General features: G+C 37.9%; 1 protein-coding gene across 1 annotated transcript; it reads left to right on the top strand.

Annotated features, from left to right (window-relative positions):
* The first annotated feature begins 43,261 nt into the window (after positions 1–43,261).
* Positions 43,262–45,900, top strand: LOC137242407 (uncharacterized). The gene is made up of 4 exons (XM_067769705.1): positions 43,262–43,467; positions 43,566–43,751; positions 43,809–43,965; positions 44,028–45,900. Exons 1-4 carry the CDS (start codon positions 43,396–43,398, stop codon positions 44,150–44,152), a joined length of 540 nt encoding a protein of 179 aa, XP_067625806.1. The 5' UTR covers positions 43,262–43,395; the 3' UTR covers positions 44,153–45,900.
* The last annotated feature ends 26,189 nt before the right edge of the window (positions 45,901–72,089 follow it).

Here is a 72,089-nt window from a genome sequence, read left to right as displayed (position 1 = left end):
AGAAGTAGTCGAAATGAGCATTCCACCTGATACCGAGTGCTTTTACCATGCTGGTGTCTTCAAACTCAAGAAAATCCTCGTTTAATAGGTGTTGCTTCGGTATACCCTGTAGGATTTTCTTGCAGTTGGACGTCCATTTTCGCAATGGGAAACCTGCCGATTGCAATGCCGGTGACTGCAATTTCGATGCTGTGTCCACCGGCGAGTACGTCATCAACGTACATGCAATTTCGCAGGATATCTGCTGCCATTGGATGCGATGTCTCCACGTCATCAGCTAGTTGGTGCAGCGTTCGAATCGCAAGATACGGAGCACAATTAACCCCAAAGGTTACCGTTTTCAATTCATAAATGTTAATTGGGTTTTTGGGGCATTTGCGAAATATGATTCGCTGGTATTTTGTCTGATTTTCATTAACCCATATTTGGCGGTACATTTTCTCTATGTCGCTGTTAAATACGTATTTGAACAGCCGCCAACGTAGTATAAGGATTGTCAGGTCGGATTGAAGAATCGGACCTGGATATAAGGCATCATTAAGACTTTTGCCATTAGTGGTAGGACAAGATGCATTAAATACGACTCTGACCTTTGTCGTTGTACTTCCCTCCTTTATAACAGAATGGTGAGGTAGGAAGTAACAGTCCTTTGAGTCTGGCGAAATATTGCCTATTTGTTTCATGTGCCCTAAGGTTTCATATTCGGATACAACTCTATTGTATTCCGTTTGGAGGACTGGGTTTTTCGCAAGTCGTGTCTCGTTGCGATAGAATTGAGAGCACGCACTTCTTAATGAGGGGCCTGAGTTAAACTCTTTCCTAAAGGGTAAGGAGACTATGTATTTGCCATCGTTGTTCCGAACTGTTGTGGATTTGTATAGCTACTCGCAGTAAGTGTCATCGTTATTGATGCTCCTCTTCTTTGGCATTTCTTCTATCTCCCAGAAAGCCGCCAGTTGTTTGTCTAAAGTGACCTCGTTAAAATATGAAACTAGGGTCTTATTTGTATCAACCGCATCTGTCCGGCCTGTCAAAATCCAGCCGAACACCGTTTCCTGTGCTATTAATGTGTTTAGCAGATCTTTCCTAATGCCGCCTAACATAATTTGGGGGTATATGTCTCCGCCCAGAATTAGATCGACTGGCTCATTGACAAAGAATCGTTTGTCAGCCAGTACTAAGTCAGGGAATGCTTGCCTAGTCATTGCGTTTATTTGGCAAGTTGGAAGATTCCCTGTCAATTGTGGTAAAACCAGCATGATCGTATTGATCTCGATTAATGGGTCGGTTGGTGACCGCAGTTGTATGTTGCACGCTTCTTTTACTTGTGCAGACATTGTATTATTGATGCCCGAAACTTGGGCATGCAGGTGTTGGGATGGCAGATTAATTCTGCGCTTTAGTTTCTCGGTAATGAATGAACATTCAGATCCCGAGTCTATTAGGGCTCTCGCCGAATAGTCAACACCATTAAAATGAATATTAACCTGAGCTGTCCCTAGTAATACCCCTTTATTTGTGTTAGCAAAACATGAGTTCATATTATTAATCGGAGCATTTTCCCTTTCAGCATTGCGTCGTATTTGAGCTTTCCGTGAGGTAGATGCTCCGATAGTGTCTGAAGTATTTGTTTGTTTTGGCTGATTCGAAATATGAAGCAGCGCATGATGTCTTAAATGACATGTGGCACAGTTCATTTGACTGGTGCACTTTGTCACCGAATGGCCAGCAGAAAGGCAGTTTATACACCCACGGCTGCTCTTAATTTGTTCAAACCGTTTATTAGGTGTTAAACGTAAGAACTTTTCACACTTTGAAATTCGATGTGCAGGACTTTTGCACATCTTACACGTAGGTTTGGCTACACTTGCACTTGCCTGATAGGACCCTAATTTTTTAGCAGATGTATCTGTTGTCGAACGAGATACTTGTGGCTTTGAGGTTTTGGAAACTGTATCCCCTCTCAGATCAGTCACGGTTTCTAAGGTTTGGAAACGATTGGATAAGAATCTATCCATATCTACCCATTTTGAAATTTCCGTTTTGTCTTCAATTGTTTGTTCCCAGAGTGCCAGTGTGGTTTCTGCCAGTTTTGTGGAACATAGATATGTTATAATTGCATCCCAGTTTGATATGTCTATGTGATGACACTGGAGCGCCGAGATGCAATTATTTATTTCACGTTGCAGTTTCTTTATAGAGCTACCGCATTCACTCTCAACTGCTTTCAAACTAAAAAGAATTTTTAATTGGGCGTTTACTAAGATACGTTTATTTTCGTATCTGTCACAAAGATTTTTCCACGCTGTTTCGAAACCGTCTTTCGTTAAAGGACATCGCCCAACTATCTCTTTGTCCTCACCTTGAGTCTTTTGGTTTAAATAATATACTTTTTCTACTGCTTCTAGGTTTTTGTTACGTATATATATAGCAGTGAACATGTCTCTAAATGAAGGCCAAGAAAGGTAATCTCCCTTGAAAATGTCCGTATCACACGGTGGCACGCGCACGCGATATTCCCTGTCTCCTGGGCTTTCTTCTTTCTTTTCAGCTTTCTCAAGTTTTTCCGAGAGTTCAGTCATCGCTGCCTGGCACTTGAGAAAGCTGAAGTATGCAATTTTGTGCTTCTTTTTGATAGCCGACAGCTCTTTTGCCTCCAGTTCTGAGGAGCTCAAGAGTTCTTCATATGTCTGCTTCGCCTTCTCCCATAGCAATTTCAACTCCTCCTTTTGGACTAAGAGGGTGTGTTTTGTATGGTCTGAAGGGGACATATCATGATAGTCATTTTCAAACTCAGTCACTGCCTCTGCTTGGTGTATATAGGTATCCATTATATTAAATGAAAATTTATTGAAATATTAATTAATTAATTGCCTTTGCAGAGAGTACTGATTGAAAATGAACTGGAATGAAGGAATGTATTCGAGAGATTTCTCGGTGAAGTGGCCTCGAAGCTTGCAAGAAAGCTAGTAGTTTGAGGGAATGTCCAATTGCGTGGTGGCAACGGCGCACACCCACGTAATTGTTAGAAGAAAGTGCTAATGCAGCTGTGTTAACGAATTGTGTAAGCCAATAAGTAATGGCTAGTGAAAAAGTGGTGTTAGCGAAAAAATAAAAATAAAAAAAATGTATGAAATTTGTTATGGACTTTTTGGTAATTTAACCAAGGACTGTATTAAGACTTTAGAGTGATTAGTGTCTTTATATCACCAAAAATATATCAGTCAAAACTGATTTCTGTAGCCGCAAGTGAAAAATAAAATAATTCAATTTTAAAAAATTGAACAAGAAATAAGCCTTTTGGCCACCCAAACAACAACAACAATATATGTGTATGTAACTAAGTGCACTTTGTACTATAGCACCAAACTAAATTGCAAACGTATTGCCCGTGTAAATAAGTGCAAGTGATTTGTATGTGAGAAAAAATTTTATTTAATTAAATGTGCGCCTAAATTAAATGTACACCCCGGTAACCCTGCTCTCGATCCCCTGAACGAGGCCAACATACCCTAACGCAGATTCATTATCTGCCACAGAATCTGCAATTAAGTTTGCATTTACCCCCCCAAAGAAATTTATTCGTATCGTCACCAGAATATCCAGCGACTCCAAAAATATTCAAATAGGCATAAAGTCGAAAATTGAGATACTGAAGATGTGCCACAACATCCTTTATAGGATTTCTAATAAATAATTTAAAATGGCTCCAAATTTAATTTGGAAATAGTTGGACAATATGTACTGCAATGCACATACACAAAATAGGCGTCCTCAACGTTGGTGATATTTCGTAAGCCGATTCAAAAATTTACTAAAAGTGGTATTTGGGACTACGTCACTTTAAGTATCATAGTGAAATCCATTAGAATCACAAGAAGCTTGCTCGGCTGACAAAGTTCTTAAGTCAAATGCATTGAACTTATACTCACATAGGGAGTTTTTGAAAATATTTTTTTTGAATAGTATGTCTCTGAATAAAATTCTGACGTACGGCATTCTTCACATATATGCTGAAAGGATAAAAAAATCCAACATAACTCTTTATCAATTCACGAAATATTAAGTAAAAAAAAAAAATTGTTATATCCATCCTCACGTTCGTGACACACAATTTCTTTATTATTCCAAATTTAAATTTGTAACAATTGCGTATCCTTGAAATCAAAAATGAAGTAATACAAGAATCCCTATTTGCAATACGTAAAGCTGCCAGAAAAGGGGGTTGGCTTGCACCTTCTTGTAGGGATACCAGGTACCTTAACAAATAAATCAGTTCCAAGATTACCCCCTTGCGATCGGTAGGCGACATTCTATTACACATATCCTACTTGTAAACCTGTACTATCTGCGCGCCTATTAGTAATTATGCAAATTGCAAATTATGTAAACACCATTCTTATCTAAATTTGGTTTGTGCACAGAAATAACTTCAACGACATTAGGAGCGAAAAACATATTACGTAGGCCTCTATCGCACAACACAGCATGGCAAGGCAGCGACGCAAGCTGGCGCAGCAACCCAACGACAAACAATGCCACGTTAGGTGAAACCATTGCCAGCAGTGAAGGAAGTTTTTTAACATTGAGGCGTTTGAAAAATTGGATAAGGAATTCAACCGGAGAGATAGGCCGAATGGACTTGCCCTGTTAAGTATCAATAGAAATATTGTTCTCACAATGGAAGCAGCCATTGGCCGATTCGCTCGAAAACTGAGGAAAATCAATTTGCAAATTGGCTTTTTACTATTAATTATCACAACATTTTCAATAAATAGATCACTGACTAAATACAATACTATTTCCTCCCAATAACATTATTCCATACAACAACTACTTATCATCACTTAACAAAATTTGAATTTTAAATTTTGTGACCCCCACACCCGTCGAATAATTATTTTACTACGTCACTGAACACTCGCATACACTGTGTTGCTAACTTTATTTAAAAACATATTCCCGCAACAATGAAATCTTCCTCTTGGAGCCTCTCTACGGCATATTTTATGTAAGAAGAATCTATAAATTTGATCTATTTATAAGATCGGTCTAAATCTCCTCCGAGGTTAAAATGCTCATTAATTGCGCATTGTATTAATAGTTAATATTTAAATAAGATCTAATATAATACAGGATAATTTTACCTTACATTAATTGGCTATCGGCATGCCCACATTTATTAAAAAAAATAATAATAAAAAATATATCAAATTTTTGCTAATTTTATTGTCATCAACATTTGCAGTTTTTACAATCCTGCACAACCAATTTGGCTTCTATATTTCTCTCACGCTAAGCTGGATCTTCGTTTTTGTACGCAGTTGCTCAGAAGCTAAACGAAATGCTAACAAGCATAATTCACATCTATAAACATTATCACCGAGATGAGTACGCAGATGTTTGATTAGATCGTTGCCTTGAGCATAGGCACCTTCGCAATATTTGCATTTGTAAGGTTTTTCACCGGTGTGTGTGCGCACATGAACGCGCTGGTGATCTGAGCGAACAAAACGCTTGTCACAACAAACACATTTATACGGCCTTTCACCTGTATGATTCTTTTCGTGTTTCCTCAACTGATTAAGAAAATGAAATGCAGAACCGCAAATACCGCAGATATGTGTTTTGGTTTTGCTATGTGACGCTTTGTGATTGGCTATATCGCTGTAACAACGAAATCTCAACGGGCAATGGGGACACTCAAAAGGCTTGTCATCACGGTGACGCAAACGATGTTGTTTCATGTTGCCTGCCGTGCTGAATGATTTTCTGCACTCAGGACACAAGTGAGGGCGTTCCCTCACGGAATGTGTTACACCATGCCTCCTTAACCTAGCGCTAGTATAACTCTTGTTGCATAATTTGCAAGTGTGGTTTATTGTTTTCTTTGCTTTATTCTCAGTATGTTTTCCTTATAATGTCTCGTTAACGCACGCTGAGAGCTGTATATTTTACCACACAGTTTGCAAGCTTTGCAATATAAATTTTCATTCACTTCCTCGTCAGGGACTAAGCGTTGTTCATATAAAGATTCTGCTTTATGAAAATAACGATTGCAAATATCACATTTAAAAACTGCAATATTGAAGCTGTTCCTTTTGCTAGAAAGACGCATGGTGCAGCTTTACATGGTTTCGCAAAAGGCTAGGTCTGCTTAAATATTTATTGCATATATGACATATAAATTTTGGCGCACTATAAATTGTTAGAGTTGAACTTACCTGCTCTTCCATTGTTTTGAATGTTGAAGACAGGGCTCCATCATCGCTATATACCGTAGCTTCGTCATCACAAGCCTCATTTTAACAAGCTCGTTTACATCACTTTTTGCATCTTTAATATGTACAACATTTTGGAAAGGGTCAGCTGCAAGTGTTTGTAGTCCATCCAATAAAGGTTTTACAGATTCAACCACCATTACCTCTTCACTGGTTTCTAACAGAGATGCAGGTGCTGACATTTTAACCCCCGTTATTGGTTCCGTTATGGTTAATGTTTTATGATTTCTCTCAGCATTCCATTCACGCAACTGTCGATCGGATTGGGTGCACATCTGTTGGAACAGGTAAAAACTACGTAATTGTTGAACGCATTCACAACAGATTTTTTTGGGGCAGCTTGCCATTTAAATGAACTTCTATTTGCGGTATTGTGATAGCGAGCAACTCAACCATTCGTAGAACGCCACATTCCTCAATTGCATCGAAGATGGATTGCCATTCTTGCTTTGGTTTGGAGTTGGTATCAAACGGTGATGTTTCGAGTAGTTGAAGCAAGCAAGTTCGACACAAGCTATCGAATCTTTGCACATTTGTTATTTCCATTTCGGCAAATTTATTTTTCATTTTTATCTTCTGCCCAAGTCTTAATAAAATCTCTCCATTGGAAGATGTTAACAAATGTTGTGAAAGTTTAAAATATGAAATATATTTTAGGATATTATAACTTACGTGAACGGGCGATTGCGTGTACCTTTCCTGGCTGCTGGATTTAAAGAGGACGAGACTCTTTGCTACATGAGCCGATGAACCCACGATACAGCTCCTTCGTTGGGTTTCCCGGCAACAAAGTTGCTGTACCGCGGGCTCACAGCGGTAAAATCTTAAGATACATACGTACTACCACTCACACATGCCTGTGTGTATAGTGATCACAAGAATATGTGGGTGGTAGTAACGAAGGAAAATAAACAAAGAAAGTTATGTTACGAGGGGGGGGGGGGGGAGATATATTTAGGCCTGTGGCCTAAACAAGAGGGGTAAAGGGAGCTCTATCATTTAATAAAAAGGTGTGCACTTACCATGTATCTCTCCTTATAAATTTAGGCTCAAAATATGCTGCTTACCGGAGGCAAATTTATGAATTAATATTAAGTTTTAATTCGCACGGGTGTCGGATTAATCTGTTAACTTGATGTGAAATCACAAATTATAAGCTTTATATAGCTTCAAAAAGATGTGCCATAGTGGTTATAAAAAAAAAATAACTTTTTAACACTCGGCGTGAAAAGTCGTATTTTATTTTGACAAATCTGTCACAAGTCTATTAATCACTGCACTCTGATTTTAAAAACTTTAAAACTATATAACTTTGAAAATTTACCCGAACAACTAGACTGCAAATTTTTCTGACGGCTTAAATTCACGACTTTTCGGTTTTGAAGTCCAAAAGGAAAAGAAGGAGAATTCTTTTCGGAAGTAGCTTTAGAGCCGCATATTGCTCATATAAGTAGATAAATCGGTTCGAAAAACATATGTTTTTGACATGGGCGGTGTTAGTTAGTGTTTTGAAGTAAGGACAGTGGTGGCAAAATTAAAATATGTATCTGAACAAAAAAATCTCAAGTCTGATGTAATTAAAATATAAAAATTAGGAAAAATGTTTTGAAGCCTTGTACTAGAGAGTTGGTGCGGTATGGCCTAATTGCTATCTTGAATATCTTTTCTGTGGTAAACTTCTCTTTTACCCGTGTCGACGTCTTCTAACTCGTACATGCAATTGCCCTTTATCGCAAGAACTTTACACTTTACAAATTTTGGAGTTAGTTTGGCGGAAAATTTCTTTGAGGCATCGCTCAAGACAAAGTTACGACAGAAAACGAAATCACCAATCTCAAAGCGTTTGTCAGTGCTACGAAGGTTGTAACGTTTTGACGAGTTTTCAAAGGCTTTCGTGATGTTTTCGGTCATATTTCGTCTTATTAGTTTCAGGGTGTCGCTTCTGTTGAGTACGGTATCATCCAATGCTTTGAGCTTCCTTAGGAGTTCATAGTCACCAGCTTGGGAAATCATTTGCTGTCCAAACAATGCAAAGTATGGAGATGCTCCGATCGTTTGATGATACGAGCTCCTGAGGGCTTCAGCGATTTTGGAGATATTCCTGTCCCAGTGTGACTGATCCTTCTTCAGGTAAGCACTGATTCCAGAGATTATTGAACGGTTGACACGTTCGCTTGCATTGGCTTGCGGACTGTACAAAGCAGTATAAACATGTCTAATTCCACGGGCCGACAACAACGTGTTAAATTGCGAGGATCTCCGAAAATATTAAAAACATTGTCACGCAAATAGTCACAAATAGAGGAAGTGTTGAACTTTTTAAAAGTTTTTAAGAGGGCAAACTTTGTCAAATGGTCTAGTACGATAAGTATTCCTATGTTTCCTTGCTTGGATCTTGGATAAGGTCCAAGGAAGTCAACATATAACTTTTGAAACTGTCGTTGTACCGTGTACTGTGCTGACATTGGTGGTCTTAGCGTAACATTGGGCGATTTGCTTTGCTTACATGTTTCGCATCGGCTGACGTAGTTTTTAACATCAACCGTCATATTTCGCCAATACAAATTATTGCGCGATCGCTCTAATGTTTTGGCAATCCCACTATGACATTTATTTGGTGGACATTGCGCGTTTTCGATGGCACCTGTAACTAAAGATGTGGGAATCCAAAGCTTCCAATTAAATGATTCGCTTTCAGGATTGCCATCGGGGTGCTCGGTTCTTTTATAAACCAGATTGTCGATTACCTGAAGATCAGGCAAGCGGCTCGCATTTTGACGGACATGACTCATCAACTTTTGATAATCTTCGGAAAAAACTCGGACGACTGTAAATCAACTAACGGACGGACCTCAATCTCACGGACTTCACCTACTTCCTCAAAATTTTTTCGTGACAGAAAATCAGGCACTACATTAAGGGAACCTTTCCTAAGTTCTGTATTAAATCTAAATCCTTGCAATTTCAAAGACCAACGTGCTAGTCGGCTGAATAAATCTGTTTGTCACATAAGCCACTGCAAGCTAGCTTGGTCAGTAACTATAGTGAACTCCTGCCCCTCGACATAAGCTCTAAATTTCTTTAAACTTAGCAGAGCTGCTAAACACTCGAGCTCTGTTACGCTATAGTTACTTTGCGCTTTATTCAACTTTTGCGAAAAATATGTTATAGGAACCTCAATATCGTTGGCATCCTTTTGGACCAACACCGCACCAACTCCTAACTTGCTCGCATCACATTGGATGATGAAAGGTTTTGTGTAGTATGCACTAGCCCGTACTGGTGCTGCACAGAGTTTTTCTTTCAGTGTTTCGAAAGGTTGTTGGGCGTCGTCGTTCCATTCAAAACTTTGGACTTCTTTAATAAGTTAGTAAGAGGGGTTGTCACTGCAGCAAAGTTATCCACAAATCGGCGATACCAACCAGCCATTCCCAAAAACCGTCTAACTTGCTTGGCGTTTGTTGGAACCGGATAATGCGTAACAGCCGAAATTTTTTCGGGGTCGGTACGTATAGTCCCGTTGCCCACGATATACCCCAGATATTTCACTTCCTTTATGCAAAATTTACTTTTGTTGACGTTTATGGTCAACCCCGCTTTTCTTAAATGTAGAGCAACTTCAGCAAGGACGGACATATGTGTGTCAAAATCTTCTGACACAATTAATAAATCGTCTAATTACACGAAAACTTGATCTCTTAAATTGGTTTGAATTACGCGATCCATCAGGCGACAAAGTGCTTGTGGGGCGTTACAAAGACCGAAAGGCATGACACGGTATCGGTAAAGTGGACTTATAAATTTTGCCTTGGTAACGCTATTTACTTTTCTTGAATCAAGAAACAGACGGACTTTACCTGGCTTTTTCACTAACACAACCGGACTGGACCATGGACTATTTGGACCTTCCCCGATTACACCTAACTTTATCATTTCATCAATTTCGGCATGTACGAGTTTCTTGACAGCTGGTGAAATTGGGAAATAACGCTGCTTTATCGGACGGACATTGGGTCCGAGCTGGATCTCGTACTCCAATAAAGAAGTTTTTCCTAAGCCTTCTTTTTCGAAGTTTGGAAATCTATTTTTAACTAAACTTAACTGATGTTGTTGCTCAACACTCAAAGGAAGCGTGTTTTCGGCATTATAATTTTCATCAAGTGAAATTTCCGAAATAATATTCGGCGCAATTCGGAACTTATGCCAGAAGTCAATTCCCAATATCAAATCTTGGGACATACTTGGCACAACAAAAAAAGTTATAATTTCTATTTTGTCTCTATATTGGACACTAATGTCAATTGTACCGAAAACAACTTGACTTTTGCCATCAGATGTGCAAATGGGAATTTTATGCTTTGTTAGGAGCCCCTTCAGCTTCTAACTTAAGATGGGCTTGCCTAGCATGTTAGTAAAAGTGGTGTGTGCACTGGCGTTAGTACGGGAGCTTCAGCCTGGGGAGGGTTCGAAACACCTTTACTAAACCAAGCCATCATCCTTCAGCTTGTGGGCATAACATGAAATTTAATTTGCACACTAACGAAAGCTACCGGAAAGCCTGAGTACCACAAATTATGCCTGGAAAACCCCATACCTAGCAGCGCGTATCTTATTTTGGCGGCTGCTCTTGACCCACCCTACCATGGCTTTAAAGCTGTTAATAAAGCCCCAATAAATCCACCCACACTAACTATGGAATCAGACCAACACAATTGAGTTTACAATTCCATAATTACAAATATTTATTAAAGCTCAATTCATTCTTCTTATATTCTAATAGAAGCTTCAAAATAGGTATAATGCTAACATTAAGATTACAATTATTTACTTATCTCCTAAAGTACTAACATTTATTTGTTTGGGGTATCAATCAGCTGACCAAAACCAACCTACCTCAACCATACATACATAAGGTATTCCATAGGCTAACGACCTTGGCATTATCGTAGAATTGTGGCTTATTCAGAAAAAAAATAATAGAGAGGAAAGAAAAACCCAACTCTAACTCACTTTGGTTTGCAAATCAGAGCTCTAAGAAATCCATTCGAAAATAGAAATTAATGATACCAAAAAAAAACTAAGTTGACGTGCATATATAGATATGTATGGGCTTATGTGCACTTTGGCGCACGCAAACAAAAAAAAAAAAAATACAATGCATCTACGTACATACATAACTAATATGTATGTAAGTACATGTGTAACTAGGCACCTTCTCTGGTTATGCTAAAATAGTTGGTGGACAAAATGAATTAAATTCACTTACATGCTTTTGTCGTTATGGACCCATTTGCTTAGTCCAACACTGTCCCACGAAGCGAAGAAGGCCTTCCTTGCTTTGTATGAAGCGGCTGGTACGCGATCGTATACTTAACCCTATAGAAAAAGCGTTAGGGCTAGGGAAGATTTCACCAACCAACAAAAAAAATCCTGCGATATAATTAATCTTAAAAACCGACTGGGGCTATTTTTAGGTCATGCATTGTATGACTGGTGTGCGAAGGTCGATTAAAAAGTATCAAAGATTAATCGCCGCCGGCATGAGCGCAAACAAATGAAAAACTAAGAGATTCTAAGAGAATTTCCAAACTTTTGTCAAAGTAAGAGTTTTAGTAAATTTAATGTGCCTTTCGGTTTTCTCTCGAAAAAGTAAACAGAAAGTGGGTAAATGGAATGAAAATTTTGTGGAACTAGGTCAGTTTTAGCAGCGATCATATGATATTCTATGTAAACGTACATAGAATAACTCTGTGAATAACAGGTTGTTTAACATATTTGCATAAAAAAAATGTTCTTAATCAAACTAAATATCCGACGGCAAATTTGAGATCTAGGTTGAAGGTAAGTATAAGGAGTAGCTTAACTGGAAGTATGAAGATACTTGGTATATCTTAAGGGTAAGTAGTAAACTAATGTATTAACCGTATATTTGATTTCAAATTCATTTCAGCTTAAGTTAGATTATAATCCTTTTTCCCTTAACTAGCTTTACACCAGGTAATTCAGAATTTAACTCCAAAGATAGGTATTACTGATTTAAATTAGGTTAGGATCCTTTTAGATCCGTATGCTAAATGCTTATGCACTTTTAAATCTATTTACTTATTTACTGTCCGAGTTTCTTTTCTAGCGACCACGCATCGCTAGAATAATATTGAACTATGGGAGCTAAATTAAATTTATTATTTTATGTGTGATTGGGTTTCATAATTTGCGACTATACAACTTGATGAATTTTAAGCGCCTAATTTGATCGGGTTTTGAGGGGTTCCGCTCGCTAATCTTCTCCAGTGTATGCGCAGTGGGTATTTGTCTAATTTTTGGACCGGATCTTTTGCAGGAATTGATGATTTTGTGTTGGTATGTTCCATTTATCGTGGGTAACGTCCTACGAAAACACTCGCGAATTTAGAAGCCTTACTAGGCTTAGCTTAAAATTCAACAATCGACCCGGACTTAAATTTCTGCACCAGATGTTTACCGCACGGTAGTTCCTCAGGAAAAGCAAGAGCTGAGCTCCAGAAATCGCTCAAGACCCATATGGTTATCATTGACGTCTTGATTATCGATATATGTATTTTGTTATCAAAAATCATATGTACGCGTTGACAGACGGACGGAAGTTGAGTTAAGACTAGTGTTAAATACTACAGAGAGTAACAGAGTCATGAAACTTGTAATAAAAAAAATCAAAAGCGAAGAAAAAAAAAATTTGAATGAAAACATGAAAAGTATGGTTGGTGCTGAAGTGTTCATGTACATATGGTACATATGCCCCCCGCCTAGAGTGTTGGTGCGGTTGGTATCTTTCCTCTGCCTTTTTGGATGTCCTTTTGGTTATAAATAGCTCGATTGCCTGTATCTACGTCTTGCAATTCATATAAACAATTGTCGGTTTGTGCAACAACGGTTGCTTTTACGAACTTATGGGCAAGCTTTGCACAAAATTTCTTTGAGGCGTCACTCAGCACAAAATTGCGTCTATAGACCGAGTCTCCAACCTTCAATTTTTCTGCCGAACTTCGTAAGTTATATCTTTTTGCTGACGATTCGAACGCTTTTTTAATATTTTCACCTATAGACTGCCGTATTAACGCCAGTTTGTCTAATCTATCTAGGACGAGACCTTCGAGGGACCCCAGTTTTCGAAAAACCGGATACTCGTCACCATGAGCCGGCATCTGCTGACCGAAAGGGCATAGTAAAGGGTACAACCTATGGACTGGTGAACAGAACTCCTCAATGCCTCTGCAATGCTTGGCAAGTGTTTGTCCCACAGAGCCTGGTCAACTTTTAAATAAGCTCTTATTCCCGCAATAATGGACCGAATAACCCGCTCGCTGGAATTCGCTTGAGGACTGTATAAGGCAGTGTGGACATGTTTGATACCCCGTTCAGCAAGCAAGTTATTGAATTGGGATGACTTGAATTGTTTCCCGTTGTCACTTAAAATTATTTCGGGTGTTCCGAAAACAGCAAACATACTTTCCCGAAGAAAATCGCATGTCCCAAGAGCATTAAAATTCTTTACGGCCTTGAAAAGAGGAAATTTGGTATAGTGATCCAAAACAATAAAGATTCCGATATTACCTTGCTTTGAGCTGGGATATGGACCGAGGAAATCGACGTAGAGTTTTTGGAAAGGACGCTGAACGGTGTATTGTGCGGACATAGTGGATCGCAGCGTAGCGTTTGATGGCTTCGAGGTTTTGACAGGTTTCACAACTTCGGATGTAGTCTTTTACGTCAACCGTCTTGTTTGGCCAATAAAAGTTCATTCGAAGCCGTTCTAAGGTTTTTGCTATTCCTCCGTGGCATTTGTTAGGCTGGCGGTGGGCATTCTGTATCACGTTCTCAACCAAGCTTTTTGGGACCCATAGTTTCCCGTTGTATATATCTCGCTCCGGGTTACCGTTGGGACATTCGGTCCTTTTATAGAACCGGTCATCAACTATTTGCAGATCAGCTAGTCTACTTTGATTGTTTTTAATGTGAACTATTAATTTCTTGTACTCTTCGGACGATTCTATATCAACTATCGGACGGACCTCTAACTCATTGATTTCTTCGAAGTTTTGGCGGGATAAGGTATCCGGCACTACATTTAAAGAACCCTTTCTGTGCTCGATAACCTTGAAGCTTCAATGACCATCGTGCTATTCGGGTGGATAGGTCGCTTTGGCGCATCAGCCACTTAAGAATAGCATGGTCAGTCACAATTGTAAAATCTTGCCCTTCAACATAGGCTCTGAACTTTTTTAAACTGAGCATAGCCGCAAGGCATTCTAGCTCCGTAACGCTATAACTGCTTTGAGCCTTGTTGAGTTTTTGGGAGAAATATGCAATTGGGACTTCGATACCTTCTTCATTCTTCTGCGCCAAAACCGCACCAACACCAAGCTTAGAGGCATCACATTGAATTATGAATGGCTTTGTTTAGTCGGGACTGGCTCAGACAGGGGCAGAACATAATACTTGTTTCAAATTATCAAACGACTTCTGGGCTTCATCATTCCAAGTGAAATTTTTGTTTTTCTTTAATAAGTTAGTCAAAGGGGTGGCAATGGACGCAAAGTTATCTACGAAACGACGGTACCACCCGGCCATTCCAAGGAATCGACGAACTTGTTTAACGGTGGTGGGTACTGAATAATTGGTAACTCCGGAAATCTTCTCCGGGTCAGTTCGAAGAGTGCCATCACCCACAATATATCCCAAATACTTCACCTGACCGATGCAAAACTTACTCTTCTCCACGTTAATGGTTAATCCAGCTTTTCTTAACTGGTGAGCAACGTCGGACAGAACGGACATATGGCTATAAAAATCTTCGTCTAAATACACAAAAACTTGTTTTTTTAATTTGGGTGGAATGACGCGATCCATCAAGCGGCAAAGTGCTTGAGGGGCGTTGCATAAGCCAAAGGGCATTACACAGTATCGATACAACGGTCGGTTGGGGACAGTAAAACAAGTATAATCTCTAGTTTTCTCGGACAGGGGGATTTGCCAAAAGGTTCGACGCAAATCTAGTGAAGTTATGTATTTTGCCTTTGGTATCATGCTTAGTATACCATCTATATGCGGGAGGGGGTAAGCGTCCTTAAAGGTTACGCTGTTTATCTTTCTGGAGTCAAGACACAGACGGACTTTATTTGGCTTCTTCACTAGAACGACCGGACTGGACCAAGGACTGTTAGGGGACTCTTCGATCACTCCTAACTTAAGCATTTCGTCGATTTCTGCGTGAACTAATTTTTCTACCGCGGGGGAAATGGGGAAGTATCTTTGTTTGATCGGACGGACGTTGGGCTGTAGCTCTATTACGTACTCCATAAGAGACGTTTTCCCTAAGCCTTCCTTATCACAGTTCGGAAATCGGTTTTTAATCATATTTAAGTGAACGGTTTGCTCGTCAGTTAAGAAAATGGCATTACCATTCGGTTCTACATCAAGGGTAATTTCGGATATAAGGTGGGCGCGATTTGGAATTTAAGCCAAAAATCGACTCCCAATATAACTTTTTGGAACATACTTCGTATGACAAAAAACGAAATCAACTGATTCCTAACTCCAAATTTTACTTCCAAGTCTATGTAAGGAAACCCTTATGGTAAGTGTTGCGTGACCATAAAGTCAAGCAATGCTTATTAAACATAACCATAATTCACAATAAGGGTTACCTGTCAAAACAACACATTCACGATAAGGGCTATCTGTCAAATGAATAGAAGCCAATTAATTCCGCGCATTTAACTCGTCCAGAAGCAAATATTAAGTAGCTCGCACATCTATATCTATATGTGTTAATTTCTAAATTTCTTGCATCATTTCTTGTTTTGTATTGAAATCGGTGTATTTGCGTGAGTCTGCGTAACTAGTATCGTGTGCCTTACTTAAGTGGCGTTAAAGCGTTTGGGCGATAAACTACGTCCACTACGACGGAAATAAAGATGACCACGATGGTCATCTTACATGGCGACCGTGGCCATGCCTGCGGCAAAAGGTGGCGTCGGGGAAGGAAAAAAATTCCCTGCACTACAAAAGCAGCATAATTAAAAAAAAAATCTGAAAGAATATGTGCGTGGTGGTTGTGACGAAAAAGTGCGTGGTGTTTGTGCCAATATGAAAAATTTTTGCAAAATTCATAAAATAACATAAATATATGCAAAAAGAAAATCACACGAAGTAATATAATTTCAAAAAATAATACAAAAAATTACAAAAAACAAAAACAAAAAAAAACTACAAAATTATAAAAGACCAAAAAAAAAAAACTTCAAAATTACAAAAATACTACAAAAAAATTTTTTATTCTTATCAAATTTCAAACCTACAAAAAAAAAATGCATAGAGTTTCAAAGAAAAACTACAAATAAAAAAAATTTTTTTTCACAAAATTTTAAAGCTACGAAATTACAAAAGTTGCAAATACTAAAAAAATATACAAAACTCCGAAAGGAAAAATTACAAAAGAAATATATAAAATTTCAAAAAAATACATACAATTGCAAAACAAAAAGCCACATATGGCAAAATGGACTATTTAAAACATATACATTTAAAAAATAATTTGAGAAAATTTAAAAGAAATTTAAAAATACAATTTTTACTAAACATAAATTTGGAACTTCAACAAAACCTACGACATTTTGTGGTGTTACATACATACATACATGTATATGGAAATATTAAATTTTGAACTGGCTGTACCACGCCATAACGGTGAAACTAAAAACACAACCACCAGTAACGCCCTTAATAAGCACCGTTAATAGCGGTAAAACATCACCGACACGCCATTTACTTATTCTACTCATCATCCTAAAATTCATCAAAAGTCAGAGAAAAATTAGAAGGAGAGAACGAGAGGCAAGAAGCAGAAAAGATTCACTTGGTAACGGCAGCTATGGAAGACAACACCAACAAAAACAAATTTCAGCAGTATACAAGCGAAGGCAGCAAGCAAAGCAGAAAAGGGGCGGTACAGTACCTTAATATATACGTATATAAAATTTTAACTTTGTACATACGTAGACATTTTCGCTTTCTCAATAGACATGTATACTATAAACGTAGCAACAATTTTCCGTAATACATATGTAGCCTATGCATGTAGCAACACAAATTGACACTTTTGCTTATAAACATATTTTTCCTATAGACATTTGTATACTACGCATGTAGCAACACACTTTTTCTATCTCAAAGACAAAAACATGTTAACTAAATAAATCAGGCATGCTTAACCAACGAAACGATATCATTTCGTTACGATAATCAACGTTAATAAACGAAACGAAGTCATTTCGTTTCGTTTATTAACGTTAAGATCGTCAAATTAACGAAATGATTTCGTTTCGTTTTCTGCCATATCAAAACGAAATCAAATCGTTTATGTTGATTATTAATTTCAAACTATGCTGGCAAAGCTGATTGATGGCGGAGTCATTAAAGGTGAAAGCATTAGCCAAGCTGATTGCAACTTTTCTCATGAATTTTGACAGTACGAACATTTCTCAAAGTATTTTTGACATTACCACCAACGAATTACACAAACAAATTACATAGAGTTTGTGTGTGTATGTGCGCTCGTTGTTGCCACCTTACGGCTTCACCATTGCTATAGCATTGCCAGCACAATTCAAACATAAAGTATCACGTTTTTGTTAACGTTTTTAACGTTAACGAAAGCTTTTCGTTTCAGTTAAAAACGAGATACAATTTATTTTGATAATTTCTTTATCGATAATATTTCGAAGTGTTTCAACGGAAACGGTGGAAATTTTTTGATAAACGATTAGCTTAACGTTAAGGTGCATCCCTGAAATAAATTAAGAAATTGAATTTTTCAAATTACTTACATACATAAAATTATTATATTGAAATATAAACATTCAAATTTCGAAAAAAAAATTCAAATGTATATTAAACATAGTAATTTTAAATATACGGCATGCATATGCATATTATCACGCATACATTACTATATTCTTTCTTTTTCGAACATTAATATGGAACTTGAATTTTTTATTTAAAATGCGAACATTGCTTCGTAATAAATACAATCGGAAAAATATTTTTTCAAATTTATACCTTTTTTTAAACCGTTTTGAAACGCAAATTATACATCAATTTTATATGTATAATACCAAAAATTTCCAATCTATTTGCCAAAATTTTGCAATAATTATTCAAACCTAATCAATTTTGAAAAATTCTCATTGACTTTAAATATCAACATAGACGGGTTACAGTCAATCAGAGTAATGGTAAAAATTTATTTTTATCGGTGAAAGCTTACTTTTCTCTTTTTCCAATTATTTCTTCGGAAATTGAACATATTGAATATCATAAATATTTACATATTTCTCTCAACAAATACAGTGCCATCCAAATATTTTAACAATTCCTTCGAAGTATCACACGAACACAGTGTATTTCAAATATTTCAACATATTTTACATTTGCGAATCTCTTCAAACTGTGCATCATATACAGTGACTTTCAAATACTCCAACAGTTTTTTTCTTTGCATTATTAAACGAATACAGTGCGGTTCAAATATTTCAACATTCACTTGCATTTACAATTCCTTCAAAGTAAGTCACGAATACAGTGCCTTCCGAATATGTGAATCTTCTTTACCATTTACCAATTAACTCATCGATTTTGAATATTTCGAATCTTCTCTGATTTTACAAAAAAAAAAAAATTTTTTTTAAATTGCAAACCACAAGTACTGAGTGAATGAATAGTTTCAAATTCATTTTTGTATAAACAGTGCCTACAGCGTTAATCTTAACATTTTTCCGAATTTTTTTTTCATAAAACAACCTTTACTGCTACGGAGATAAATATTTTCAATAAATGTAATAAATTTTTCAGATGTCAGTTGGCAAATGTCAAATTTTTATTCCAATTTCAAAGATTTACGCTATAATTTCACTAAAGTTACTAAACGAGTTTTAATTAACCGATCTATCTCAGCAAAAAAGTCAATAGAATATGAAGATGCTTTATTTAAGAGCTATAACGAAATTATAAAACAAGTAAATTCATATTTTGAAAATCGAGATAAGCCTAGTTCAATAATCGAAAGTTTGTCAAAGTGCAGAGAACAACTCACTAAATGTTTTTCTAAAATTAACTGCAATATAAAAATACCCAAAGATCTTTCTGAATTAATACAAGAAAGCGAATCAAGTTCTGATTTTGATACTGAGGAAGAAATCTCTGACGCACCGACAACTTTGAATGCTGCTAAGCTAGTATTATTAAAAAAAGTACCGTATCTTTTCTTGAGGATTTCGCTTCACAATAATAATTTAGATACAATTAGCGAAGAACAACCGACAATGGCGACTCCAGAGCAAAATAAAACTTTTATTACTATGTGTGCATCCACAATTAGAGAAAACTACAGCGGCGATCCGCTTTCACTTAGATAAAATAGTTTTGATAGAAGATTTGATGGAAGAAAATTAGACAAATACTTTCATTTCTTTTATAAAATCCAAGTTAGAAGGAAAAGCGCGTGAGGCAATTCCAAATGAAGTAACAACAATTCAACAAATAAAAGATGCGTTAAAAGGTAGAATGTGGCGGCCACCGTGGTGTGATGGTAGCGTGCTCCGCCTACCACACCGGATGCCCTGGGTTCAAACCCTGGGCAAAGCAACATCAAAAATTTTAGAAATAAGGTTTTTCAATTAGAAGAAAATTTTTCTAAGCGGGGTCGCCCCTCGGCAGTGTTTGGCAAGCGCTCCGGGTGTATTTCTGCCATGAAAAGCTCTCAGTGAAAACTCATCTGCCTTGCAGATGCCGTTCGGAGTCGGCATAAAATCATGTAGGTCCCGTCCGCCCAACGTGTAGGGAAAATCAAGAGGAGCACGATGCAAATTGGAAGAGAAGCTCGGCCTTAGATCTCTTCGGAGGTTATCGCGCCTTATATTTATTTTTTTTTATAAAAGGTAGAATAAAACCTGATAACTCAAAAGTTGTTGCAGGAAAAATTACATCTTTAAAAGTTTTTAATAATAATCATACTGAATTCGCCAAGCGTGTAGAGGAACTTTCCGATGCTTTAGAACGATCATTAGTTATAAAAGGAATGACTCAGGAAAAAGCGCACGAAATGGCAGTCGAACAAACCGTCAACGTTTGTCGTCTTAATACTCGCTCTGACCTAGTAAACTCAATTTTAGCGTCAACTACGTTTACTGATTCTAAGGATGTAGTTGCGAAAATGATCGTAGAACAAAATAACCAAGCAAGTGAAAGGCAGGTATTAGCGTTTAGATCGCGTTATAACAGGCAAAATAGTAGTTTTCGAGGTAACTTCAGGTCAAATCAATATAATAGGAACAACTTTTCGAGGTACAACAACAATTTTAACAGAAGCAACAATAACAATTATAGGCATAATAACAACAATAATTATGGCTCGCGAAGTAATGGTAATTTTCGTAATAACAATAGCAGGCCCGTAAACAGAAACAACAGCAATAACAACAGTAACAACAACAATCGGCGTTCAAATACAACAAATAACGCTAGTGTTCGCACTTTAAACGCCAACGGCCCTCAGGAGCGAAAACTGGGAAGCCAGAATCTGAATTTAATAACGTTTTTCAAAATAAATCAATTTATTGTCTAAACCTGCACTACCCAGATTTTATCGAATTGAATTGGAATGACTGTTTTAAAATATGCACTTTCTTAGTAGATATACAGGCTCATATATCAATTATAAAACTTTCAAGTTTAAAACAAAATACTTTTATAAATAACAACAATATCATAAATATAACGGGTGTTACGACAGATACAGTTTCAACATTGGGTACCATTAAAACAGAACTTTTTTATTCAAATTTTTCAATTCCACATACATTAAATGTAGTAGATGACAAATTCAACATACCGTCAGATGGTATTTTAGGCAAAGACTTTTTGAAAAAATACAATTGCATAATAGACCTCCTAGATGCGAAGTTTATTGCTTATTTAAGCTGAAAGAATCTAAATATCCAGTTTTTATAGACGCACAAGAAATTTGTAGTGGTGTGTTCACCGCAAAGTGTATCGTTGACACTAACAATCCGATAATAAAAGTTTTAAACGTCACTGATGAAGTAAAATACGTAAGAAATTGTAACATAGTTACGGATGAAATCACCAACTATAAGGTGTATAAAATCAATTATATTTCAAAAGATTCGAAAAGGTCAGAGGAATTAAAATCAATTTTAGAAAAACAAATGCCAAATTATGCCAAACCAAAACTTCTCGATTTATGTCTAAAATATGATGAGGTGTTTGCACTAAAGGCCAATCGTATGACGCTTAACAACTTTTATGAACAGAAATTACGATTGACAGATACAAATCTTGTTTACGTAAAAAATTACCGCTTACCATATTGTCAGAGAGAGGAAACTAATAGACAAGTTGATAATTTATTACAAAATGATCTTATAGAACACAGTTATTCCAACTATAATAGCCCATTGATACTTGTGCCAAAGAAAAATCCAAATGGACAGAAAACCTACCGCATGTGTGTCGACTTTAGAGCCGTAAACAAAAAATTGATAGCAGACAAATTCCCACTTGCACGAATAGACGATATTCTTGATAATCTAGGCAGAGCCAAATATTTTTCTACATTCGATTGGTATTCAGGTTTTCAACAAATTCCATTAAATAAAGATTCCAGAGACATCACCTCATTCAGCACTGATCGCGGTGCTTTTCGATCGAAAGTTTTACCATTCGGTTTAGACGTAGCTCCGAATTCATTCTCAAGAATGATGTCAATTGCCTTTTCAGGAATTTCTCCAAACCAAGCCTTTTTATATGTCGATGATGTTATAGTCATTGGGTGTAGCGAAGCTCACCATCCTAAAAATTTAGAACAAGTCTTTCAAACATGCAAAAAATTTAATTTGCGTCTAAATCCCGAAAAATGCAACTTCATGCGTTCAGAAGTCACTTTCCTAGGACACAAATGCTCATCAAAAGGTCTCCTTCCCGACGATTCCAAAATAATTCCAATAAAGAAATATCCGAAACCTTGTGATAAAGATGCAGTAAGACGACTCGTGGCATTCGCCAATTACTATAGAAGGTTTATACCAAATTTTGCTTCAATAGCAGCACCTTTAAATAAACTTAGCAGGAAAAGAGTAGAATTTAAATGGGATGAGTCATGTGATATAGCATTTGAAAAACTTCGAAAATCTTTAGCTTCTCCTCAAATTCTCCAATACCCAGACTTCAAAAAGGAATTTATAATTACTGTCGACGCTTAAAAAATTGGTTGTGGTGCCATTTTAAGTCAAAATAAAGATGGCATTGACTTACCAATTTGTTTCGCGTCCAAATAATTTAATAATTCAGAACAAAAGAAATGAATAATTGAGTTAGAGCTTCTAGCTATATTTTTTGCAATAAAACAGTTCAGACCATACGTCTATGGCACACACTTTACCGTCAAGTCCGATCATCGTCCATTAGTTTACTTGTTGAATATGAAAGACCCCTCTTCAAAACTTTCACGTATCAGACCTGAACTGGCAGAATACAACTTCACTATTGAATACATAAAAGGTAAAACGAACGTAGGAGCAGATGCACTCTCTCGCATCACAATAGAAGAAATTAAAAATTCAGGCAAATCAATTTTAGCAGTACAGACAAGATCACAGACAAAACAAGAACAATTAACACAACAACAAATAGTCAAAGAAGAAAAAGTAAAATAAAACATAAAATTACAAGTTTATGATAATTTTTCAAACAGATTTTCAAAGAAAATACCCAGAGTAAAATCCCAAATAAATTATGATAAAAGTGGTAAAATTACGAATTTTGAAATAAATGCGCATTTAAAACACAAAAAAATTTAGTTAATTAAGGTTGCGTGTGCTAACAAAATAATACATTTAGATGAATTACTTTTGAAGCTCCAAAAAGAATCTGGCAAGCGCAATATTAATATAATTGAACTGAAAAAAGATGATAATCTTTTTAAATATTTTTCGACATCAGATCTGAAAACCACTTGGAATAAAATTTTAAAATATTTAGAAATCATCCTAACCGAACCCGTAGAAACTGTGACAGACGAAGACAAAAAACAACAATTAATAATAACTTACCATACCGACCCAATTTTAGGAGGAGATTTCGGTAGCAAAAAAGTTTATGCAAAACTCAGAACCAAATATTATTGGAAAGGCATGACGCGCGATATAGCGAAATTTGTTAAAAACTGCGAAAAATGTCTTTTGAATAAGGTTAAGCCAAAAAAAAAAAAGAAAATTTAGTCCTAACCGAAACACCCTGTAAGCCATTCGACATTGTTGTTATTGACACTATAGGACCTCTACCTCAATCTGATAATGGTAACAAGTTCGATGTAACCATTATATGCGATCTCAGCAAATACTTAGTAACGATTGCGATACCTGATAAAAGTGCGAAAACGGTTGCATCAGCTATTTTTAAAAAATTTCATACTAATATATGGCATTATGAAAACAATTAAAACTAATTTAGGTACCGAATACAAAAATGAAATTTTTTCAGAGTTAACAAAACTATTAGAAATCGAACACAAATTTTCCACAGCGTACCATCATGAAGCTCTTGGCACAGTAGAGCGAAACCACAGAGTTTTCAATGAATATTTAAGATCTTTTCTAAATCCCAATTTTTCCGACTGGGATGTTTACTTGAAATATTTCACTTTTCTTTATAACACAACAACAAACACAGTATTCGATAATAAATTCTCACCATATGAATTAGTCATTGGCAAAGCAGCTAATTTACCAAAGGAACTGCAAACCGATAAAATAGACCCGATTTATAACATAGAAAACTATTCGAAGGAAGTTAAATTTTGTTTTCAAAAAACTCACGAATTAGCAAAAAAAGCCGTTACAGACCACAAATTAAAAAATCAAACCGGATATAACAAAAGTTCAAAACCAATATCTGTCAAGATATTTGACAAGGTATTGCTTGAAAAAGAACCCCGCGACAAGCATAGTAGTATCTTATACCGTAATAGGTACTGACGGTGTAAACGTCACGTTAATTGATGACGAAACGAAAAAGAAAAAAATAGTACATAAAAATAGAATAAGAAAAATTAATTAAATTAAATTTTTAAATTCAAAGATAATTTAAAGTTAATTACTATTGTTAAATTAGAATATTTTTTTTCTTACAAATTTGGAAACAAGAAAACGAAATCAAATAAATTTAAACAATAATTAAAACTATAGAACTTAATTCATAGAGTAGAATTAAAACACACAAAAAAAAAAATATTTTTTTTAATTATAAAAATTAAATTTAAGTCCTACTTTAGAACTACACTTAGATCTAAACATAGATGTAGATTTAAATATAATTTAACAGTCTTAAATTTCTCTTAAGATAAATTACATCACTTTTGGGACAGAAGAATTTGGCCAATTCTCCTTTTCCAAAGGGGGATGATGTAAGGTAACCCTTACGGTAAGTGTTGCGTGACCATAAAGTCAAGCAATACTTATTAAACATAACCATAATTCACAATAAGGGTTACCTGTCAAAACAACACATTCACGATAAGGGCTATCTGTCAAATGAATAGAAGCCAATTAATTCCGCGCATTTAACTCGTCCAGAAGCAAAAATTTAAGTAGCTCGCACATCTATATCTATATGTGTTAATTTCTAAATTTCTGAACATTTTTATAAGAACAAATAAAGAAAAGGACTATACTATAAAGTAAAGTGCATCATTTCTTGTTTTGTATTGAAATCGGTATATTTGCGTGAGTCTGCGTAACTAGTATCGTGTGACTTACTTAAGTGGCGTTAAAGCGTTTGGGCGATAAACTACGTCCACTACGACGGAAATAAAGATGACCACGATGGTCATCTTACATCTATAATCCCGAAAACCACTTGCGTTTTACCATCAGCTGTACAAACTGCAGTTTCATGTTCTCGCAGCTTCTTTTCTTTGCGAATCTCGTCTGCAAGTGAGGATCCTATACATGAGACTTTGGGCTCCGCTGTCTAGCAATCCTAAATGATCTACACCACAAATCGTTACTTTAGCATAGGGCCTTAGGTCAGATGACTTCTTGGTCAAAGAGCACACAAAGTTCTTAATTGATCTTCGTTTGTCCTTAATACCTCGCCAAAACTCGTTAATACGGACGGACGAACGACTTCTAACGGGTATAGACTTATTTTCTTCAGAAAAAATTCGGTTTCCGACTTCATTATAATTTTTCAGGCGGACATCGTAGGGAACAATCTCATGGACAAATGGACTAGTCTTCGCAGAGTGGCTACCTGTTTCTGCGCGGGAAATCAAAGGATATATTATTTCGGTTTTGGGTCTTTGCAAGGGTTCAACTTCGAAACCTCGTCCGCTTGCAAGTTTCCTGATCACGTTTCGCATTTCGGCCTATAAACATTTGGCTTACCGCAGCCGTAACAAAAGACACTTCGGTCTTCAAGACAATCCATATACCTGTTACCTTCACTCCTACAGTTCCAGCACACTAGTTTCGACGCGTCGAACGACCGTTGCTTCACCTCGTCCACTTCACACTCTGCAGTTTCGGGTATTTCGTCTTCGTACTGCAGCTCATTAGCATATCTACGGGATGCTTGTCGAGCATTTGCGGATTGTAGTGGAGTACATGATTTTGTAAATTCGCTTGCAAGGCTTTCACCCTTCAAGCATAGTCTACGTAGTTCGGGGAGAGAGCTAACAGGTACATATAGCAACTGCTGTCGGATGCGGGGACGTAGGTTGTGTTGCAAAATTTCTATCAGTTCGGCCTTTGTAAGTGGTACTTGTAAGGTTTCAGCCAATTTGAGAACAGAATTCCTAAACTCATCAAAGCTCTGGGTCATACCCTGCTTTCTGCCTCTAATGTGCTCCTTCAACTCAAAATCACTTTTGTGTTGTTGGAAATTAGTTTTGAGAGCCTGACACAGGGAAATCCAAGTGACGCGTTCCACTGAACGTCGATACCTCCAGTACCAATATTTCGCATCGTGAGTAAATAAACTTTGGACATGTTCGCAAAGGAGGTTGAAATTCCCACCGAGGGTATCTATTACATGGCATTCGATACGGTAAATAAAGCTATCCACCGATAACCGCGTTGACCCATCGAACGTGATACCCCAACTCGAAATGAGGTGTGCAATTCTGCCGGAATTGGGTACACTCGACATATCGCTAAAGCGAAGCTGGTCAATTGCGCGATGGAAAGTTTGGTTGGAGTTATTGGGTAAATGAGGTATGTCCCTAGGCCAAAATCCAGTCGAATGATTGTTTGGCGGACCTAAGGGGATATTGTTGACTACCGGACTATGGTTCTCTACTGGTGGAGCTGGCGGCTCATTCGGATTTTCCCTACTCAGGTTTAGCCTGGCTAGGACCGTGGTCAGGGTACTCTCGAGTCTTTGCTCGATCAAGTGGGCTACTCGGTTCTCGATGTCATCAACTAAAGTGGCCTGTCTAGCCGCAATCACGGCCGCAACTATATTTCTGATCCGCCCTTCCTCGTCTCTACTACCTGTACCTGGTGCAGAAATAGGTAAACTCTGAGCACCGTCTTCAACCTGATCTTGCCCATTGCGAGGCAGCTCTGTGTTCTTATTGTTGCTCTTTTTAAATTCCCTGCTAGTGCACCTTGCTCTGCATTGAGGACATGAATTGTTCTTTTTCAACCAGTTTAGCAAACATGCTCGGTGAAAGGTATGGGAGCAAGACGTTGTTAAGGTATCGTCGGTAGCTTCAAGAGTCTCTTGACAGATTGTGCAGCTATTTCCCTGGGGTGTCACCCATACAGAACCCCGGTTAAACGCCATAATAGAAAAAAATTAAAAATCGAAAATCAAAAGAAAAGTAAATGCTTCAAAAAAAAAACTCCGATCCTGGGGACCACAACCCAAAAAAACCAATTCCTCAATGCCCGTAATGCGAGGGTTTGGGAACTTAAAAAAAATGTCAAATTCAAACAACAATGAATCGATTTGAAAAAAAAAAAATTAAAAAAAACTAAGCATTTTATATATTTAAATTGTATGCACATATGCACCTATATATATTTTACATACGTATCTCGCTCAATCAAGGTGTATATGTATGATTTTACCAATGTAAGATTGGTAGTTTGCGTTTTGCCTAATATTCGTTAAACTACAAAAAAATTGTCAAATCTACAAAGTAAAGCAAATCATCAAAAATATGGTTGGTCTGGCTTCCAAGCTGTGTGGCGGCCAGTTCGGTAGGGGTATTCCAGGTCAATCGAAAATGAATACTCGAAGCTTTCGGCATGGAAACAAAAAAATCAAAAATTAGAAAAACACTTGAAAATGGATTTTGAGATAAATTAGTTTGCCAGAACTTCACAAAGAGGTTGGATAATTACACTATCGGTTGGTTAGCTGACATACAGACGAGCTAAAACCACAGTTCCAGATAGCTAACATTCATTCTAACTCATGAAATCTGCAAAATGTTAACTCCTCTAAGGTATGTTCGAATAGATACATTAGCTTCAGCGGTCAGATCCGTAGAAATCAAGCCTTTAGGGTTCTGCAATTCCAGCATCAGCTCTGAGCTACTCTGACTTCCTAAACATGGCTTCAAAAAAACTATCAATTAAACATTTAGCTAAAGTTTCGCGCTTCCAATCAATCGACTTTGATTCACAAAAAAAAATTTAAAAAAGTCATATAAACATTTTCAAGAAAACGAACAGACAAAATAACGAATATTCCAAGAGGGAATAACTGGTAGGGACCCAAAGTCTTCGGCGACACCCTAGTACGCCACCGGACGTCGGTCAGTCAGGTTCCTGCTCGGGCACCATTTTCTGTTAGGAGCCCCTTCAGCCTCTTACTTAAGATGGGCTTGCCTAGCATGTTAGTAAAAATGGTGTGTGCACTGGCGTTAGTACGGGATCTTCAGCCTGGGGAGAGTTCGAAACACCTTTACTGAACCAAGCCATCATCCTTCAGCTTGGGGGCATAACATGAAATTTAATGCACACTACGAATTCTGCCGGAAAGCCTGAGTACCACCAATTATTCCTGGAAAACCCCATACCTAGCAGCGCGTATCTTATTTTGGCGGCTGCTCTTGACCCACCCTACCATGGCTTTAAAGCTGTTAATAAAGCCCCAATAAATCCTCCCACACTAACTATGGAATCAGACCAACACAATTGAGTTTAAAATTCCATAATTACAAATATTTATTAAAGCTCAATTCATTCTTCTTATATTCTAATAGAAGCTTCAAAATAGGTATAATGCTAACACTAAGATTACAATTATTTACTTATCTCCTAAAGTACTAACATTTATTTGTTTGGGGGTATCAATCAGCTGACCAAAACCAACCTACCTCAACCATACATACATAAGGTATTCCATAGGCTAACGACCTTGCCATTATCGTAGAATTGTGGCTTATTCAGAAAAAAAATAATAGAGAGGAAAGAAAAACCCAACTCTAACTCACTTTGGTTTGCAAATCAGAGCTCTCAGAAATCCATTCGAAAATAGAAATTAATGATACCAAAAAAAAAAAACTAAGTTGACGTGCATATATGGGCTTATGTGCACTTTGGCGCACGCAAAAAAAAAAAATATAATGTATCTACGTACATACATAACTAATATGTATGTAAGTACATGTGTAACTAGGCACCTTCTCTGGTTATGCTAAAATAGTTGGTGGACAAAATGAATTAAATTCACTTACATGCTTTTGTCGTTATGTACCCATTTGCTTAGTTCAACGCTGTCCCACGAAGCGAAGAAGGCCTTCCTTGCTTTGTATGAAGCGGCTGGTACGCGATCGTATGCTTAACCCTATAGAAAAAGCGTTAGGGCTAGGGAAGATTTCATCCAACCAACAAAAAAATCCTGCGATATAATTAATCTTAAAAACCGACTGGGGCTATTTTTAGGTCATGCATTGTATGACTGGTGTGCGAAGGTCGATTAAAAAGTATCAAAGATTAATCGCCGCCGGCATGAGCGCAAACAAATGAAAAGCTAAGAGATTCTAAGAGAATTTCCAAACTTTTGTCAAAGTAAGAGTTTTAGTAAATTTAATGTGCCTTTCGGTTTTCTCTCGAAAAAGTAAACAGAAAGTGGGTAAATGGAATGAACATTTTATGGAACTAGGTCAGTTTTAGCAGCGATCATATTGTACGTTTACATAGAATAACTCTGTTAATAACAGGGTGTTTAACATATTTGCATAAAAAAATGTTCTTAATCAAACTAAATATCCGACGGCAAATTTGAGATCTAGGTTGAAGGTAAGTATAAGGAGTAGCTTAACTGGAAGTATGAAGATACTTGGTATATCTTAAGGGTAAGTAGTAAACTAATGTATTAACCGTATATTTGATTTCAAATACATTTCAGCTTAAGTAAGATTATAATCCTTTTTCCCTTAACTAGCTTTACACCAGGTAATTCAGAATTTAACTCCAAAGATATGTATTACTGATTTAAATTAGGTTAGGATCCTTTTAGATCCGCATGCTAAATGCTTATGCACTTTTAAACCTATTTACTTATTTACTGTCCGAGTTTCTTTTCTAGCGACCACGCATCGCTAGAATAATATTGAACTATGGGAACTAAATTAAATTTATTATTTTTTGTGTGATTGGCTTTCATAATTTGCGACTATACAACTTGATGAATTTTAAGCGCCTAATTGGATCGGGTTTTGAGAGGTTAGCCGCATGCAACTCGATGGGGGCTCCTGCACCCGTCTTCCAGCGTTCCGCTCGCTAATCTTCTCCAGTGTATGCGCAGTAGGTATTTGTCTAATTTTTGGGCCGGATCTTTTGCAGGAATTGATGATTTTGTGTTGGTATGTTCGATCTACCGTGGGTAACGTCCTACGAAAACACTCGCGAATTTAGAGGCCTTACTAGGCTTAGCTTAAAATTCAACACTCGACCCGGACTTAAATTTCTGCACCAGATGTTTACCGCACGGTAGTTCCTCAGGAAAAGCAAGAGCTCAGCTCCAGAAATCGCTCAAGACCCATATGGTTATCAATGACGTCTTGATTATCGATATATGTATTTTGTTATCAAAAATCATATGTACGCATTGACAGACGGACGGAAGTTGAGTTTAGACTAGTGTTAGATACTACGGAGGGTAACAGAGTCATGAAACTTGTAATAAAAAAAATCAAAAGCGTAGAAAAAAAAAAAATTTGAATGAAAAGATGAAAAGTATGGTTGGTGCTGAAGTGTTCATGTACATATGCCCCCCGCCTAAAGTGTTGGTGCGGTTGGTATCTTTCCTCTGCCTTTTTGGATGTCATTTTGGTTATAAATAGCTCGTTTGCCTGTATCTACGTCTTGCAATTCATATAAACAATTGCCGGTTTGTGCAACAACGGTTGCTTTTACGAACTTATGGGCAAGCTTGGCACAAAATTTCTTTGAGGCGTCACTCAGCACAAAATTGCGTCTATAGACCGAGTCTCCAACCTTCAATTTTTCTGCCGAACTTCGTAAGTTATATCTTTTTGCTGACGATTCGAACGCTTTTTTAATATTTTCATCTATATACTGCCGTATTAACGCCAGTTTGTCTAATCTATCTAGGACGAGACCTTCGAGGGACCCCAGTTTTCGAAAAACCGGATACTCGTCACCATGACCCGGCATCTGCTGACCGAAAAGGGCATAGTAAAGGATACAACCTATGGACTGGTGAACAGAACTCCTCAATGCCTCTGCAATGCTTGGCAAGTGTTTGTCCCACAGAGCCTGGTCAACTTTTAAATAAGCTCTTATTCCCGCAATAAAGGACCGAATAACCCGCTCGCTGGCATTCGCTTGAGGACTGTATAAGGCAGTGTGGACATGTTTGATACCCCGTTCAGCAAGCAAGTTATTGAACTGGGATGACTTGAATTGTTTCCCGTTGTCACTTAAAATTATTTCGGGTGTTCCGAAAACAGCAAACATACTTTCCCGAAGAAAATCGCATGTCCCAAGAGCATTAAAATTCTTTACGGCCTTGAAAAGAGGAAATTTGGTATAGTGATCCAAAACAATAAAGATTCCGATATTACCTTGCTTTGAGCGGGGATATGGACCGAGGAAATCGACGTTGAATTTTTGGAAAGGACGCTGAACGGTGTATTGTGCGGACATAGGGGATCGCAGCGTAGCGTTTGATGGCTTAGGTTTCACAACTTCGGATGTAGTCTTTTACGTCAACCGTCTTGTTTGGCCAATAAAAGTTCATTCGAAGCCGTTCTAAGGTTTTTGCTATTCCTCCGTGGCATTTGTTAGGCTGGCGGTGGGCATTCTGTATCACGTTCTCAACCAAGCTTTTTGGGACCCATAGTTTCCAGTTGTATATATCTCGCTCCGGGTTACCGTTGGGACATTCGGTCCTTTTATAGAACCGGTCATCAACTATTTGCAGATTAGCTAGTCTACTTTGATTGTTTTTAATGTGAACTATTAATTTCTTGTACTCTTCGGAATTCTATATCAACTATCGGACGGACTTCTAACTCATTGATTTCTTCGAAGTTTTGGCAGGATAAGGTATCCGGCACTACATTTAAAGAACCCTTTCTGTGCTCTATTTTGAATCGATAACCTTGAAGCTTCAATGACCATCGTGCTAGTCGGGTGGATAGGTCGCTTTGGCGCATTAGCCACTGAAAACTAGCATGGTCAGTCACAATTGTAAAATCTTGCCCTTCAACATAGGCTCTGAACTTTTTTAAACTGAGCATAGCCGCAAGGCATTCTAGCTCCGTAACGCTATAACTGCTTAGAGCCTTGTTGAGTTTTTGGGAGAAATATGCAATTGGGACTTCGATACCTTCTTCATTCTTCTGCGCCAAAACCGCACCAACAACACCAAGCTTAGAGGCATCACATTGAATTATGAATGGCTTTGTATAGTCAGGACTGGCTAAGACAGGGGCAGAACATAATACTTGTTTCAAATTATCAAACGACTTCTGGGCTTCATCATTCCAAGTGAAATTTTTGTTTTTCTTTAATAAGTTAGTCAAAGGGGTGGCAATGGACGCAAAGTTATCTACGAACCGACGGTACCACCCGGCCATTCCAAGGAATCGCCGCACTTGTTTAACGGTAGTGGGTACTGGATAATTGGTAACTGCGAAAATCTTCTCCGGGTCAGTTCGAAGAGTGCCATCACCCACAATATATCCCAAAAACTTCACCTCACCGATGCAAAACTTACTCTTCTCCACGTTAATGGTTAATCCAGCTTTTCTTAACTGGTGAGCAACGTCGGACAGAACGGACATATGGCTATAAATCTTCGGACAGTATAAACAGGTCGTCTAAATACACAAAAACTTGATTTTTTAATTTGGGTGGAATGACGCGATCCATCAAGCGGCAAAGTGCTTGAGGGGCGTTGCATAAGCCAAAGGGCATTACACAGTATCGATACAACGGTCGGTTGGGGACAGTAAAACAAGTATAATCTGTAGTTTTCTCGGACAGGGGGATTTGCCAAAAGGTCCGACGCAAATCTAGTGAAGTTATGTATTTTGCCTTTGGTATCATGCTTAGTATACCATCTATATGCGGGAGGGGGTAAGCGTCCTTAACGGTTACGCTGTTTATCTTTCTGGAGTCAAGACACAGACGGACTTTATTTGGCTTCTTCACTAGAACGACCGGACTGGACCAAGGACTGTTAGGGGACTCTTCGATCACTCCTAACTTAAGCATTTCGTCGATTTCTGCGTGAACTAATTTTTCTACCGCAGGGGAAATGGGGAAGTATCTTTGTTTGATCGGACGGACGTTGGGCTGTAGCTCTATTACGTACTCCATAAGAGACGTTTTCCCTAAGCCTTCCTTATCACAGTTCGGAAATCGGTTTTTAATCATATTTAAGTGAACGGTTTGCTCGTCAGTTAAGAAAATGGCATTACCATTCGGTTCTACATCAAGGGTAATTTCGGATATAGGGTGGGGCGCGATTTGGAATTTAAGCCAGAAATCGACTCCCAATATAACTTTTTGGGACATACTTGGTATGACAAAAAACGAAATCAACTGATTCCTACCTTCAAATTTTACTTCCAAGTCTATAATCCCGAAAACCACTTGCGTTTTACCATCAGCTGTAGAAACTGCAGTTTTATGTTCTCGCAGCTTCTTTTCTTTGCGAATCTCGTCTGCAAGTGAGGATCCTATACATGAGATTTGGGCTCCGCTGTCTAGCAATCCTAAATGATCTACACCACAAATCATTACTTTAGCATAGGGCCTTAGGTCAGATGACTTCTTGGTCAAAGAGCACACAAAGTTCTTAATTGATCTTCGTTTGTCCTTAATACCTCGCCAAAACTCGTTAATACGGACGGACGAACGACTTCTAACGGGTATAGACTTATTTTCTTCAGAAAAAATTCGGTTTCGGACTTCATTATAATTTTTCAGGCGGACATCGTAGGGAACAATCTCATGGACAAATGGACTAGTCTTCGCAGAGTGGCTTGGGTCTTTGCGAGGGTTCAACTTCGAAACCCCGCCCGCTTGCAAGTTTCCCGATCACGTTTCGCATTTCGGCCTATAAACTTTTGGCTTGCCGCAGCCGTAACAAAAGACACTTCGGTCTTCAAGACAATTCATATACCTGTGACCTTCACTCCTACAGTTCCAGCACACTAGTTTCGACGCGTCGAACGACCGTTTCGTCACCTCGTCCACTTCACACTCTGCAGTTTCGGGTATTTCGTCTTCGTACTGCAGCTCATTAGCATATCTACGGGGTGCATGTCGAGCATTTGCGGATGGTAGTGGAGTACATGATTTTGTAATTTCGCTTGCAAGGCTTTCACCCTTCAAGCATAGTCTACGTAGTTCGGGGAGAGAGCTAACAGGTACATATAGCAACTGCTGTCGGATGCGGGGACGTAGGTTGTGTTGCAAAATTTCTATCAGTTCGGCCTCTGTCAGTGGTACTTGTAAGGGTTCAGCCAATTTGAGAACAGAATTCCTAAACTCTTCAAAGCTCTCGGCCATACCCTGCTTTCTGCCTCTAATGTGCTCCTTCAACTCAAAATCACTTTTGTGTTGTTGGAAATTAGTTTTGAGAGCCTGACACAGGGAAATCCAAGTGACGCGTTCCACTGAACGTCGATACCTCCAGTACCAATCTTTCGCATCGTGAGTAAATAAACTTTGGACATGTTCGCAAAGGAGGTTGAAATTCCCACCGAGGGTATCTATTACATGGCATTCGATACGGTAAATAAAGCTATCGACCGATAACCGCGTTGACCCATCGAACGTGATACCCAACTCGAAATGAGGTGTGCAATTCTTCCGGAATTGGGTACACTCGACATATCGCTAAAGCGAAGCTGGTAAATTGCGCGATGGAAAGTTTGGTTGGAGTTATTGGGTAAATGAGGTATGTCCCTAGGCCAAAATCCAGTCGAATGTTTGTTTGGCGGACCTAAGGGGATATTGTTGACTACCGGACTATGGCTCTCTACTGGTGGAGCTGGCGGCTCATTCGGATTTTCACTATTCAGGTTTAGCCTGGCTAGGACCGTGGTCAGGGTACTCTCGAGTCTTTGCTCGATCAAGTGTGCTACTCGGTTCTCGGGGTCATCAACTAAAGTGGCCTGTCTAGCCGCAGTCACGGCGGCAACTATATTTCTGATCCGCCCTTCCTCGTCTCTACTACCTGTACCTGGTGCAGAAATAGATAAAATCTGAGCACCGTCTTCAACCTGATCTTGCTCATTGCGAGGCAGCTCTGTGTTCTTATTGTTGCTCTTTTTAAATTCCCAGCTAGTGCACCTTGCTCTGCATTGAGGACATGAATTGTTCTTTTTCAACCAGTTTAGCAAACATGCTCGGTGAAAGGTATGGGAGCAAGACGTTGTTAAGGTATCGTCGGTAGCTTCAAGGGTTTCTTGACAGTTTGTACAGCTATTTCCCTGAGGTGTCACCCATCCAAAACCCCGGTTAAACGCCATAATAGAAAAAAATTAAAAATCGAAAATCAAAAGAAAAGTAAATGCTTCAAAAAAAAAAAACTCCGATCCTGAGGACCACAACCCAAAAAAACCAATTCCTCAATGCCCGTAATGCAAGGGTTTGGGAACTTGAAAAAAATGTCAAATTCAAACAACAATGAATCGATTTGAAAAAAAAATGAAAAAAAAAACTAAGCGTTTTATATATTTAAATTGTATACACATATGTACCTATATATATACATACGTATCTAGCAGAAAACCTGAAATTAAAAGAAAAGACAAATTCATTAATAGTAATAAGAAATGACAAATCAATTACTATACTTACCGCTCTGCTGTACAACCGCGTGGATTTTTTCATAATAACATTTCTCCATTCAGGAAATGCCTTTACCAAGTTTTTTTTTTGCATTCACAAAAATCAAAATTTTTAATTGTAACTAAAAAGTAAAAAAAAAGTAAAAAGAAGTAAAAAAAATAAGCAAAAAAAAAAAAAGCAAAAAAAATGAGCTTTTCTGTGACCATACGATTGGCCATCATATTATTACTTCCGATATAATTTGTATGCTGCAGAAAAACTGAAATTAAAAGAAAAGACAAATTCATTAATAGTAATAAGAAATGACAAATCAATTACTATACTTACCGCTCTGCTGTACAACCGCGTGGATTTTTTCATAATGACATTTCTCCATTCAGGAAATGCCTTTACCAAGTTTTTTTTGCATTCACACAAATCAAAATTTTTAATTTTAACTAAAAAGTAAAAAAAATAAGCAAAAAAAAAAAATGAGCAAAAAAAAAAGCAAAAAAAATTAGCGAAATCTTTGACTTAACTTGTAATTTTTGAATTTCCACTTTCATTGTGTTTCCCTGTGTTTCATTTTCTCCTGTGCCAACGCACAAGGTTTGAATATTATCTACATTTAGGTCTGAAATTAGACCATAATAATGCCCACACACTATACTGGCGAAGTTTTGCAACTTGTTGGTGGGAACCCAGGGTGGTTTATAGTAAACACCACCACAATTATGGTAAGTTTCTGCAATCTGAAATACTCTTGGTGGGAACCCATGGTGGTTTATAGTAAACACCACACAATTATAACAAGTTTCTGCAATCTGAAATACTCTAAATACTAGGGAAGGTGTAAATAACCGATCTAACCACTACCTTACAAAGTGATGCCAACAGCCATGGCCGCAATTAATGAGCTTTTGACTCACCCTGCACCATTTTAGGCGAAAAAACCAAATGGACCAAATATTCTGGTAGATCTTTAATAGCAAATAAGACATTGCTATTCATTAAAATACCAATTAAGAAATTAGACCAAATCGAACGAATGAATGAGGTGAAAAATTGGTACAAGGGAAGGGGTAATAACCGATCTAGCCACTACTGTAATAATCTCCACACATTATTCCAGCAAAGTTTTGCACCGTGTTGGTGAGAACCCAGGGTGGTTTATAGTAAACACCACCACAATTATAGCAAGTTTCTGCAATCCGAAATACACTAGGGGACACAAAGATAACCCCAAATCTTGAACTTTTTTTCTAAAATTTGTATACCCTGTTCTGGAAAATTTTATGAGTTAGAATTTTGGTGTATTCTCGTCACTCAGCCACAACCAGATATATTTTTTTTAAAAATAATCTATACAGGCACGTATATAATATGACTTAATGAGTCCAATTGCAGGCATCATGACCCGCTACGGCCAATTGCGCAAGGCATATGAAAAGAAGGCCAGCTACTTCAAGGTCCCATGCCATTTGTGTTCGGCTAGGCATCCGATCCGTCTCTGCGCAGTCTATCGTTCTAAGACGCCCGAGGAACGAATGCGTGAGGCACTTGTGGGCAATTTATGTGGCAATTGACCCTCCATGGCGCATCGCACGGCTGGTTGCACAAGCAACGGGAGATGTCGGCGATGTGGCGAGAAACACCACACCACCCTTCACGTGGATGAGCAAACAAAAGCCTCATCTGAGCCGTACAAGCCGTGGAGCGTAGAGGTAGAGGAGGAAGAACGCGAGAACCTCGAAGGGGCGTTGTCACTATACGCCTCCGATATTGAGGCGGAGGAGATTGCCCGTGGAACCACGGAGGGGGACATCGATTCCCAACCAGCCAGCATGGCCCTTCCGACTATCAGGGCGATCGTAACCACGGCTTCCGACCCCTGCTACAACATGAGCGCCAACAGTCGACCAGAACCCCTCACCGTCGCCGCCGACAACGAAAACGCCCCCAGCTGGCTGACAACAACACAAATCGCCGTCACGAAGCCATCACGGCTAGCCTGCCTCGCTCTACGTCGACCGCCGCCGATTATCGAGGAGTCGTTGCCACTCGCCAGCTAAGGACGCCGCTAACGTTCCGCAGTGGACGTACAGGGCTGGACCCCGTCGCTGGACCGGTACTGCGGCCCATGATATCGATTTCGCCGACCGCTATCGCCAAAATAGAAGCTGGAGGACGACTTCACCTGGTGCGAGCATTGATCGACGTCTGTTCGCCATCCACAGTCATATCCGCCGATTTGGTCCGGGATCTGCGGCTGGACGCTTGTATAAGTGGGATCCTGGGGTGAAGCAAGTATGATAATAGGGAGACGTTTCGAGTGCAGGCCACTGTTTAAGCTGCTGTGCAAGCAGTCCAGCACTGCTGGTACATGAGGCTTATGGAATGGACCGATTGACAAGGAAAAAAAATGTAATTGACCTGGACTTAGGAAAATCACGGACAAACGACTCGAATCCACTATGACCTTGCCGAGGTGCAACACTGACACACAACAAAAGCATAAACTGATAAATTAATAGAGATAACAACAACAACAAAGAAATCAGAAATATTTTTTTTCTTACCACACCTTTACTAATAGCTTATATTCTTATACTTTTGTATGAACATAGATATTCACGTACATATATTTTGTAGTCTATTTAACTTTTTTTGCAATCTTTATTTCGGTTATACGCAAACGCATTATCTTCTTGGAAAATTTTCCTGTGTTATTTTGTTGGAATTTTTCGATTTTTTTAATACCTTTTTTTAATATTATTGAGTTTTTGTACCAAATTGGTTGATAGTAATTATAAACACTTTGATGAATTTATTTCTTATCAATTTTATCAATACAATGTTATATTTATATACATTTTATCATTAAGGATTTAGATTTTTTATTCCTTCATATACGTTTATTTATTTACGCAAACTTTTTTATTTTCTTTATATGTGCTTGGTTTGAATTTTTTTTGAATTGTTCTTTTGACCTTTTTTTCATTGAAAATTATACTCTCCATATATATACTTATTGTTGAAAAACTTTTTTTAATATAGAAAATTTTATTTTTACACATTTTTTGTTGTTATTTAAAAATTTTTTTTTACATATTCTTTTATTATTATTATTGAAAATTCTATTTTAATATAGTTTGTTTGTTATAAACACATTTGTTTACAACATCTTGAAGTAGTGGCTTTTAGCTTTTGAATTTAAATTTGCCTGTATTTTCAGGAGTTCTTTTTTTGTTTATAATTGCTTTGATTTTTATTATAATTAAACTTATTATTTACCTTATATATTTTTTTAAATTTGAAAATAAATTATTATTTTTTTTTTTGAACTCCTAAGTTCTCTGGAATTGAGGACATCTTTTTTTCATAGGACTAGTTACTAAATATCTATTTTTGGAAACCTCCAATTTTTTTTTATTTATTTTTTTATTTCGTTGAAGTTTATTATATCTTTTAATAGCAGCTTTGAAGTTCAGTTCATTGCTGAAGGATATATTTTTATTTACTTTTTTTGTATTTTTTTAGTTTAATATTTCCGCTATTGAACTAAAATTCATTTACTTTGCTTTAAATACATTTAATAAGGGCCTTTTTGAAGTTTTTACGTCTTGAATTTTTCTGTTTAATCAAATTTTTTTTTTTGGGTACCTTGGGTTGATTACACAATTCCTCAAATTTTCTTTTTGGTTGTTTTTGCTTTTTTTACTATCGGAGTGGCCATACGAATAAGCGCAGTTTCGGCGTCGGATTCGTGGTGGGAGAGAGACTTTGTCGCCAATTACTGGCGTTCACAACTGTGGACGAGCGTCTCGCCGATATCCGAATAAAAGCAAAATTTTTTAATATATCATTCATCTGCGCCCATGCGCCGACAGAGGAGAAGGACGATGAGGTGAAAGACACTATTTATGAATAATTAGAACGCACATACGAGCGCTGCCCCCGTCATGAAATAAAAGTCGTGCTTGGCGACTTTAACGCCAGGGTGGGCAAAGAAGGTGTTTTGGCCCTACAGTCGGAAAGTTCAGCCTACACAATGAAACTTCTCCTAACGGACTGAGGCTGGTTGACTTTTCCCGTGCTCGAAACATGGTCGTATCCAGCACGAGGTTCATGCATAAAAAGATACATCAAGCTACATTGCTGTCTCCAGACCGAAATACTCGCAATCAGATCGATCACGTTGTGATAGACGGACGGCATGCCTCCAGTGTCTTAGATGTGCGCACGATCCGAGGACCTAACATCGACTCGGACCATTATCTCGTTGCAGCCAAAATACGCACCCGCCTCAGCGCCAAAACCAAGGAACAAAAGACACAAGGAAAGCTAGACGTCGAAAAGCTTCAATTATAACAGACTGCCAATGATTTCGCAACTCGACCCTCACACCTGCTCTCTGAGAGCACAACTCATCCTGAAGGAATACAGGAGCAGTGGGAGCATATCTCCAAAGCACTTCGTACTGCCGCCGAGGAAAAATTGGTTACCGACGGCCACGAAAAAACAACTGGTACAATGAAGAATGCCGCGTTGCAACCGAAAGAAAAGACGCTGCTTACAGGACTACGTTAAGAGCGAGTGCAACAAGAGAATTGTGTGAACGCTATCGTGAGTTGAAAAGGGAAGCGAGACACCTTTTCAGGAAGAAAAAAGCAGAAGCAGAAAGGCGTGAGTGTGAGGAGCTTGAGCTGCTAGCCACCGGGAATAACGCCCGAAAATTTTACCAAAAAATACGGCGACAGGCGGAAGGTTTTAAGACCGCGGCAAACTCCTGTAGGAACGAAAACGGCGACCTTGAAACTGATGTCCAGAGAGTGCTTAGATTATGGAGGGAACACTTCTCTGCTCTCCTAAATGGAAGCAGCGATTCACCGCGCAGAGATGACGAACCCGATCCCGCAATAGATGAGGATGGAATATATGTCCCCCCGCCCGATTATGACGAAATTAGATTAGCAATAACCAGATTGAAAAACAACAAGGCCGTGGGCGCTGATGGATTGCCTGCGGAGCTATTCAAGTACGGCGGCGAGGAGTGGGTAAGGCGCATGTAGCAGCTTCTTAGCAAAATATGGGGGGACGAGTGCATGCCAGACGATTGGAATCTAAGTGTTCTTTGCCCAGTCCACAAGAAGGGGGATACTGCAAAATGCACCAACTATCGTGGAATCAGCCTTTTTAATAACGCATATAAGGTCCTTTCAAGTGTATTGTGCGAAAGATTGAAGCCCACCGTGAACCGCCTGATTGGACCTTATCAGTGCAGCTTCAGACCTGGTAAATCTACCATCGACCAGATTTTCACAATGCGCCAAACCTTGGAAAAAACCCTTGAAAAGAGAATCGACACACATCACCTCTTCGCCGACTTTAAAGCCGCCTTCGACAGCACGAAAAGGAGCTGCCTATATGCCGCTATGTCTGAATTTGGTTTCCCCGCAAAACTTATACGGCTGTGCAAAGCGACGTTGAACAACATCATCAGCTCAGTCAGAATTGAGAATGACCTCTCCGAGCCGTTCGAAACTAAACCAGGTTTCAGACAGGGTGACCCCCTATAGTGCGATGTCTTTAATTTGATGCTGGAGAAAATTATACTAGCTGCAGAACTTAACTGCACTGGAACAATATTCTATAATTACTGGCATATGCTGATGACATTGATATCATCGGCCTAAACACCCGGGCTGTTAGTTCTGCTTACTCCAAACTGGAAAAAGAAGCGACAAAGATGGGTTTGATGGTGAATGAGGACAAAATGAAGTACCTGCTGTCATCGAGCAAAGAGTCAGCGCATACGCGCCTTGGCAACCACGCTACTGTTGGCAGGCATAATTTCGAAATAGTAAAATACTTCGTTTATTTGGGAACCAGCATCAACACTAGTAACAACATCAGCACTGAAATCCATAGAAGGATCAATCTTGCCAATAAATGCTACTTTGGACTAGGTAGGCAATTGAAAAGTAAAGTCCTCTCTCGGCGAACGAAAATCATACTCTACAAGTCAGTTTGCTCGAAAAAAATTCAGGAGAAGGAATTAGTAGGAATAATCCGAGGAAACCTGAAACCTTACCTTGCGAACTTAATCTTCGCATCTAAAATTGAAACGCTGACTGAGCTTAAGGCGGAATGTAGGCGGGCGGAACTGCTAATTAAAGAAAACCGTAGCAGAGCCAAACCGGCCAACGAGCTCGAAAATCCCGAAATGACACCTGGGGATGAGGGGATTAACCGGAAACCCGTGGACGCGATCGCGAATCGTATGAAACCGTGTAATGAATGCTTTGGAGAGTTGAGGTAGTTTGAAGTTAAATGTTCTTTTACGCTTCGTGGTTTGTATTGAACGTACCTTATACCGAAAGCATAAATGGAATCTACTACAATTTTCCAATTGGTACACACCGAAATGTCATTACCATATGGTGGATATGTGGTTTAAACAGGAAGTAGAGTGAGCTGTCAATGAAAATGTGCAGCCCCTTTCTTTTCCAATTAGACCAGCAAAGAGTTTAGACGTGCTTTTTATGATGTGATAATTAATTTAAAGTAAATGTAATTGTTCAAGTGATTATGTACATCAGGCTAAGCAACAAAAAGCCATTATCCACTTTCTACCAAAAGTAGAAGTAAAATTGATTACAATCCAGCAGTGAAAATTCTGCCAGCATTATTTTTCCCAATCTTCAGTGGCAGCATATGCATACCTACCGGAAGGGAAAAAAAAATTGATAGAACGGAACTACAACCGACATTGGCCATAAGGATGATCCAGCTCATCGTCACGTTTTGCGGAAATAAGTTCCACTTTCGGCGTTAAAACCAAATCTAGAGTGACAGGATAAGTTTTACAAATCCTAAATACTATTTTCTTTGAGTAAAAAAAAAAAAACTATTTTAGTTTGCGAAAACGTGATTCGATAATCACCTATTACCAATCATGATACTTACCTTACAATTTCCCATTGCGGTGATGTGATGCCGTACTGTAAATGGCCTCGTCAAAATGGCTGCGTCACAATCGGCGCTTTCAGGAAACTTGTATTGAGCAACAATGCAAAGAGGATAAATAAAATAAGAGCCACCAGTCTGCTACGAGTGGCGAGTAACTCCCAGAAATCAAAAAATATATGCCGAATTTTTTCAAAGAGGGACATTTTTGAATTGTGTCGCATTTATTCCTACAGTGTAGATACTTTATGCAACTGTGATTTTTGGAAAGAGAATTAATTAGTTAATTAAATACAGGCGGAAAAATAAACGCAAGTACCCCACGAAAATGGTTAGAAGACATTTTATGCACATCTCGCCCAAAAAAACAGCGACTTCCTCTTAGAAAACATTGAGCATACGTCTCTTCATAATTTATCCTCTTTGCTTTGGCTTTTTACGTTTATCGCGTCACTAAAGCTGCAGACATTGGTGCTTTATCGGTAACCTTATAACAGCTGATTCGACCAACTTTATGAGAATCAATGCAATCAATTATTGGTGCCGATAAGGTCGTAAACATATCGTAGCCAACCAATTGGTTTTTGGTTTACCGTCGTAACAATAAACAGCTGATTGCGTTAGGGATACGAATACATCATCGATGTAGCACAACACAGCGCGTCCTTTCACTCCTCCTTAATACAACGAGTACCGTTTTGAATAATGCGGCTACTTCCTTAACCAACGAAGGAACATTCCCTACAACAAACGAAAATATAATGGCGATACTACAAACAATATTACAGAAGCATATCGACCTGGAATTTAGATTGACTAAGATTGAAGAAAAGGTGCATAGTGAAATATTGAACTGTTATTTGTGAAACCCTAGTAATTGTAGCCGCAATACCTTGATTCTCTTTAATTATTATTTATGCTATAATTTCAGCTTCCAGAATTGGCAGAAGTCATGGCTCAACATTGGAAGAAAACGCACAAAATAGTATGCCGTATCAGCGGAGAAATGGAAAATGATACTCACACCGAGCTCTCTATCGTTATGCCACTAACATCGTTGGATTCAGTTTATGACATTGAGAAAAAGTTGGACTCAGATGATTATCAAGAAGCAATGGTATTTTTGAATATTTTTAATTGTATTTCATAACTTAAATTGGTGGTTTTCATTTAGAAATCATATATCTTTATGCTGAAAGATGCATCATCAGACATTATTGGAGTAATGAGAAAACTTTTCTCTGACAACGTTCTTTTCAATTTTAACTGGGACGGAGTACATGGCAAACGATCTTTATCTAAACTGAAACTCGTGAACAGCGTACTTTTTGGTAGTGTAATTTAAATTGTTTTAAAATGTCATTATTTTCATTGTCCATTCCTATTAATTTAGACGTTTTCAAACTGCAAGGCAGGATCGACTTCGAAGACAGCATGAGACGGTGTTTAACGCTGAGCCACAACTGGCATAAACAAAGGCGGTATCTGAGCAATAAATCCAGCTCTGCAACAGCATAAGCCTACATACAACAAACGAACAAGACACACTGAAATAATCTTGATTAAAAACTATATAAGAACCTAATAATTCTAAGTTTTTTCCTACGTTCCTATTCTAAGGTTTTTATGCCTAATTAAAATAATATTCAACAATCGCCCAAAGTTTGCAGAGAATTTTAAAGCAATTTAATTGCAACGAATTTGTCAATAATTTTTAACCAAAAATTTATAAACTAGATGTATAAGAAATAAGTATTTTGAATATACATATTTGTGATGAACTTAACTGAAATAATTCTAAGTTTTTTCCTACGTTACTAATCTAAGCTTTTTATGCTCTAATTAAAATAATATTCAACAATCGCACAAAATTTGCAAAGATCTTTAAAGCAATCTAATTGCAACGAATTTGTCAATAATTTTTAACCAAAATTTATAAAATAGATGTATAACAAAAAATATTTTGAATATAAATGATTGCTGATGAATTTAACTGACAGTACCAATACCATCAACTAAATAGTCCTTATAAATATTGTAATCACATAATTCAAAACAAAAAATTACTATGAGTACCTACGTTTATTATTGCAAAATCACGAAGAAAAAAAATTGCATGAAGTACATTCAATCTAAAATTATTCCACTGAATGCATATATCGCATTTTAAACTAAAAAATGTGAAAACTTAAAAAAAATTCAGATCGGTACTTAAGTGTAAATCGATCCATGAAAGCATCGTGAAATAACTTTTTTTTGGTATTTAACGTTATCGTTTAGCCTGGTTTAGTTACCCATTTTGTTATTTTCGTGGTATAAATCAACATTCAACACAAAGTTACTCTGATTATGAGTTGAAATACTTTAAGGGTTAGGTTGCGATATGTAAAATTACATATTTTTGTACACATTTCTAAAATGTAAAGGAAAAAAATGTATATTTGTGTATTAATTAAATTATTCAAAAGATATTGTTATATTAATGATATAGAGAAGCGCCAACACGAATGCAAGTGGTTTCAAACCACTGGTAGGCAATTCACCACTTTAACTGTCAGAAAAAATTTTAAATTGTTTATTTTATGTAAAAAAAATTTGAAAGTTGCAATTGAAGTTCTGAAAGCTCAGGAATTTCAATTTAAGTTCAAAAAATTACAATTGAAGTTCACAATTTTCAATAGAAGTTCAGTAAATTATAATTGAAGCTCAGGAATTTCAACTGCAGTTCAGCAAATTACAACTGAAGTTCAGAAAATTACAATTTAAGTTCAAATATAATTTTCTGAACTACAAACAGAAATTCTGAACTTCCATTTTAATTTTCTGAACTACAAATAGAAATTTTGAGCTTGAATTTAAATTTTCTGAACTTGAATTGAAATTTTTGAACTTAAATTGTAACTTTCGAACCTCAATTGCAGCTTTCTGAACTAAAATAAAAAAGGTATAGGATTAAAATTGGCGAATTACAAGTCAACTTACTCAAATTGTGAATTGCCTACTCGCGATTTGATGGTTTACTGCAACCAATAGTTTTATTAGTTCTTCTCTTTTGTTTTCTATATCATTAATTAATTTATTTAAGTTTCCCTTAACTTTGTTTGCATACAATCGCATACAATAAAATTTGTATTTATGGGTCACCAACAAGACTGAAAAACTATTCCTTAAGACTTATAGTTAATAATTTACAACTATTATAAATAATGTAATATATTGTAAAAATGTTTAATAAAAGAAATGTTAATAGATTTGAATTAAAGAAATATTTTATTTATATAGCAGTATAATCCAAGTAAAAAACGGTCATAACACTAGTAAAAAGACGGTCATATTAACGTAAAAATACTCGTAAAGTTACAGGTATATAACTCAAAAAATGATTGCCAGAACGTGAATGTAAGAACAGTACAGCACTATAGTTTGTTTACTTTTCGATAACCTAAAACCGTATATGTGTGAGCAGTATGGACAATCACATAAATAGGTACGACGGAATGGACTGGTCACAAATGTTACTGCTGCCCTGTACAAATGCTACTTAGCGATTTACGTGTTCCATCGACACAGCTGTTAGTCATTTTCCTAGTCAATTTACGGGCACATTTTTGCTGGGGCAATCTACCGTTTGCTTCAATTGTGTGGAATTTACGTTATATACATAGGCATGTATCAATGTTCCCGAGTATTTTTTCGTTTTTGCCTTTGCGGTTGCGGCTGGTATGCTTATACCAGTGCGCGGACTTTAAATAATGAAAATGTTGGTAGTGGTAAATTTCTCCAATGTGCCAAAAATACTGCCATAAAACCACCGACATATTATCTTACTTTTAAACTTTATTTTCGTTCAGAATTGTGCACACAAACCGATGAAAGGAGCGCAATCATAAATTTATTTTGCGAATATGCATATAGTATCTATATGTATTATGGTTCTTTTGAAGCAAACTGCTTTTCGATTAATTCTTTTCATTCTTCCTATTATTTATTTCTTGCTTTTCCTTGACGAGGAGTTACAAATGAGATTTCGCAATGAAAATAATTGCAGATATACCAATAAGCTTATTATAACTAAAGAAAACAGCCTTTTGAAAACAAAGAACTCACGATTCCTGTGTTAAAGTTGAGCTTTTGCTCAAACATCACAAAAATATTAGAAACATCGGTTGGTGTGGTCGGTGTTACCTTGGAACGTTATTTAGGTGCGCTCGAAAATCCATATATTTACCTAATGATCGCAGTAGTTGGAAGTAGGTGAAGGTTAAAATGGGTCAAAAAGTTGTTCCACCTACACTTAAAGTGGTAAAGTCCGTGCACTGGCTAGTGCTATGCTTAGACCAACGTATGTACATTGGGCCGGGTCGATTTGTGGGGAGGCAAAAAAATCGCCCATTGCTCTGTGAAAATCATATATATGTACATTAGGGCGGTTCGATTTAAAAATCGCTCATTGCTCTGTGAAAATCGTATTCTAGGGATCAAAATAAGAAAATTTGCCGAAGGAACCATACCTCTAAAACGAATTCTGATGTCCCCCCTTTGGGTCGTAGGGGAAAATTTGAAATGCCTATGTTTTTTCTTTTTGGAGTTTATTTATCTCTTTAGAAATTTATTTAGTCAGAAGATATGTAAATGAAAAAATGAATTTAACTTAGTAATAGAAAAGAAATTAAAAAAAATGATTAGAAATTAACGTTTTTACAACCCCCTTTTAAAACCAAGGCATCACTGTGATGCATTTGCATGTCGTAAACATAGTTGTGTGGGTTTTTTATTCAACCGTTTTAAAAAATTAAGGTATCACTGTGATACAATTGCAGATCGTAAAATTGCTTGTGCTGTATTTTTTAAGCCACCACAAGACACAGCAGGTAGAATTGAAATTGCCCCTACCCAAAAGTTCGACCCAAAGGGGGATATCAGAATTCGTTTTAGAGGTATGGTTCCTTCGGCAAAGTTTCTTATTTTGATCCCTAGAATACGATTTTCACAGAGCAATGAACGATTTTTAAATCGACCCGCCGTAACCTTCATATATACATGTTAAAATTTAAGAATGTGTTACAAACATATATGTATGGAAATCTTAACCCACTTGTTCCCCACTAATCTTCTCAACATTGTTGCTTGTATTTTTTTCCGATCTCTTCTCTAAATTGAATTCATAAAAATTTTCATGGTTATTTAGTTATTTGCAAAGAGATGTAATCTCATTATTTGTCTTTCAGTAATTCTTCTCGAGCTCTGTGAGCATATACCTCCTTCTATATACATTTAATGTGCGCATATTAGACTGTTTCAAAAAAAGCGTTATAGCTACTTTGCGAATTTGAGATCTTTTGGTTCCGTATAAAGCTTATTTTTTTATCGTACTTAACCACATAAAACTCGTAAGTTCAGTTATGGAAAAATCATGCGTTACCCTAATAATTAATCGATCGTAAAATTTTACCGTAAACTAGCAATCAGGGAAGGCCTTCTACGCATCATGGATAACAATGTAAGTATTTTTATACTCAGTTGAGCAGAGCTCACAGAGTATATTAAGTTTGATTGTATAACGGTTTGTTGTACAGGTAAAAAGGAATCGAGATAGATATAGGCTTCCATATATCAAAATCATCAGGATCGAAAAAAAATTTGATTTAGCCGTGTCCGTCCGTCCGTCCGTTAACACGATAACTTGAGTAAATTTTGAGGTATCCTGATGAAATTTGGTATGTAGGTTCCTGAGCACTCATCTCAGATCGCTGTTTAAAATGAACGATATCGGACTATAACCACGTCCACTTTTTCGATATCGAAAATTTCGAAAAACCGAAAAAGTGCGATAATTCATTACCAAAGACAGATAAAGCGAGGAAACTTGTTGAACTTATGACGCAGAATAGAAAATTAGTAAAATTTTGGACAAACCGCGTGGCACCGCCCACTTTTAAAAGAAGGTAATTTAAAATTTTGCAAGCTGTAATTTGGCAGTCGTTGAAGATATTATGATGAAATTTGGCAGGAATTTTACTCCTATTACTATATGTACGCTTAATAGAAATTAGCAAAATCGGAGAATGACCACGCCCACTTAAAAAAAATTTTTTTTTGTAAAATTTTACCAAAAAATTTAATATCTTTACAGTATATAAGTAAATTATGTCAACATTCAACTCCAGTAATAATATGGTGCAATAAAATACAAAAATAAAAGAAAATTTCAAAATGGGCGTGGCTCCGCCCTTTTTCATTTAATTTGTCTAGGATACTTTTAATGCCATACGTCGAACAAAAATTTACCAATCCTTTTGAAATTTGGTAGGAGCATACATTTTATGACGTTAACTGTTTTCTGTGAAAATGGGCGAAATCGGTTGAAGCCACACCCAGTTTTTATACACAGTCGTCCGTCTGTCCTTCCGCATGGCCCTTAACACGATAACTTGAGCAAAAATCGACATATCTTTACTGAACTAAGTTCACGTACTTATCTGAACTCACTTTATCATGGTATAAAAAATGAACGAAATCCGACTATGACCACGCCCCCTTTTTCGATATCGAAAATTAAGAAAAATGCCATAATTCTATACCAAATACGAAAAAAGGGATGAAACATGGTAATTGGATTGGTTTATTGACGCGAAATATAACTTTAGAAAAAACTTTGTAAAATGGTTGTGACACCTACCATATTAAGTAGAAGAAAATGAAAAAGTTCTGCAGTGAGAAATAAAAAACCCTTGAAATCTTGGCAGGTATTACATATATAAATAAATTAGCGGTATCCAACAGATGATGTTCTGGGTCACCCTGGTCCACATTTTGGTCGATATCTGGAAAACGCCTTCACATATACAACTACCACCACTCCCTTTTATAACTCTCATTAATACCTTTAATTTGATACCAATATCGTACAAACACATTCCGGAGTCACCCCTGGTCCACCTTTATCGCGATATCTCGTAAAGGCGTCCACTTATAGAACTAAGTCCCACGCCCTTTTAAAATACTCATTAAAACCTTTCATTTTATACCCATATCGTACAAACATATTCTAGAGTCACCCCTGGTCCACCTTTATGGCGATATCTCGAAAAAGCGACCACCTATAGAATGAAGGCCCACTCCATTTTAAAAATACTCATTACCACCTTTCATTTGATACCCATATCGTACAAACAAAGTCTAAGTTGCGATACCTCGAAAGGCGTCCACCTATAGAACTAAGGCCCACTCCCTTTTAAAATACTCATTAACACCTTTCTTTTGATACCCATATTGTACAAACGCAGAGTCACCCCTGGTCCACTTTTATGGCGATATCTCGACCACCACTCCCTTTTAAACCCCTCATTAATACCTTCAATTTTATAACCATATCGTACAAACACATTCTAGAGTCACCCCTGGTCCACCTTTATGGCGATATTTCGAAACGGATTCCACCTATAGAACTAAGGCCCACTCCCTTTTAAAATACTCATTAACACCTTTCGTTTGATACCCATATTGTACAAACGCATCCTAGAGTCACCCCTGCTCCACCTTTATGGTGATATCTCTGAAAAGGCGACCACCTATACAACTACCACCACTCCCTTTTAAAACCCTCATTAATACCTTTAATTTGATACCCATATCGTACAAACAAATTCTAGGGTCACCCCTGGTCCACCTTTATGGCGATATCTCGAAACGGCGTCCACCTATAGAACTAAGGATCACTCCCTTTAAAATACTCATTAGCACCTTTCTTTTGATACCCATATTGTACAAACAAATTCTAGGGTCACCCCTGGTCTACCTTTATGGCGATATCTCGAAACGGCGTCCACCTATGGAACTAAGGATTAATCCCTTTTAAAATACTCATTAGCACCTTTCATTTGATACCCATATCGTGCAAATAAATTCTGGAGTCAACCCTGATCCACCTTTATGGCGATATCCCTAAATGGCGTCCACCTATAGAACTATGGCCCACTCCCTCATAAAATACTCTTTAGTGCCTTTCATTTGATAGACATGTCATACAAACACATTCCAGGGTTTCCCTCGGTTCATTTTCCTACATGGTTATTTTCCCTTATGTTGTCACCATAGCTCTCAACTGAGTATGTAAAGTTCGGTTACACCCGAACTTAACCTTCTTTACTTGTTATTAATTAAACAGTTTTATTTAGCTTGAGTTGACAGGCAGGCCGCATGCACGGCCGCACGGCCGTTGTGAACGAATTTTGTAATTGAAATTTAAGTAACTTCCCGATAAGCTAAAAGCTTGGAATATAGCTCAGAACCCGATGACAATGCAATAATAAGAAAAAAAATCGCCACTAGGTGGCGCAAGGATCGAGATATTCGCAAAATTCGCATTTGTGGTCCGATTTGGCTGATATTTGGAACACATAATACATGCAAGAATAGAAATCGACCTGTGAAAAAAAATCGCCGATAGGTGGCGCATGGATCGAGATATTCGCAAAATTCGCATTTGTGGTCCGATTTGGCTCATATTTGGAACACATAATACATGCAAGAATAGAAATCGACCTGTGAAAAAAATCGCCGCTAGGTGGCGCATGGATCGAGATATTCACAAAAATCGTATTTGTGGTCCGACTTGGCTCATGCTTGGAACACATAATACATACAAGAATAGAAAGCGACCTATCAAAAAAATCGCCGCTAGGTGGCGCAAGGATCGAGATATTCACAAAAATCGTATTTGTGGTCCGATTTGATTTGGTCCATATTTGGAACACATAATACATACATGAATAGAAAGCGACCTATGATACCCGATTTGGCTCATATTTGGAACAAATATTGCATACAGTCCAGTAGAAGTGGCATCAAAATATTTTGGAGTTGGAGGAGCGACAAGCATACGTGGCGCAGAGTCGAGTAAAGTCTTTGGAAGGATTATGTATTGAGGACTTAGGTTGTAACAAATTGTCAGGAAAGAGTCCTTGTAATAATGAGTCACTAAATGAACTAAATAGAATGAGAAATAATAGGAAATTAAATAAAGACTAAAAACTTGAAAATAAAATAATTTAAACAAAAATTTAAGTTAAACGGTTTTATTGAAAACAATACTCACATGAAATAATAATAATACGAAAAGCTAGAAAATAATTAGGTAGGTCCTAGGTACTAGTCATCACACTCCTTATCAATCTAGGGCGTTGATCAGACAATTAAATAAAAGCGTTGGACGCGTCATATTTCTATTGATAGTCATAAGTAAAACCAACTGAACCTTAAGGCTCCATTACTGATACTTAGCATAGACTTGACTTGACTTGGCGTAAACTTGGCAACTTAGCCACGATTATACTCCACTTAGCGCATACAATATGGCATCATAAGCAGGTTTGAAATTTACTTTTAAATAAATGTCAATTTGTATGACAAAATGTCAAAATGACATGGAAACAAACAAATGGCATCTCAAAATGTAAACGTCACTTAGAACTTACATAGAAAATCAAAATTCAACAGACTTCTAAGTCAAGTTAAGTGTTGCCAAGTTTTGAGTAATCAGTAACATGCACTGTTCATTTAACAGAACTGTAAGTGACAGTTCTCAAGTCAAGTCAAGTCTATGCTAAGTATCAGTAATGGAGCCTTTAATCAGGTTATGCTACGCCTCACATTTTTAGAAATTTCACGCGCCCAACGCTTTTATTTAATTGTCTGATCAACGCCCTAGATTGATAAGGAGTGTGATGACTAGTACCTAGGACCTACCTAATTATTTTCTAGCTTTTCGTATTATTATTATTTCATGTAAGTTTTGTTTTCAATAAAACCGTTTAACTTAAAATTTTTTTTAAAATTATTTTATTCGTATTAAGCTTATGTAACGCATTTAAGTTTTCCATAATTTTTCAATTTTATTTATATAGGTGTTACATAAAAGCAAATTGTGGTGGAATCCCGTAAAACGTAACCTTTAATTTTTTTTTATATATACGTGATTCTAAGAAGCTAATTTTGAGTTTCAGAACCACAATTTGTATGGGTTAATACGGTGAATAGATATTCTTAGAATTTCATTCGCCTTATTAACGAGGTGATGTAAATTTATTTTTTTTTTTAACTTTGGATACTATCCATAGTACGTTTCTTATATATGACCAGTAGTCTTCATATTTAAAGTCGGTAATAAAGCTTTTAAATTTTTTTGTATATATTACATTATATTGATAACTTTTTATTGGACGCTACTGTATCGTAATTTTTCATCAGGTACAAACCTCCCTACATTGATCGAAACAGCTGAGATTCTGTGTAAATATTTTTGATCTTCCTTTGTATACAAGTTTTAATTCTAAAGTGCCTACTTAAAAACCCTGCACCTTAGTCTTGAAGGCAGCCAAAGCGACACAGACGCTTGCGTTCTTAATCGCTGCCAGCGTTGAGCTGCACCTGCTAGCGTGAGAATGGATATTCGCTGACACAGGCCAAATTGCTGTTTCATAGTACTGCTCATGTTATACAATCGTTGTGGCTTATCCGTCAGCGTGAGAATGGATATTCGCTGACACAGGCCATGCGCGGACAGAATTATTGAGAAGCATTCGCTTGTGTTAACTGATATTCGCTGATACAGGCCATGCGCGCAAATTATTGTTTCATAGCACTGCTCATGTTACGCAATTGTTGTGGCTATCCGTCAGCGTGAGAATGGATATTCGCTGACACAGGCCATGCGCGGACAGAATTATTGAGAAGCATTAGCTTGTGTTAACTCCTCCCCTTCTAAGTGAAGGCCGTCCACGGACTTCTTAAAGTTATCAATGACATGCTGAAGGTCTTGGCATTGGCGTCTTTTCCTTCTCCTCTGCCATATTTTAACTAGAGTGTAACAAACGATAATCAATATAATGCTAGCGAAGCCTGATATTGTTGGCCCCGTCATAGTTCTTGATTCAATTTTTGCGATAAAGCGCAGATTTTCCATACTTATCCTGTGAAGGTATGGAAGACTCAATACTTCTTGATGGTTGGTGATATTAAGGAGAACGGTCGCCGCTGGCCCTGGTAATTTCTTTAACATGCCGTTTCGGTTTACAAAGTTAGATCCGTTAACGTAAACTTCATCGTCGAAGGAAAGTAAATAAGTTCCCCTTATTGTTTTTTCCGAGTCTTCGCCAGTTTTAATCAAAGCGGTGTTATCGTTTATAATGATAATGCCATCGTCAACCACAGTAATAGGTTCAAGGTTGCTAGGGCAAGTACTGCAGTGAGCAACATTATTCGAATACAGCTGTTGTGCGCATGTGGGATGCTGCAATCTTTTGCAAAAAGTTGTTGTGAGTGTTGTGTTGCAGTTCCCAATCGCCAAATTTTGATTCCCACAGTCAGCAACGTTGTTGTTGTTCCCAAAGTGCAGGATAGTTCCATTGTGTTGAACAGGGAAAATAATAATTTTCTTACAAACTAATGTAGGTTTAGGATACTTTATTATGAAATGCAGAAGGCTCCCATCTAAAAGGGCTTTGATATATGATACCTCCATTAGGTCAGTAATTGTTGTATTTGTAGAGCGTGCCTCAAAAATATTTTTTACATTTTCCGAGTTTAGCATCAGGGGATTTATGATTCCTATCTTTGCAAGGGTTTCGGTTATAAGGATTCTATTTCGCGCAAGCAGCGTTTCGTACAAATGATGAGTATCGATCTGTACAGCCTTTGCGTTTTTAATAATTTTGTTAACTGTTTCCGTTAGCTGGTTTAATTTTTCCTGTATCCTTGTGTTTATTTCTATCTGATGTCCCTCTGATTCTATTAGCTCTTACTGCCGAAATTTTAAATTTTCAAAGTCTTCGAAGTCGGGTGTTCCTGCAATCACCTTTAGAGCAGTACCTAAAATGTTAATACTCCTAGCCTGTCTATGGTGAATGTCCAGTGTTGTTAAAAGAACTTTTATGTGTGAAATGTCTGAGTCGAGTAGCATTCTCATATGGGATAAGGGGAAATGCGTTGTTAGTCCTTTCGTTTCTTCTGCTATTTCTTTATATACCGTAAGATTGGTGCTATGCTTAAGATAGCCGAAGTGTGTCCAAACTATTACGTCGCCATCCTGTATCGGTATATAATCGGAAGTCGAGTAGTCCGTCAATTTTGCTATTGCCGTTTGGATGGAGAGCATCATAATAGGGATCCTGAAAGATGGGGGAAAATAACCTTCTTTTAATTTACCTTATAATATTGAAAGATATTCCACGGTTTTCATCTCAGGTTGTCCTTATGGACCACCCTCCCTTTTATGAGAACCGTGGTTCCTAGATCTGCCTCAACCCTTTCTTCGACATATAAAGGGGACAGTTTATTTCCCAGTCGTCTATTCGTCTTTACTAGTACGCGTTCCCCTACGTCGAACACCCTATTCTGTCTGGAAGGATTATTTCTTTCCAATTGTGCTTGTTGTGCTTTCGTTATTTTCATGGTTATCTCATTTTTCATGTCGGTTGGTGTAGCGTGAACTATATCAATCGGTTTTTCATTGGTCACCGAATGAATCGTTCGGTTGTATTCAATTGTTGCCAGTAATATAAGGTCTGTCGTCTCGCAGATTTTTCTGTCCAATTTCAGAAATCTGGCTATCTCCAAAAGTGTACTATGGAGGCGTTCAACCTGCCCATTTGAGGTGCTATGAAGAGGTGGCGCGTTGACGATGTCAACATTGAAGCTATTTTTTAGTAACGAGGTTATCGTTTCAGAATTTAAAGAGGCCTCGTTATCACAATAAACAGTCTTTGTCCCTGGGAATATATTCATTAGTTGAATAATTGGGTATTTTATATCTGAGATTGTTCGAGATGGTATAGGCTGTACCACAGCAAATTTCGAAAACTTGTCGAGACATGTCAAAAAGTATTTTTTATCTGTTGAGAATATGTCAATGTGCAAAATTTCTCCGGTATAGGATGGGACCGGTGTTACACCATACTCCTGCTTTCGTGGGTGCCTATCGTATTTGGCCTTACTGCAGATCTTACAATTCGCGACCACTTCGTTTGCCAGTTTGGTCATTTTTGGGAAGTAATAATCACGAAGGATTTGCTTGACATTCTCCTGAGCAGCTCTGTGAGCTCGATTATGTTCGGCAAGAACAATCTCCCTCTGTTCGTCTTTATTTACAATGTCGGTCACCATATTTTTACAGTGCCAGAACTTTGTTGCCGGAAAGCACCTTATAAGTTCATGTTGTATGCTGGCCAGTATTGGCAAAGCGCAATGTATGGCGTTTACCACATTTGGGTTCACAGCTGTTTTAATTTCTTCAATGAGATTATCTTTATTTATGAATTGAATAACATGACGAGTTTTCTCGCCGAAATATATAAAATTCCGTTTTAGGTTCAAGTTGGCATCCTCCAAAACAATTTGGTTTCGGAAACAATTTAGCGGTTTTTCGGATGCTTCCACCGTATAAGATAGCGATATTTCGCTATGAACTGTAGCTAAATCTGATTGACCTTCCTCTTCTATAGTGTGGATGTTCTGTCGTGACAGAGCATCGGCAACATGGTTTTCTCTACCGGGTTTGTAAAAGATTTGAGCGTTGTGCTCGTCGATAAACGCTTTCCATCGTTTAATTTTCGCATTTGGGTTTCGGTCTGAAACCGCAAATGTCAGTGGCTGATGATCTGTAAAAATATTTAAATTCTTTACGCCATAGAGATAATTTCTAAGACTTTTTAAGGCCCAGACTATCGCGAGTAGCTCGCGCTCGTTAGTTGCGAAGTTTTGTTCACGATCTTTCAGAGTTCGTGAAATAAAGGTAATTGGCTTACCGTCCTGTGAGAGCACTGCCCCCAAACCCAAAGACGAGGCATCCGTCGTTAGATCAAATGGCCTTCTGAAATCTGGGTAGAGTAACATGACGTCCTCTGATGTAAGGACCTCTTTTAATTTATTAAAAGCTTGTGATTGTTTTTCGTCTAATTCCACTTTTATTTTTTTTGATTGAGTGGCACTAACCTTGCCATTGTCTCCTTTCAGCATATCCGTTAGTGGTTTCGCTATTGAAGCAAAATCCTTTATAAAGCAACGGTAATAGCTTGCCAGACCCAGAAATGATCTAACGTTGAAAAGAGTGGAGGGTTTCTCATATTTGTGAATAGCATCTATCTTGCTAGGGCTTGTTTTAATGCCTCCTCTAGATACTACGAAGCCCAAGTATTCAACGTCCTCTTTAAAAAATTGCGATTTTTCGCGAGAAACCCTCATATTAGCCTCAAGTAACCTTTTTAAGACCCACTCAATATGTTCGACATGCTCCTCCTCGGTTTCTGAAAATATAATAACGTCATCGACGTAAACGTAGCAGTATTTCCCTATTTGTTCCCTTAGTACGTCGTCGATCGCCCTTTGAAAAATGCTGGGTGCATTCTTCAGACCGAAGGGAAGCCTGCAGAACTCATATTTCCCATTACTTACTGAGAAAGCGGTCTTTTCCCTATCGGATTCCGCCAACGTTATTTGATGAAATCCTGATTTTAGGTCAAGCGTTGTAAAATACCTGGCCTTTCCTAGATTTGATAGTATAACCGTTACGTTCGGGATGGGATATTTGTCGTCGATAGTTTTTTTGTTCAGTTTTCTGAAGTCTATGACAAGTCGTTTTTTTACATTTCCTTGTGCGTCCGTTCCTTTTTTATCAACAACCCAGATTGGGTTGTTATATGGTGACCGAGACGGTCTGATGATACCGTTCTTCAGTAAATCGCGAATTTCAGTATTCACGAATTCTGCTACGCCCATAGGATAGGGGTATAGCTTGGAATAAACCGGATCGTCACTCTCGGTGCGAATAGTGGCGACTATGTTTGTGTTAAATGGGAGTGCCTCGTTGGGGTCAGAGAAAACTTTCAATAAATTTTTTACCATTCTTTGAAATTTCACCCTCACAATTTCAGGAACCTCTATGTCCTCTACTCGTGTGAAATTTACATTAGCACACTTTAAAAATTTTATACCCTCTGAACCAACATTGGTTATTATTTTTTTTTGACTTTAAATCTATAGTCGTGTCTGCCTGCGTAAGCAAATCCAGACCTATTATTCCGTCGAACGTTGAAAGAGAAGGAAGAATAAAGAAGGTACTATTTATGTTAAAAAGGTTTATCGCGCATTTTTCTTTAATGTTAGTAAAACCATGAATTGATTTTACCAAGAAAGACTTTTCGACCGGTGTAATGTGCCTAAGGAATTTTAAGGGTTTTATATAATTTTTAGATGCACCCGTATCTATTAGTAATTTTATTTTCTTCCCTGCAACTATTCTTTCAATGAACGGTAGCAGGGAGTTCTGTCTAAAAAATTTATCTGGTTGGGATCGTTAAGGTTGCCCTCGATTGCTGATGTTTCCGCGTTTGCCACATCGCTATAGGTGGAATCTTCCAGATTAGAAGTGGAATTTCCGCTTGAAAGGCAGTTTATTCGTTGTTGCTTTGGTCCTGTAAATTTTCCAGGGCCATTGTTTGGCCTTTTCACTGCCTGCGGATATTTTTGATTTGGATTACTTTGGTATCGATAAGAGCCAGTGTTTTCCTGCCTTGCAGTAGGTTGACGGAAGCGTTGTGACGTGTCGACATCCATCGGTTCTACCTTATCCAGTTTCTGGGGACTCTTGTTGTTGAAGTCCCGAGTTCTGTTAAAGTAAGGGTTTTTTGAGTGATACATATCGTTTGTTTGGTATCTTCCCCCTGTAACTTTCTCCCCAGATTGTGGTTTTGAGTCTAGCTTTTGTGTCTTATCTTCTAGGCTCCTGGCATAGGTGCTTGCGAATCGGTATCTCTCATGGTTCGATTCAACCTCCTGTGCCAGTGCTAAGGCCGAAGGCAGATCTTTAGGCCGGGCTGAGAATAGTACATCGCTAAGCGGTTTCTGGGTCCCTGATATAAATACGCGCAATGCGTCCAATCTGTATTTCTCATTAAGTGAAGCAGCTATTGACTTTTCGTAAGTCATTATGGTTTTGTTGGTCAGAAGCGTCAATTTCTTCTCTACTTCGTCGTAGTATTGGAGAAGAGATAAATTTCCCTGACGGAGGGTTGACATTTCTTGCTCGATCAAGTAAATTGGTCGTTTATCGGAATAACTAAAGTCAAGGCGGTTAATTATCGCTTTGAAGTTCAAAACGGTGTTAAATGAGGACAAAACCATGTCGGCTGGACCCTTTACTTTATTTCTAATGATGGCGACAGCTTGGAAATGTTTGCTGCTGCCTTCGTACTCCTGAAAAACTTTGTAGGCGGTGTGTGCTGCCTGTCTCCATGATACGTAGTTTTCTTGTTTACCATCGAAATCTGGTAGAGATTTAACGATGTCAAGGGGTTCCTCACATTTGATACCTGGGACAATTTGTGCTTCAGAATATGTTTCTATTGTGGGTGCACTAATGCTAACGTCATTTAGACGCTGGTTTATGGTCGCCAGTCTCTGTTCGAAACTTTCTCTTTGCACTGAAAGTGCATGAGCCACTGCAGTGTCGACAAGAGCTTTCAATTGATCTGCTTCTATAGCCATTTTTCGTTCCTCGGTCGTTACCCTATTATTCGTCCACCAATTATCCTGACCACTGTTACGCTGTCTTCTGTTTACCACTATGTTCTCAAATAGCCGATCTAATTCTTGGTCACTCATAGGCCTACAGCACAACTGAAACAGGTTACCTGATTTTATTCCAATAAATTTGGTCCACAACACATCTAATTCTACCTCAACCCGTGCAAAGATTTACAGATAATTTGATGCTTTAAAAGAAAATTTCATTTTTTTTTTTTTTTTTTTTTTTTTTTTGGTTGGAGGGTCGTATTTAAAAAAAAATTTTAATAAACACAAGTTTTTTGTTTATAAACATTGATAACACTATAAACATTGACACAGATTTCTTTGTTTGGCAACACTCTACTTACATCTGTTTTACAACTATTGGTAATACTCTCTTCATCTTATGCTTGGTTTTGTTTTCTGCTCCACTTAATTTAAAATAAAAATGATAAAAATGTTTGTTGATACTGCTGCTTGGTGTTATCCGTTTTTTCTCCCGTTGTTGAGCGCCAGTTTTAATTCTAACGTGCCTACTTAAAAACCCTGCACCTTAGTCTTGAAGGCAGCCAAAGCGACACAGACGCTTGCGTTCTTAATCGCTGCCAGCGTTGAGCTGCACCTGCTAGCGTGAGAATGGATATTCGCTGACACAGGCCAAATTGCTGTTTCATAGTACTGCTCATGTTATACAATCGTTGTGGCTTATCCGTCAGCGTGAGAATGGATATTCGCTGACACAGGCCATGCGCGGACAGAATTATTGAGAAGCATTCGCTTGTGTTAACTGATATTCGCTGATACAGGCCATGCGCGCAAATTGTTGTTTCATAGCACTGCTCATGTTACGCAATTGTTGTGGCTATCCGTCAGCGTGAGAATGGATATTCGCTGACACAGGCCATGCGCGGACAGAATTATTGAGAAGCATTAGCTTGTGTTAACTCCTCCCCTTCTAAGTGAAGGCCGTCCACGGACTTCTTAAAGTTATCAATGACATGCTGAAGGTCTTGGCATTGGCGTCTTTTCCTTCTCCTCTGCCATATTTTAACTAGAGTGTAACAAACGATAATCAATATAATGCTAGCGAAGCCTGATATTGTTGGCCCCGTCATAGTTCTTGATTCAATTTTTGCGATAAAGCGCAGATTTTCCATACTTATCCTGTGAAGGTATGGAAGACTCAATACTTCTTGATGGTTGGTGATATTAAGGAGAACGGTCGCCGCTGGCCCTGGTAATTTCTTTAACATGCCGTTTCGGTTTACAAAGTTAGATCCGTTAACGTAAACTTCATCGTCGAAGGAAAGTAAATAAGTTCCCCTTATTGTTTTTTCCGAGTCTTCGCCAGTTTTAATCAAAGCGGTGTTATCGTTTATAATGATAATGCCATCGTCAACCACAGTAATAGGTTCAAGGTTGCTAGGGCAAGTACTGCAGTGAGCAACATTATTCGAATACAGCTGTTGTGCGCATGTGGGATGCTGCAATCTTTTGCAAAAAGTTGTTGTGAGTGTTGTGTTGCAGTTCCCAATCGCCAAATTTTGATTCCCACAGTCAGCAACGTTGTTGTTGTTCCCAAAGTGCAGGATAGTTCCATTGTGTTGAACAGGGAAAATAATAATTTTCTTACAAACTAATGTAGGTTTAGGATACTTTATTATGAAATGCAGAAGGCTCCCATCTAAAAGGGCTTTGATATATGATACCTCCATTAGGTCAGTAATTGTTGTATTTGTAGAGCGTGCCTCAAAAATATTTTTTACATTTTCCGAGTTTAGCATCAGGGGATTTATGATTCCTATCTTTGCAAGGGTTATGGTTGAAATTAAAGTCTCGATTTCGGTTATAAGGATTCTATTTCGCGCAAGCAGCGTTTCGTACAAATGATGAGTATCGATCTGTACAGCCTTTGCGTTTTTAATAATTTTGTTAACTGTCTCCGTTAGCTGGTTTAATTTTTCCTGTATCCTTGTGTTTATTTCTATCTGATGTCCCTCTGTTTCTATTAGCTCTTGCTGCCGAAATTTTAAATTTTCAAAGTCTTCGAAGTCGGGTGTTCCTGCAATCACCTTTAGAGCAGTACCTAAAATGTTAATACTCCTAGCCTGTCTATGGTGAATGTCCAGTGTTGTTAAAAGAACTTTTATGTGTGAAATATCTGAGTCGAGTAGCATTCTCATATGGGATAAGGGGAAATGCGTTGTTAGTCCTTTCGTTTCTTCTGCTTTTCTTTATATACCGTAAGATTGGTGCTATGCTTAAGATAGCCGAAGTGTGTCCAAACTATTACGTCGCCATCCTGTATCGGTATATAATCGGAAGTCGAGTAGTCCGTCAATTTTGCTATTGCCGTTTGGATGGAGAGCATCATAATAGGGATCCTGAAAGATGGGGGAAAATAACCTTCTTTTAATTTACCTTATAATATTGAAAGATATTCCACGGTTTTCATCTCAGGTTGTCCTTATGGACCACCCTCCCTTTTATGAGAACCGTGGTTCCTAGATCTGCCTCAACCCTTTCTTCGACATATAAAGGGGACAGTTTATTTCCCAGTCGTCTATTCGTCTTTACTAGTACGCGTTCCCCTACGTCGAACACCCTATTCTGTCTGGAAGGATTATTTCTTTCCAATTGTGCTTGTTGTGCTTTCGTTATTTTCATGGTTATCTCATTTTTCATGTCGGTTGGTGTAGCGTGAACTATATCAATCGGTTTTTCATTGGTCACCGAATGAATCGTTCGGTTGTATTCAATTGTTGCCAGTAATATAAGGTCTGTCGTCTCGCAGATTTTTCTGTCCAATTTCAGACATCTGGCTATCTCCAAAAGTGTACTATGGAGGCGTTCAACCTGCCCATTCGAGGTGCTATGAAGAGGTGGCGCGTTGACGATGTCAACATTGAAGCTATTTTTTAGTAACGAGGTTATCGTTTCAGAATTTAAAGAGGCCTCGTTATCACAATAAACAGTCTTTGTCCCTGGGAATATATTCATTAGTTGAATAATTGGGTATTTTATATCTGAGATTGTTCGAGATGGTATAGGCTGTACCACAGCAAATTTCGAAAACTTGTCGAGACATGTCAAAAAGTATTTTTTATCTGTTGAGAATATGTCAATGTGCAAAATTTCTCCGGTATAGGATGGGACCGGTGTTACACCATACTCCTGCTTTCGTGGGTGCCTATCGTATTTGGCCTTACTGCAGATCTTACAATTCGCGACCACTTCGTTTGCCAGTTTGGTCATTTTTGGGAAGTAATAATCACGAAGGATTTGCTTGACATTCTCCTGGGCAGCTCTGTGAGCTCGATTATGTTCGGCAAGAACAATCTCCCTCTGTTCGTCTTTATTTACAATGTCGGTCACCATATTTTTACAGTGCCAGAACTTTGTTGCCGGAAAGCACCTTATAAGTTCATGTTGTATGCTGGCCAGTATTGGCAAAGCGCAATGTATGGCGTTTACCACATTTGGGTTCACAGCTGTTTTAATTTCTTCAATGAGATTATCTTTATTTATGAATTGAATAACATGACGAGTTTTCTCGCCGAAATATATAAAATTCCGTTTTAGGTTCAAGTTGGCATCCTCCAAAACAATTTGGTTTCGGAAACAATTTAGCGGTTTTTCGGATGCTTCCACCGTATAAGATAGCGATATTTCGCTATGAACTGTAGCTAAATCTGATTGACCTTCCTCTTCTATAGTGTGGATGTTCTGTCGTGACAGAGCATCGGCAACATGGTTTTCTCTACCGGGTTTGTAAAAGATTTGAGCGTTGTGCTCGTCGATAAACGCTTTCCATCGTTTAATTTTCGCATTTGGGTTTCGGTCTGAAACCGCAAATGTCAGTGGCTGATGATCGGTAAAAATATTTAAATTCTTTACGCCATAGAGATAATTTCTAAGACTTTTTAAGGCCCAGACTATCGCGAGTTGCTCGCGCTCGTTAGTTGCGAAGTTTTGTTCACGATCTTTCAGAGTTCGTGAAATAAAGGTAATTGGCTTACCGTCCTGTGAGAGCACTGCCCCCAAACCCAAAGACGAGGCATCCGTCGTTAGATCAAATGGCCTTCTGAAATCTGGGTAGAGTAACATGACGTCCTCTGATGTAAGGACCTCTTTTAATTTATTAAAAGCTTGTGATTGTTTTTCGTCTAATTCTACTTTTATTTTTTTTTTGATTGAGTGGCACTAACCTTGCCATTGTCTCCTTTCAGCATATCCGTTAGTGGTTTCGCTATTGAAGCAAAATCCTTTATAAAGCAACGGTAATAGCTTGCCAGACCCAGAAATGATCTAACGTTGAAAAGAGTGGAGGGTTTCTCATATTTGTGAATAGCATCTATCTTGCTAGGGCTTGTTTTAATGCCTCCTCTAGATACTACGAAGCCCAAGTATTCAACGTCCTCTTTAAAAAATTGCGATTTTTCGCGAGAAACCCTCATATTAGCCTCAAGTAACCTTTTTAAGACCCACTCAATATGTTCGACATGCTCCTCCTCGGTTTCTGAAAATATAATAACGTCATCGACGCAAACGTAGCAGTATTTCCCTATTTGTTCCCTTAGTACGTCGTCGATCGCCCTTTGAAAAATGCTGGGTGCATTCTTCAGACCGAAGGGAAGCCTGCAGAACTCATATTTTCCATTACTTACTGAGAAAGCGGTCTTTTCCCTATCGGATTCCGCCAACGTTATTTGATGAAATCCTGATTTTAGGTCAAGCGTTGTAAAATACCTGGCCTTTCCTAGATTTGATAGTATAACCGTTACGTTCGGGATGGGATATTTGTCGTCGATAGTTTTTTTGTTCAGTTTTCTGAAGTCTATGACAAGTCATTTTTTTACATTTCCTTGTGCGTCCGTTCCTTTTTTATCAACAACCCAGATTGGGTTGTTATATGGTGACCGAGACGGTCTGATGATACCGTTCTTCAGTAAATCGCGAATTTCAGTATTCACGAATTCTGCTACGCCCATAGGATAGGGGTATAGCTTGGAATAAACCGGATCGTCACTCTCGGTGCGAATAGTGGCGACTATGTTTGTGTTAAATGGGAGTGCCTCGTTGGGGTCAGAGAAAACTTTCAATAAATTTTTTACCATTCTTTGAAATTTCACCCTCACAATTTCAGGAACCTCTATGTCCTCTACTCGTGTGAAATTTACATTAGCACACTTTAAAAATTTTATACCCTCTGAACCAACATTGGTTATTATTTTTTTTTTTACTTTAAATCTATAGTCGTGTCTGCCTGCGTAAGCAAATCCAGACCTATTATTCCGTCGAACGTTGAAAGAGAAGGAAGAATAAAGAAGGTACTATTTATGTTAAAAAGGTTTATCGCGCATTTTTCTTTAATGTTAGTAAAACCATGAATTGATTTTACCAAGAAAGACTTTTCGACCGGTGTAATGTGCCTAAGGAATTTTAAGGGTTTTATATAATTTTTAGATGCACCCGTATCTATTAGTAATTTTATTTTCTTCCCTGCAACTATTCTTTCAATGAACGGTAGCAGGGAGTTCTGTCTAAAAAATTTATCTGGTTGGGATCGTTAAGGTTGCCCTCGATTGCTGATGTTTCCGCGTTTGCCACATCGCTATAGGTGGAATCTTCCAGATTAGAAGTGGAATTTCCGCTTGAAAGGCAGTTTATTCGTTGTTGCTTTGGTCCTGTAAATTTTCCAGAGCCATTGTTTGGCCTTTTCACTGCCTGCGGATATTTTTGATTTGGATTACTTTGGTATCGATAAGAGCCAGTGTTTTCCTGCCTTGCAGTAGGTTGACGGAAGCGTTGTGACGTGTCGACATCCATCGGTTCTACCTTATCCAGTTTCTGGGGACTCTTGTTGTTGAAGTCCCGAGTTCTGTTAAAGTAAGGGTTTTTTGAGTGATACATTTCGTTTGTTTGGTATCTTCCCCCTGTAACTTTCTCCCCAGATTGTGGTTTTGAGTCTAGCTTTTGTGTCTTATCTTCTAGGCTCCTGGCATAGGTGCTTGCGAATCGGTATCTCTCATGGTTCGATTCAACCTCCTCTGCCAGTGCTAAGGCCGAAGGCAGATCTTTAGGCCGGGCTGAGAATAGTACATCGCTAAGCGGTTTCTGGGTCCCTGATATAAATACGCGCAATGCGTCCAATCTGTATTTCTCATTAAGTGAAGCAGCCATTGACTTTTCGTAAGTCATTATGGTTTTGTTGGTCAGAAGCGTCAATTTCTTCTCTACTTCGTCGTATTATTGGAGAAGAGATAAATTTCCCTGACGGAGGGTTGACATTTCTTGCTCGATCAAGTAAATTGGTCGTTTATCGGAATAACTAAAGTCAAGGCGGTTAATTATCGCTTTGAAGTTCAAAACGGTGTTAAATGAGGACAAAACCATGTCGGCTGGACCCTTTACTTTATTTCTAATGATGGCGACAGCTTGGAAATGTTTGCTGCTGCCTTCGTATTCCTGAAAAACTTTGTAGGCGGTGTGTGCTGCCTGTCTCCATGATACGTAGTTTTCTTGTTTACCATCGAAATCTGGTAGAGATTTAACGATGTCAAGGGGTTCCTCACATTTGATACCTGGGACAATTTGTGCTTCAGAATATGTTTCTATTGTGGGTGCACTAATGCTAACGTCGTTTAGACGCTGGTTTATGGTCGCCAGTCTCTGTTCGAAACTTTCTCTTTGCACTGAAAGTGCATGAGCCACTGCAGTGTCGACAAGAGCTTTCAATTGATCTGCTTCTATAGCAATTTTTCGTTCCTCAGTCGTTACCCTATTATTCGTCCACCAATTATCCTGACCACTGTTACGCTGTCTTCTGTTTACCACTATGTTCTCAAATAGCCGATCTAATTCTTGGTCACTCATAGGCCTACAGCACAACTGAAACAGGTTACCTGATTTTATTCCAATAAATTTGGTCCACAACACATCTAATTCTACCTCAACCCGTGCAAAGATTTACAGATAATTTGATGCTTTAAAAGAAAATTTCATTTTTTTTTTTTTTTTTTTTTTTTTTTTTGGAGGGTCGTATTTAAAAAAAAATTTTAATAAACACAAGTTTTTTGTTTATAAACATTGATAACACTATAAACATTGACACAGATTTCTTTGTTTGGCAACACTCTACTTACATCTGTTTTACAACTATTGGTAATACTCTCTTCATCTTATGCTTGGTTTTGTTTTCTGCTCCACTTAATTTAAAATAAAAATGATAAAAATGTTTGTTGATACTGCTGCTTGGTGTTATCCGTTTTTTCTCCCGTTGTTGAGCGCCAGTTTTAATTCTAAAGTGCCTACTTAAAAACCCTGCACCTTAGTCTTGAAGGCAGCCAAAGCGACACAGACTCTTGCGTTCTTAATCGCTGCCAGCGTTGAGCTGCACCTGCTAGCGTGAGAATGGATATTCGCTGACACAGGCCAAATTGCTGTTTCATAGTACTGCTCATTTTATACAATCGTTGTGGCTTATCCGTCAGTGTGAGAATGGATATTCGCTGACACAGGCCATGCGCTGACAGAATTATTGAGAAGCATTCGCTTGTGTTAACTGATATTCGCTGATACAGGCCATGCGCGCAAATTGTTGTTTCATAGCACTGCTCATGTTACGCAATTGTTGTGGCTATCCGTCAGCGTGAGAATGGAGATTCGCTGACACAGGCCATGCGCGGACAGAATTATTGAGAAGCATTAGCTTGTGTTAACTTACATATATATTTATATTTATATTTATTTATTTGAGTCTTTAAATTTACAAAATGTTGCTGCATTTATACATATGGCAACCAAAAAAGGTCACGGAGCACATATGTGTAATAAGCAATGTTGAGGTAGTTCAGGGATTGGGCTACCACCAAAAAATCATGTTAGTAATTATGCAATCATATTTAATTTAATTTAAAAAAAAATCTCGTTTGTGTTCATTTCTCAAGACTTTCTTGCAAATTCTTTACCAAAAATTTGGTTAAAATTAGTACGATTATAGTAAGTAAGCTTTATGTAATAATATTGTAAAGTTTAAAAACAAAAAAAAATATATATAAAGATGAAATATTATTGAATTTAAAATTTAAACTCTAAAAAAAAAAATGGTGTGCTAATTTCCTAACCATTGTTTTCCTGGTAGGAATGTGAAGAGGTAAGCTGGACAATGTGGCCTTATAAACAGCATGGAAGCGCGAGCGCGAATCCATCTTCGCTGCTCTTATTGTGTAAACCGCCTTAGTTTCTGTGCTTTTCACTTTCATTAGTTTCAGTCTTATCCATTCACTCGATCCAAAAATTTTTTTCTCTTTACCTCTTTAACCGCGGATATAAAATTTTTTGTGGTACCTAAAAGAAAATAGGGGCTCTGTAATAATAATAATGTAATGACATCGATCTTGGAGAAGAGGTCGCGAACCACCCCAACCACTGCTTGCTAGCTGCAAAGACGGGCCCCGATAGACCTCGCTCTCGACGATCAACATATGTGAGATTCCCGGTATGAATGCTTCTCGGTTACATCCGGTTCCTTTCCTTCTTTAGGAAAAGCCTAACGTCCTTGATTAAGGTGGAGTTTGGGTGATATCGTAGTGTATTGCCTAAAACCTAAAATGAAAATAAAATTTAAATAACATTGAAATAGAATAAAATTAAATAAAATAAAATATAAAAAAATTAAATAAAATGAAAATAAAATAAAAGTAAAGTATAGCGAAATATAAATAAACAAATAAAGTAATATTTAAACAAAATGATAAGTAAGTTCACATGCATGCGTTGAATTTTTTTCTGAGTCCTTTGTCGTGGTCCTTAAGTCATCTTCCTTTTTCTCTGAATAGAAAGCCATAGAGCATGCCAGGCTCGAAAATCCTAAAGCGCCATTAAACGCACACATCAGGACAGACTAATGTTAAATAAGGAGCAGAGGAAACATAAGAACGGTGCCGGACTCCACACAGATACAGGAGACGCTACGCTCCCGGCCCGGCAACGAGGATTTTGGATGATACATGATACATTGCAGCAGAGGAGAATAACAAAGAGGGGAAGAGCAAGTCTCGAGCCACTGCCAAGCAGAGATCAAAAATGAATCTACATTTTTTTAGGATTTTTGGTATTTTTGTTTTGTATAAATTTTGCATTTGGTTTTTTTTATTAGTCTGTTTTATTTAATACCTTGAGTTAGTCGTGGAGTAATTTATGTAAATGTTTTCTAAGTTTCTTTTGTTGCTAGCATTTTTTTATAAAATATTTTTTTTTATTCACCCTAATATCTTTACCGTTCAATTTCTTAAAATTTTTGCTAAATTGTAAATACATATTTAAATATACATATGTGTATATATACGTATGTCACCAGGCCCCAATGCGGCTATTTTTCCTATTTTTATTAGGTAAATTCTTTTTTTTATTTGGGCCGAAATTACGTACTCCTATTCTCTTTTAAATTCTCACCTTGTTTTGCCGATTTTCTCTGTAAATTTTTTCCTCCTTTGCACATAAGTCCTTTTTTCGCATATTTGCTTTGACAATTTTTTTGTTTCCTTTTTTTTGCACTTAATTTCTGTCAGGTCAGTAGTTTTGTTTTTTATTTTTTTATCTTCTCAAAGTTCAATTAAGCCAAGTTTTTGCACTATGTTAATCTTCTTTTTTTACTCATGATTCTTTTTTTTATTTTATTTGATCACCTTTATATTTAGTTCTTAATAGAATTTTTCTTTCTGCATATGCAAAGGGAGGAAATATTTTACTTTGATTCGGACCGCGAGTATGATAATTCCGAAATTTGATTTTGGTTCTGTGGCAATTTTTTAGTCCCTCGCGAATCGTAATTTTAAAAGTTTCCTTTTTCCTATTAACCATATAGCTTTGAATTTTTATTATCTTAACCCGTTTATTTTTTTGTTTGTTATATTTTTATCCTGAACTTTTTTCCATATATAAAAGTACAAAGCGGTATATACACACATATACTAATCTATATACTTATATATAGAAATAGGCCTGGTTTAATATTTTTTTCCTATTTATTTGAATTATTTAGATTAAATTTGTTGAAATTGAAAATATCAGGCTAATTAGGCATAAAATTGGTGTAGGGGGGACGTGAATGTGAGGCGACTGGGACAGACTAGACAGGCTAGGGACATGGGACATTAACGGACCGACAAATGTCAGGCTAAGGGGGCGTTGCTGCAATGTAGGGGTCAGTGCAACGCCCAAGGCTGCGTCGAGGTTTTACGCTGAAGGGGATGGATGACTCCATCTGACATGGACATACCTTTTCTTTCTACTTTCCTTCCTTAACGTAGATTTCAGGCAGGAACCTATTTTTGTTTATATAACTGCAGGTAAGGCCGGTGAGCAAAAACTCATCCCACCCGTCGACCTAGAGGAGCTTGCCAGCATGCCACATGCCACCTCCGCCTTACCCCAACAGTCAGTTATCAGAAATATTTTTTTTCTTACCACACGTTTACTGATAGCCTATATTCTTATACATTTGTAATGACATAGATATTCACGTACATATATTTTGTAGTCTATTTAACTTTTTTTTGCAATCTTTATTTCGGTTATACGAAAACGTATTATCTTCTTGGAAAAATTTCCTGAGTTATTTTGTTGGCATTTTTCGATTTTTTATTACCTTTTTTTCATATTGTGATGAATATTAGCAACACTAAGCGATACTATCATCTCTAAGCCGATGCTAATCAGTGACTTCTATGCACATCAATAGATCAATCATTATGTCTACACATATGTACGTACACGCTGCGGAGAAGAGACGCAAAAACACATGCAGATATCTTATCTGAGATGCTCCCAAAAGTATGCAATTATAATTGTGGAAGTATTGCTCACAAATACACGCGCATATGAAAAGCTATACACGTGCATCTGTAGTTATAATTATATAGCAGTAACTAAGTAAATTCTGGAAGAGCCTAAAAGTATGCAAACGAGAAATCACAGAGTATAAAAGGCAGCAACAGTAGAGGCACGACAATCAGTTTGATTTAAGACGCTATCTGGCCAGCAATAGTAGTGTTATTTTGAAAGTAGTCTAATAAAGTCAATTTTGCATTATTGAATATTGGAGTTATTTATTTAACATTTTAGTGATTCGAACGTTAGCAGAAGGTTGCAAATAAGAAGAATTGCACTAAATTCGTTACAATTGGTGTCAGAAGAGGAATTGTTGAATAAATTCCGAAGACTTCGAATACAACTCGGACATGGCAAAGTTAAGTGAATTAAGGATACAGCAACTTAAAAAGGAGTTGGAAGCCAGTGGATTGAATACAACCGGCAATAAGATCGAACTTCAAGCACGGCTACGAGGCGCTATGAAGTTGGAAGGAATTAATGTGGACGACGATGTCTTTCATCCTGATGGGGACGAGACAACAACAAAAATTGAAGAGAAGAACGGAGGTCCGAGTCCACGCGCAAGCGGCGAGAATAATGCGATATTGGCTTTGTTATCACAGATATCGGCAAAAATGGAAGCCCTGGAAACACGCATAACAGAAATGTCATCACAAATATCCACAAATATGGCATCCCAACTGGAATCGCAAGAGTCACGCATTACATCTAAGATTGAAGCACAGGAGACGCGTATTTCAGAAATGTCGACACAGATTACATCCAAGATGGAAACTCAACTGGAAGAATAGAAGACATATATGACATCTCAGTTGGCTGAACAGTTGAAAGCACAAGAGGCTCGCATATCCTCGCAGTTGGAGGCGCAGGAGATAAGGGTATCATCGAAGCTGGCAGCACAAGATACAAAAATTTTACAACTCGAGGACAAAATCGATGCCGAGATTGAAACATTGAGAGGCCGTATACAGGAGCTGCAACTAAATCGCCCAGCTGTTTCAGCAAGCAATCCGAAGGTAAAAACTCCATCTTTTGATGGCTCTGTCCCTTTCCACGTTTTTAAGCTTCAGTTTTAGAAGACCGCAACAGTGAACAACTGGAATGCTGAAGATAAAGTTGCAGCTCTATTCGTAGCATTGAAGGGGCCAGCAGCCGAAATCCTACAGACGATTCCCGAAGGAGAGCGGAACAACTATGAAGCATTGGTGGCTGCTAGAGAACGACGTTACGGAAGCGAACACAGGGAACAAATCTACCAAATAGAATTGCAAAACCGCTACCAAAAATCTAACGAGACTTTGCTGGAGTTTGCTTCAGGCATTGAAAGATTGGCTCATCTTGCAAATGCGGACGCACCTGTGGAATACACTGAAAGGGTAAAGTTCAGAGTTTTATAAATGGCACACGGGACAACAAAGCGAGCTACATACGCAAGCCCAAAGCAAACATTTGCTGAAACGGTATCCCATGCACTGACTCAGGAAACAGCGTCACTTTTGAGTAAGCCCGCATTCAAAGCTCATCGCGTGGAAGGGGAAAGGCCAGATTCGGTAGACACAATTTTGGAAGCATTGAAGGGTACGCAGCAGAAGGATAATGGTGCAATCAAATGTTTCAAGTGCGGTAACCCAGGTCACATTGCTCGTCATTGCAGCATCGGTCCTGGTAGTTCCAACTTGGGTGGCCGTAAACGCAAAGCTGGAGGAGATAAGCAAGAGCTAGTCAGATGTAAAGATCGATAACTTGCACCAGCTATTGAATGTCCTGTGATAACTGTATCGCAAATTGGAAGGAAATCAAGCAGTCTTACCGTCGGAGTGAATGTGGATGGCAAAGAACGTGTACTGACTGTAGATACGGGCGCATCTCAGTCCTTGATTCGATCTGATTTGGTCTACAGGAGAGTAAAGCCATTACCTGAAGCAAGATTGCGTACGGTTACTGGCGAGTATAACCAAGTCCGGGGAGAAGTGATCTGTGAAGTCTTAGTTGGGAAGGT

The sequence above is a fragment of the Eurosta solidaginis genome, chromosome 2 (genome assembly GCF_040869045.1).
Source record: "Eurosta solidaginis isolate ZX-2024a chromosome 2, ASM4086904v1, whole genome shotgun sequence".
In the NCBI taxonomy this organism is placed as follows: Eukaryota; Metazoa; Arthropoda; class Insecta; order Diptera; family Tephritidae; genus Eurosta; species Eurosta solidaginis.
The sequence above is the reverse complement of the archived record's forward strand: the minus strand, read 5'-3'. Positions and strand labels throughout refer to the sequence as shown.

Bases quoted from the DNA above. Each gene is read 5' to 3' on its own strand.
- LOC137242407 (XM_067769705.1), top strand. From the start codon at position 43,396: ATGGCGATACTACAAACAATATTACAGAAGCATATCGACCTGGAATTT. The intron at 43,752-43,808 runs GTATTTTTGAAT...GTTTTCATTTAG, and splicing joins ATGATTATCAAGAAGCAATG to AAATCATATATCTTTATGCT. The intron at 43,966-44,027 runs GTAGTGTAATTT...CTATTAATTTAG, and splicing joins CGTGAACAGCGTACTTTTTG to ACGTTTTCAAACTGCAAGGC.